The 55,036-nt window shown below is 43.0% G+C and overlaps 2 protein-coding genes and 5 non-coding genes across 7 annotated transcripts; 4 read left to right on the top strand and 3 right to left on the bottom strand.

The window, feature by feature from the left end:
* Positions 1-1,020: 1,020 nt before the first annotated feature.
* TRNAL-UAG lies at positions 1,021-1,102 on the bottom strand. Its single transcript has one exon. It is a non-coding gene; the product is annotated as a tRNA-Leu (tRNA).
* A 9,098-nt stretch (positions 1,103-10,200) lies between these two features.
* On the top strand, positions 10,201-10,273 carry TRNAT-UGU. The gene has a single exon. It is a non-coding gene; the product is annotated as a tRNA-Thr (tRNA).
* A 328-nt stretch (positions 10,274-10,601) lies between these two features.
* On the top strand, positions 10,602-10,673 carry TRNAP-AGG. Its single transcript has one exon. It is a non-coding gene; the product is annotated as a tRNA-Pro (tRNA).
* A 3,408-nt stretch (positions 10,674-14,081) lies between these two features.
* TRNAL-AAG lies at positions 14,082-14,163 on the bottom strand. Its single transcript has one exon. It is a non-coding gene; the product is annotated as a tRNA-Leu (tRNA).
* A 913-nt stretch (positions 14,164-15,076) lies between these two features.
* On the top strand, positions 15,077-15,148 carry TRNAP-AGG. The gene has a single exon. It is a non-coding gene; the product is annotated as a tRNA-Pro (tRNA).
* Positions 15,149-27,271: 12,123 nt separating this feature from the next.
* On the top strand, positions 27,272-27,805 carry RNASE12 (ribonuclease A family member 12 (inactive)). The gene has a single exon (XM_032621723.1). It carries the CDS (start codon positions 27,272-27,274, stop codon positions 27,803-27,805), a length of 534 nt encoding a protein of 177 aa, XP_032477614.1.
* Positions 27,806-49,685: 21,880 nt separating this feature from the next.
* RNASE10 (ribonuclease A family member 10 (inactive)) lies at positions 49,686-52,096 on the bottom strand. The gene is made up of 2 exons (XM_032624477.1): positions 52,048-52,096; positions 49,686-50,414 (listed from the first exon to the last, which is right to left on the bottom strand). The coding sequence occupies exon 2, from the start codon at positions 50,407-50,409 to the stop codon at positions 49,771-49,773; it is 639 nt and encodes a 212-aa protein (XP_032480368.1). The 5' UTR covers positions 50,410-50,414; positions 52,048-52,096; the 3' UTR covers positions 49,686-49,770.
* Between the last annotated feature and the right edge of the window lie 2,940 nt (positions 52,097-55,036).

Below are 55,036 nucleotides of genomic sequence, written 5' to 3'. Positions count from 1 at the left end.
ATTAAAAAATCCCTAGACCTTGGTTCCTGCACAGAGTCCTAGTCTACTGCTCTGTTCCTTTCATTCATTCCTCAAGGCACTGCAGGGAAATTTGTACCTCCTTGAGAGAGCTGTACAGCCAAATCTGTGAGTACTGCAGTGGGGTAACGGGCTGACTCGGCTGAGAAGTGCGGTGAGACAACCATTCTAATAGGGCACCACTAAATAGACCCTGAGTTTACCCGCTCCTCTTTCCCACACTGAGTTAGGTTCTGCACAGGTATTGTAGTTGGGTTGCTCAGAGACCTGGACAGTCTCCAAGATAAGTGAATTCACTTGTGGAAGGGGCAGAGCAGTGGCTAAGCCAACATTCACAGCTCACCCCACTGGGCCAGACGCACGGAGTCAGCCAAGAATCAGCTTTGAAATGTTTTGGAATCACAAACCCACCTGCAAAGTCAAATTCAAAAGAACCGTTTACCTGCCCTACTCCACCCCCATGCCTGAGTGACATCTGGAAGCCTGGTAGGAAGTGGCTTTCTGCCTTCATTCATTCATCATATTCAATTACAAAAGTAATGTGATTAAAAGCAAAATCGGGTCTGTGCAGCTTACTTCGCGATCACAGAGCTGCAGCTCCTAAACCAGTGTGGGCGTCGGGCTGATGGAGGCTGCGGGGCACTTTCTAGGAAGCCTTCCCTACTGGATGGTGCCTAAGCCAGGTCATGAGAATGATTCAATGTGAGCATGGATTTTAGAAGAGGAGGACCGAAAGAATTCCCCATTGCGGGAACACAAAAACTTGGACACAATGAAAAGTCGAGTCGGGTGCATACAGCTAGTTTCGGCAGGGGATGTCAGGAGGAATCCGAGGTAACCCAACTTGATATTCGGTAATAGGTATTTCTCGGGCAGCGGGGGGACGGGGAGGGGGTACGGATGGAAGTTCCGGGGTAATTCTTGCTGGAAGAAAGAGGATCGCTTGGGATTTAATCGGAATTTCTGTATTACTTCGGATTTACAGCTAGACTAAAACACTGTTGGCAGTGATGGGATTCGAACCCACGCCCCCGAAGAGACTGGAGCCTAAATCCAGCGCCTTAGACCGCTCGGCCACACTACCGCATACACTTACAAATTTTCATCCTTGAGCTGTTTACTATCGACCCCAGGCTCAACATTCTGAATTTTCTTCATGGTTAGTCGGGTTTCCTTCACTGTTTTCATTTACCCCTAGGGTTCTGAGCAAACTTGGAGAGAGTAGAAACCATCGCATTCCCACAGGCCTGGGAAGTGAGCTAGAAAGTGGTCAATGATATTAGCGTGAATATCCTTTGAAGACTTCCGCCTTTTCTTTAACCTCTTTCGGCAATTCCAAGCCGAAAGGGAAAAGCAAAAAACAAAAAACAAAAACCCATCTCACTGGCGACTTATTGCAAGTGATTACAGAAGACTGAAAAAGGAACTCCTCGCTGTTGGGTCGTTGGTCTGTGGCTGTGAAACTCACAGTGCGAATGGAGCCGGAGATCCAGTAAGAGGCCCCCTTCCGTTGACAGATCTGGTAAGCCTGTCACCGATAAAAAAGAAAATCCTTGATCGCATCCCCTGCAGGTTCAGTCAGAATGGAGAGATTGGGTCTAATTTTTTTGAAAGTAGCACTCTGGGGTAGACCCATGCGCATGTAGCCTCTGAACCATTTCCCTTATGTAGGGACCAGGGTGACTGCCAGAGGGAGGTTACATCCAAGAAAGTTCCCACACCGGAAAGGAGTTGGTCCCGGGTTTCCCTGGGGTCCTGGATCCACTAGGCTCCATATCGTTTCTTTCGAATGGAGTAGAGGGAAGGCTAAGTAAAGTTGCAGAAGTGATCCCGGGGATCTCCAGCACCCAAGTGGGATCTCGTACCTGTCAATGACCTCTAGTAGGCGCTAAAAGTCCTGGGTTACACGTTACATATATTCTTTGCTGTTTCTGATTGGCCATGTCTGGGTCTCCGGATGCAGAAATTCTCCTAGGAGTCTAATTAAAGTTTCCTAACTTCCTAACTCTTACTCTCCTCCTCGATCACTCATAAAAAACACCCTGCTCTTGCCTCCCCTTGCCCAAGGGCTCTCCGAAGTCCTTCCGTGGTGGCTTGAGGGGTCGGGGTCAGGGGTGCTTAGAGAGAGGCAAAATTGTTCTTCACTGGATCTTCACGGGGCGAAGGTCCTGCTAGTTCCCGTCTTTGCTTCCAGGAAGAGAGTGGGGGCCGATGAACAGAAAAGAAGTACTAGAAAAGCTGCTTGGAAATAGGGCTCAGGGAGCACCGGATGAATTTAGGACCGAGGCCGGGAAGTGGGAGTGGCGAGTGGGAGAAGGCTGGGGCCGGTTTAGGAAGGGGCTCCCAGGGTCCGAGGCCGGAGGCGGGCTCTCCTCGGGCTCCCATCAACCCTCCACCCCCTCCAGTCCCGGCTGCCCTCTGAACCAAGTCCCCTCCACCCCGCCCCCGTCTCACCCCCGCCCACACCGGGTTATGCCCACCCTGGTCGCTCCGCTTCGTCCTCTCGTTCCCTCCCTCTGGTCCCAGTTGATAGGCAATCTGAGCTCCCGGGGCAGAGCTGGATGTCTACCCTTGGGCTCCAACTAAGTTCTCTTTCTCTCCAGAAGCTACCGGAGTCAGGAGCGAGGCGCACGCTCGGAGATGGTTAGCGGCGAAGGCCAGCTAGTCTAGCGGAATGGGCAAAGGTGTGGTTTCTATGTTCCACATCACTGGAGATGGAGGGGTTCAAGTAGCCATCGCCAGCCCCTTTGGCTGAAGGGTACGACTTCTGAGAAACTTCATTTGGGTTTTCACACTTTTTGAGAATCCTCAGATAAAAGCGAATGTGAGCTTATTGCCTCCAGCAGTACACGCAAGTCTTTGCAACACGCCACAGCAATGGAAAGACTGATGCTAATCTCAAATTGGAGAGAACCTAGAAATCCTGTGCAACCACGCACGTTTTGTGCATAAGATGAGGAAGCATCAATTTGAAAGACAGAAAAGGCCTGGGGCTCTTTATTCCTTGAAAGGAGGTAGGGAGTGGATGGGAGGAGAGAGAACAAGTATTGATATTTAAAATATCAATATTTATTGAACTATTTTGTCTAGTACTGAACCAGGCAAGAAACTTGGGGTCTATGGGTTGGTCTTGGGAAGCCTCATACTGATGAGATGATGAAATGAGATTATATAGTCATATTTAAGTCTCTGTTAGTGCTAATTTGATAAACATGCACATTTAAGTAAACCACAGTTTCTGTAAATGTTTTGACTTCTTTTTAAAAATACAGATTCAAAAAACTACGAGATCCTCATAACATGGAAGTGACCTGAGCCCTTGATTTTTGGTTTTTTTTTTTAGTGCTAGGTCAGGCAGTAAAAGGAACCAGCTAACAAGAAAGAACCTGGTCATTATAGCAGAGCTCCTTTTGATCCCAGGGGGCTGTATGTTCAGGCTCCACAAACTGATAGACTTCAAAGCACTTTCTTATCAGGACAAAGTACCACGCTCTCATATCCCAGGCTGAGTTTCCTTTACTAACCAGCGTGCCTGGCTTCCCCTTTTCAATCACCTGATGTTGCTTGAGCACTCACTGCCTGTCTTGAACTTACTGGATCCTTCATTGGGGGAGGATCCTTGATCCATTCCCCACAGAAGTGGACCACCCATTGGGTTACACAGAGACCTGAAAGCCAGAAGTCTCAGCTTTCCTAGAGGAGTGCCAACCTTGCCAAATACTTAATTGTCCATTATCTGAAGACATTTGAAGTGATGCCTGTTAAAGATAAAATGTGCTATGTTTGTCTGACACATGCCTGTTCCTTCACTTTTCAGTGTGGGATACTAGTATTTTAGGCTCTAGCATTCTGCAATATTACTGGAGAATTTAACCTTAGATTTCCTGCTATCTATACCTTGGCAATAGTCCAGATGATGAAAATGTATATAAAAGCAGGAAATTTACCTCAAAGTCTTGATGCTCAAAGTGTAGTCTAAGGACCAGCAGCATCAGCATCTCCTGGTAATTGATTAGAAATGCAGAATCTCAGGCCTATGAATTGGCATCTTAACAAATTCCTCAAAGGTTAGAGAATTTTTACAAGTACTCTATGTTTCAACCTATGTTTCAACTGTTCTATGCTCAAATAGGGCATTCGAAAGTTTCCACCAGACTTGCACTACGTTGCAATACCTCAACAGGCATCTCCTAAAAATAAGAATTAAGAATAGAAACATAGGGTTTCCCTGGTGACACAGTGGTTGAGAGTCTGCCTGCCGATGCAGGAGACACGGGGTTGTGCCCCGGTCCCGGAAGATCCCACATGCCCCGGAGTGGCTGGGCCCGTGAGCCATGGCCGCTGGGCTTGCGCACCCGGAGCCTGTGCTCTGCAACGGGACAGGCTGCAACAGTGAGAGGCCTGCGTACTGCAAAAAAAAAAAAAAAAAAGAATAGATACATAACTTCACTACCATATTACACCTAACAACATTTATAATAACTCTATGTAATCAAATTTCCCCAATTGGCTCCCTCCAATTATTTTTTAATCTAGGTTCAAACAATATTTCTCATTGCATTTAGTTTTAATGTTTCTTTAGTCTCTTTTAATCTAGAAAATTCCCCTCCTCTCAGCCTCTCTTTTTTCATGGCAGTTGTCTTATAGGAGGTCTCTCTGTAAATCTCTTTCCCTAGCTCCAGTAGAGAGCCATCCAGGTATTGGTCTGGCTCCTTTCTGCATGTACTATAAAAATCTTACTAAAAATTAAATACGGTAAATAATATGTTCCTTTTGATGGATGTATCAGATAGTCTTTTCAGCATTTATTGAGCCCCTACTTAAATACTTAGCTTTTTTGTGGTCTCATATGTTTATCACATTGACCATTACACTAATGCAAAGTACTGTGACGTATTTATACTTATGAATTTTCTAAAATAACTGTTCAAAGAAAAAGGAGAGAAGGGAAAGGAAATCCCTTCCCTTATTTTCAACAGGGAAAATTAAGCCTCTTACTTTAAATTTTTATTTGTCCTTACAATGTTTACTGGGGTTTATGGAAGAGGTGGGACAAAAGGGAGCAATCTCACCAGATTGATTGCCTCTGCAGGCTTCAGGTGAAAAGAAATGCAACCCTGAACTAGGGCATGGTCAGCAGAATGGAAAGATGAAGTTTATGAGACATTCTTTATTCTTTGTTTCTGTTCATCCTGCTGGTAGCAATAACATCCTTCCCCTACCCTGACTCAGTCCCTGCAAAATATTATAATAGTCTGGCTGCTCTGGGTTTAAGAAGATCAAGTCTGATGTACACTTGATTTTATTCTTTGATGTCTCTACTACCTTTCCCAGCTTCTGATTCCAATACAGCAGAGTACTAAGTGCTCAAATCTTGGACAGCTTGGGCACACAAGAGTGATTATAATGGATTTAGGCACTTAGGATTAGGCTAGTGGGGAACATCTACCAAGAGGCATTTTGAAACTGAGAAATGGGATCTTCCTTTGACCCTTCAAGGTAGCACACAACCCACAGATAAATCTGCACTCACCATTTTGTCAGGTTTGGGGAGGTGCAGAAAATAAACAAGTTTACATCCCTGCTTGTAGGGAGCTTGCCATTGAATAAAAGAGGATACCTCCTTCTCCTTCTGTAATACATACAATATAAATCTAGATGAATGAATATGCATGCACACACACACACACAGTGGTTAGGTGGCAACACAAGTAGTGACTGAGGATTGCCATAGTGAGCGCAGCCTCAGTTTCCCAAGGGTGAGAGGTCTGCGGAAACCGAAGAAAATAAATTTAAGAAAGCACAAATTGAGGCAAGTACAACTTTTTTTTTTTGGCTAAAGTTTTACAAAGCCATGTTCCTTGATATTTTAGATAAATAATCTATGTACCTTAGAAATCAGTCTGCCTGTCCACAGATGTACTTGGATGTTGCTAAGGTGAATCATTGGCTGGGCTCTGGTAATTGTGCCTACTTTTCTATATTAATCCTTGACTTTTTAAGGTACTTTATGGTCAATGAAGCTGAAAATTACAGGGTCGTCACCCAACGAGATCGAGGACGTCTCTTCACAGATGTAGAGAACAAATGTATGGACACCAAGGGGGGAAAGTGGCAGGGAGGGGGTGGTGGTGTGATGAATTGGGAGATTGGGATTGACATATATATACTAGTATGTATAAAATGGATAACTAATAAGAACCTGCTGTATAAAAAAAAAATAAAATAAAATTCCCCCCCCAAAAAAAGAGGAGGTCTCTTTCATGAACAAAAGCTTCTTGAGTGGTACACAATGCATTTTCATGCAAATAGATAAAATAATCTTATTAGACTTCATTCTTTCTGCTTGGGTAATTAAAAATTTAATTTTTCCTACAGCCTAGACATCTGTCCTGGAAAATTATTGGGTTCCTCAGAGTATTAAAAATCTGTGAGGTAGTGTTTCTGACAAAAATATGTAAGCTGAATCCAGTCATGAAGAAATCATCAAAGTCAAATGTTAAATTGAATCTAATATAAGGAAATAATCAGACAAATCTAGAATGTGAGACCTCCTGTAAGACAACTGCCATGAAAAAAGAAAGGCTGAGAGAAGGGGAATTTTCTAGACTTAAAGAGACTTTAAAACTAAACACAATGAGAAATATGGTTTGAATATAGATTTTTCAAAAAAAATTAGAGGGAACCAATTGGGGAAATTTGAAAATAGGGACTGTTAGATTACATAGAGTTATTATAAATGTTGTTAGGTGTGATATGGTACTGAAGTTATGCTTCTATTCTTAATTCTTATTTTGGGAGATGCCTGTTGAGGTATTTAGGTATGAAGGATCATAGATATTAGATACAAAACAAACAAGGTTATTATCCCTGTTTCTTGGGAGCTTGCACTTGAGTAAAAGAAAATATCTCCTCCTTTTGTAATAATACAATATAAACTTAAAAGAATGAATGTGCATACACACACACACTATGGCAACACAAGTAGTAAATGTGGCAGCTGTTTATAATTAGTGATTCTAAATTAGGGGTATACAGGTATTACTGTACTGTTTTTTTCAACTTTCCTCTAGTGGCAGATTGAATATACAAATGGACAAAGGTCAGACCATATATAACAATGGAACTCTGGCCCACAGCCTGCAGAAATCAGCTCAGGAAACCAATCCATCATCTACCAGCTCAGGAAGCCAGCCTACCATCTTTAAGTCAGACTTGTAGGAACTCTGACCACTATGTCTAGTAAGAGTCCGGGAAGCCAAACAATAACCCCTGTAACAGCTCCAAATGGCCAGGAATTGGTTAGTAACAACCTTCCTGATACTAGTCCCTGCTTCCAACTTAGGATCAACCAGACAAAGTCAAATATGTATCCCAAACCAATCACATAGGATACCTGGATTCTAGTTAACCCACCTGCAGCTTCCCTAGGCCAGCAGCCTCCAATCAGGGCACCTGAGTGTGGGAAGCAGTCAGCCTTGAGAGCAGGCTGCGGACACGCCAGGCATGCCGCCGCTGCTCGAAGGGACTGTCCCTACTTGTTCCCCTCCTTGTTCCATTCCATGGGAGATAAATCACCAGGGCCCAGAGATCAGAGAGAATGTAAAATGAGATAAGCAAAGCTGTCTCCCCCCTGGACATCTAAAGACCAAATGGTCAGATGTGCAGGTTATTTTTGATGGTTCTGGGTTTATGGGTTTTCTTCCAGGGAAGTTAACCTTGAGCCGAGACAGTCTTCAGATAATGTAAACCACCGTCTGGCAACCTTCCCTTTTCTAGTCTATATAATCTGCAACTGTAGCACAATAAAATTTGCCTTGCAACCATCAGTTGTCTTGGTCCTTCTGACCCCATTCGTTGGTGCTGTTTCAGTTCCTCACCCCTTCCCTTCTGGCTCTGGTCGGTTTGGTCTTCTTCGTCCGGCTGGTCTGCGGCACCTGAGCCTTCCCTTTTTCCTCTATAACGCTTTTCCACTCCTGAGTCTACCTTTGAGTGTCTGCCAAAACGCAAGTGATGGTGGCTGACTCCCTCGCAACAGCAAGCTCTGAATAAATAGCCTTTGCTTGTTCTCATTTAGTTGGTCTTCATTTATTTCCACTCTAGGGTTAAAATTTTGCAAAAAAAAAAAGTTGAGGGGACATGGAAGAAATACAAACAAAAAAGTAATGAAAAATATTCCTAAGATCTCTACTAGAGTCAAGTTGTTTCAGAGACGAGCTTCTGATGTCCAGAGCACACTGGGACATGCCCATATTTGATATTGCTCTCTGCGTCTAATAAACTAGTGGGAAGGACTCTTGGAACCTTCTAGAATCAGACAGGCCAACCAAAGTGAGCGGTGGGCAGTGGCTGGGAGAATGAGGGAGATTGACCTAAGGTCGTGGACAACCTTCAGGGATAGGAGATAGGTGGAATAGAAGTGAGCTTGCTGAATTGTGACAGGTGAGGATGAGGAAACAGATTCTGGGAAAAGGTCCAAGGAGCCAAGACTACAACCAGAGAATAACGAGTAAAGAGAGGAGGAGAAACAGCATGGGGGAGGGGATGAGAGAGCTGAGGGGGACAGAGTTTTGACTCTAGCAATTTTGCAGAAGGCCTGTCTCTTCAAAAATAGTAACAATAATAAAGATGATTGATAATAATGAACCCTTGTTTACAAAACTAGGTCACTGTGACTCTGCAAGGCTGAAAAACTGCCCCAGGTGTTCTCTGACCACTACACCACATACCCAGTGTAACACTCACCAACATAACACATCGCCCATGATTCAGTGTTGATTTGACATTCCTGCTGTTTCCTTAAGGATTATGATGTCTGTCTTCAGGTTCAAAGAGATTATCATGCTGAGCACCTTGGAGGTTTCCTCCAGTAAAATGCCTTGTGTAGGCAAATGGGGTACAGCAACCTGATTCTTGATTCTCACGGGCACAGCAGTCAGTTAAAACAAAGCCTCGTAGTTCTATTGGGTGGAGGGTTGGGGGAGTGGAGGATATTGCCTGGTGTAGAAAGACTGAAGGCTGAACACCAAGGGAGTGTTGGGAGGAGCAGTTCTTGTCAAGCCACAGAAGATCTATTACATTCTTGGCCCTGGGCAGTCGTACACCTTCATCTCACCTTAGGACAGCAGTGTGATGCTTCCCCATGACTCATCCCTGAACCTAGACTATCTGCCATAATGGCCTTACTTTATCTGTCTAAATAGGGAATTTCTCTTCCTTATATATTTGTAAGGTCAGTGTCACCATGTTTTACATTTATGCAATGAAAATAAACGGAGACAATGAACCATGAGCTTTCAGATTCCTTACAGACTTCATGATCTTTGACAAATGACATTAAAAAATAGTGAGTACACTAGCAGGCCTGTGGTCAGAGGATCTAAACCTTACTAAACAGAAGTGGTTCACTTCTTGGGCTTGTGTGAATCAGTGCCTTTTCCCCAGTGTTCTAGTCTATGACTATATTTGCAGTAAGAAATAGGTACAAGATTTTTTGTACCTATTTAAATAAATAAAATTTTAATTCCTGTTTACTAGCTTACAAAAACAGGGTCTCTAAAAAGTGAAAACACAATCCTTTAAAAAAATTGTATTATTTTCAAACCAAAGATATATGTAAATCCATATGTCTTTAAGGAAGGATTAAAATCTTCCTCCCCAGCACCTCTTTTCCCTGCTTGCTCCTAACCCTGGACCTTTGTTTGAGAGAGAGGTATTAATTCCAATACACAAACAAGGGTCTGGGGCTCTGTTCAGAAAGGACAAAACCGCGTGGTAAACCTCTTCTCACCTTCTCCGCAGATTTTACCACTATATTAAGGGAAGAGAGTGCACCATAACCTCCCTGCCCATCAGATACCCTCTATATGCGCCTCTTAATTCTCAGGTGGGTCTCCCGTGTGCCCAGGTATCTAGAGTTCTTGTATTATGCATCCTTTCTGGGCACCAGAGGCGCAGACGTCGATGTCTCAGCAGAGTATCAAGATAAGGGACTAGAAGACAGTCTAGTAGTGGCTCTGCTCCAAGTGGAGCCTTTTTGAGAGGTTGACGGGACACGGAAAATTCAGTTTTGTAGAATGTCTTGGATTTTTGCCTGGGTCAAAATTCTATTTCATTTGACAGGTGCCAGGCGTACTGAATACATCTATAACATGGAAGATAGAAAAGAGTACTTCGGGCGAAGGCTCCATAGCTCAGGGGTTAGAGCACTGGTCTTGTAAACCAGGGGTCGCGAGTTCAAATCTCGCTGGGGCCTTCTGGATCATTTTTCCCTCCGAGGCCTCAAAGCGGCAGGGGCCGAAAGACGGTGCCAATGCGGCGGTGCTCGGCAGATACCACCTCTCCTCGGCAGCGCCTGAGAGTATGTTCAGGCAAAATGGACGCATAATAATTCCCCTGCTGCTTTACCGGTCTGGATCCACCATAGCTGCTGATAAATGCCTCTCGGCGGCGTGAGGCTTGTGCAAGCTGGCTTAACAAACACGCATTCCTGACAGTAGAAGGCTCTCGGATTCACATTTCTTCGAAAAACGCCTAGTGACGTGAGTGAGCCTTGGGGCCGAATTGAAAGATAGGACAAGCGTGGCTCGTTGGTCTAGGGGTATGATTCTCGCTTAGGGTGCGAGAGGTCCCGGGTTCAAATCCCGGACGAGCCCCGTTTTCCTGCTTCTAATAAATAACGTATTTCATTTCTAATAAACAACTTATTTAATATACGTCTGTTACAGCATTTTGTTTACTCTGCTTTGAAAAGTTGAGCAAAGGCCCCCGAGGATGTGAAATAGCAAAGTTAGGGACAGCTCTAAGTTATCTATTGAATTCTGTCTGACGAAGCGGTTCCCCACTCTCCCCGGCGGGTAGGCGGACGTGGCAGTTCCGAGAGCGGGTAAGTCTCTTGACCTCTCAGTGCATCGGCTGTGAAATGGAAATGGTAACACGTTCCCTTTCCCTGCCTACCTCCAGGGACCCCGTTCAGTAAAATAAAATAGTGTTTGGGAGACTGCTTGGCAACGTCAAATAGTGCTAAATACGGGGGTCTGTTCCCCATTCCCCCCCGCCCCTCCTCCCCAAGGGAACTGGGATCTCAAACATACTAACATAATCACCATTTTATGAGTGTGATAATTATCGTTTAAAGGAGTTTTTATGTATTATCATATAGTGTCGTGTCTTTTCTTTCTCCTCCCCCCCACCTCCGCCTCTTTTAAAAAAAAAACACTCCTGTGGAGTAGGGAACGAATTCTGTTAACTCTAGCAGAGCAGCAGAGAAAGGAGGGAATGTAAATCCCCAAAGGCAAATTTTAAAGGCTAAATTTTTAAAAAATGTTTTGTGGACCCTTATCAACTTTCTTTATTAAGTGAATAACTATTACAGAAAAGAATAACTCCTTTAGAAGTGAACTATATCCCCTTCCTGCAGCCAGTTCACCGACATCCACACTCATATTCTCTGTCTTCCCTCCTGTTTCAAGGCTCATCTTTCTCATCTCCTATTTAAGGCAACTCCTTCACTTTCTCATCAGATGAATCCCCTTTGCTCTCCCTTACTCAAGGGCTTGATTTCTGCAATCAACATTCCCTGCTACAGCCCCTAACACACAACAACTATTTCTCCCAGTGTGCAAGATCATTCCCATCAGCATACAAACATAGCATCTCCAAGTCCTTCAAGATCATAATCAGACTTTTATCTCCACCACTCCACGGAGATCACTCTTGTCAAGGTCACTAATGACTTTGTTTCCAAATCTAAAGGTTAGTTCTCACTCTTCATCATACTTGACTTCCCAGCAGCATAGGGATACTATACTCCTCATTTCAGGAGGCTACTTTTTAGTCTCTTTTGCTGGCCCCTGCTTTCCTGAACTGTCAATTTACAGATGTCTTCTTGTCTTCCTTTTTGGATCAGTCTACATATACTCATCCAATCATTTGGCTTTAAATACCGTCTCTATACTGATGATCCTTAAATTTGTATCATAAGACTTGACCTAGGTTTGTACATATAGTCACCTGCTTGCCCCACATGAATGAGTTATAGGTATCTGAAATTTACCATGTCTCAAACGCTACTCCTGATCTCCTGCCACTCCTCTTCCAACTGCCCTTCCACAACCATCCATGTCTCAGAAAATAGATCCATCATTCATCCAGTTCCCCTATACATTACATCCAATCTACCAACAAAGCCTATTGGGTGTACCTTCATCCATTTCCCAACACATTCACTGCTAGTACCCTAGTCCTAGTCTCCTTCATCTTTTGACTGTACTCACACAATAGCCTTCTAACTCGTCTTCCTACTTCCTCTCTACTCCCTACTCTAGAGAGCAGCCAGAATTATCCTATTAAAATACAAGCCAAAAAAAAAATCTCTTCAGTTCAAAAACATCCAGTAACTTCTCACACATAGAATATAATCCACAATCTTGCCGTTGCATGTTCTGGCCCTGACTATCCCTCTGAGCCCAGCTCCAATCCCCTCCTCCTCCTTCTCACTCGTTCTTCTGGCTACACTGGTCTTCTTACTATTCCTCAAATACATGGACCTTGTTCCTATTATGGACCTTTCACTTGCTGTTTCCTCTTTCTGGAATATTAGTCCTTCAGATATTCCTTCTGTGCTCAAACGCCACCTCTTTCGAGACATCTTCCTTGACCACTCTTTCCAAAATAGCCCCCAATTGTCACTAGCCCCTGTACAAATCTATTTTTCTTCACAGCATTTATCACTACTTGACACATTTATATTCATTTAATTATTTCTTTTTTTCTCCTCTTTCCTCCCCTCTCAGGATGTAAGCTCAACAAGAGAAAAGATTTTGTTATGCTCGCTGCAGTACCCTCAGCACTTAGCCCTGTGTACACGTATAGTAGGTGATTAATAATGAATGAATGAATGAATATTACCATATTCCTGGGTGCACCTGCTGGCTTCCAGAAGCCACAATTAAACAGCATTTGTTTTTGGCTTTTGTAGACTCAGATTGGAATCTTCCCAAACGACAGGAGCCATGGTTTTGGTTTACAATACAAATGGAGAGCCTAAATCAGTCTTCGTCTCTCCACTTTGGCCCAAGTACCCAATTCAGGCTTCTCCTCAATAAAAAACTACTAAACTGCTTATCTGTGGGTAGCAGAATGACACATATCTATATTGATAATTACAGGACTTTCACATTTCTACATTTTTACTGTAGCTTTCTGTGGACAATTTGATCTTTTATTATCTAATCTTTAGTGGAATTTCAACCCAGATGGGAGAAAAGGAAGAGATAGCCCTGAGGGCTGAATTGTGGCAAAAGGTGTGTTTAAGCAATGAAAACACTTAACATTTTTTGATTGCCAAACTGTTCTAAGCACCTTACATGTGCAAACTAAGTTTTATAACATTTCCATGAGGAATCTCCACGTTACACATGAAGAAACTGAGGCACGCAGAAGATAAGCAATTTGCCTAAGGCCACACAGCTAGTAGTGTGAGGATAGGACTCTGGTGGTCTAACAGCAGCAGCGGAGCCCGGCGTTTCCACACCCACACCACATCACTACACTGCCTTCCTTTACACTGCCTTTGTTTTGTGCGTGATGATGTCTTACAATGTTCCGAGACCGTTTTCAAATAGTATGGCTTACTTTTCCAATGTGCTTTGTGAGCTTCCCTTGCGGGCAGGCATCGTGTTTTATTCATTTTTTCTGTACCCCCCCAACAGTAGAGCAGTGCCAATAACAATAAAAGTGCTCATAATATGCCCTTTGGCTGAGTGAAGAAAGGCAAAGCAAAGCTTACAGGTTTATATTAAAGTCCTAGCACCTTACCAATGGGAAACCATGGATTCAAAGGCATTATCATGACCTTACGATGGTGTTAATATCTATCATTAAAGAACTTTGACTTATGAAAGACTCAGAAACATGAGAAGTCGCAAAACTGCAAACCCAGATTCTCTATCAAGTATAGACAAGCGGTTGGACAAGAGAGGAAAGTAAATAAACTCTGTCTTTAAGTGGCAGGACCAGCGCATATCATGGCTGTGACACCCAAGAGTGTTACAAAAACCACTTGGCAGCGGTGGGATTCGAACCCACGCCCCCGAAGAGACTGGAGCCTTAATCCAGCGCCTTAGACCGCTCGGCCACGCTACCCCACACTAAACACTTGCGAAGCATTTCCTGTACCTTCCACTCTCCTCCTCTTCACGCCACATGGTTCATATATTTATCTTTTTAGGAGGCTCTTCGTATCTCTTTTTTCCCCCTTTCTTCCCGATTTGTTGTGCTTTCTTTCTTCTTTGTAGCCACAGTGCTTGAGATTGATGGAAAGAGTCATATTACACAAGCGCAGGGAGTCTCGAGTGACCCAACAACCTTTATTAGCTCTAACGGGTACGGAGAGCCTACCTAGGCTGGTCACCCGGGAGAGTCGGGGTCCTCTCGGGCCTCGGGCGGGCTCTCCACGGAGGGCGCCACACGGCGAGAGCTTTCGCTACTTGAGATGCTGAGTCTGGGGTCCTGCGGAGAGAAGGCGCCTGGATCTTCCCGGAGGAAACGCGGAAGCTCAACCGGGCGGTGAGTTCCATAGCATGTAAGGCAGGGCCAGAGACGTCCCAGCCTGGCCGAGCCCAGGAACAGGTCAGTAATGTGCCGAAGCCAGAAGTCTCCGGAACTGGGCCCAGCTCTCCGGCCGACAGCGGGCAGAGAGGTCGGTACCGGTCAGGGAGACGCCCTGTTGGGAACGCGGGTCCTCTCCCCTCCCCAGTGCCACGGGATCACCCCTCAGCCTGTGACTGTCCCTGATGAGATTGCCTGCCATCATTCCCGCAGCATCTTTGGCCCACTCGGAAGCGAAAATATGCAGCGCAATTAATGTTGATCCTGAATCTTTTTTCCTAAAAAAGATGTGTGGCACTGCATTCGGAAATTTGGACGAGAGCGTGCAGTGATTTGTTCCTCCACTAGGTGTCATCCATGCCCACAATTAGTAAAAGAAGAGTTTACAACCATGGACGTGGCGAAAAGTTTCCATACTAAAGTTTAGATATGAAAACGCTGCTCGCGTGGCTCGTTGGTCTAGGGGTATGATTCTCGCTTAGGGTGCGAGAGGTCCCGGGTTCAAATCCCGGACGAGCCCTACTTTTCCTAGCCAGCGATCTTGGTCTTGGTCTTGGTCTTGGTCTTTACCTTACCTCCCATAAAGCCTCTGATTTATTGATGTTAAACACCATCACATTAAGCAAGCACCCTATGTAGCTACTATTACAGTATGAACACCAGTTTATAATCCACTATTGCAGATTTATATGTATCTTTAGACCAATGCTCCTTGTATTATTAATTCACGAGGATAAATGACATGTTATTAGGTATATTTCATACAGTATTTCTTCTACGAAATCATTATTTCTAAAATCAACCATCATTTCTCTTTTGTAGTTTTTTTTGTTATTAGCCAGGAATTGTTCCTTCAGGACTTAGGGAGGTGTATTTTATATTAACAGCTTCGCATAACCCTCAATTTTCCTCCACTGTAAGCCTGGGGGCCCACTGGGTGCTGGGACCTCCGCAGGTCAGCAAGTGCGACGACGTGTCTCGTCAAAGAAAGCCTGGACTCCCTCCCTCAGTCAAGCCTAACATTCCAGGGCCCTTGGGTGTGTGCGTCGGGGTACGGGAGTCGCTGGTAACGCAGCACCCAGGGAGTGAACTTCTCAACAGGGACGCTCAAGCCTGCCTGCAGATGAGGCTTAACCTGTAAAACGATTTAACCATTCACTGCGGTGTCCAACACCGAACCAATTACATTGGAGTCTTTGAGGATGGGGTCCCCACATGGTTATGCCCTTCACCCCTACTCGCTCCCTACCTGCTGGGTATGCAGTGTTCACATCCTCTTATTTCAGTCTGATGTGCCCTGACTCACCTGATGAACAAGACCCAGAAACCACAGGTATTTTTCACCTCACTCTTAATTATTCTCCTGAGTATTTAACTTCTAGTACCTCTTCAGACATATGGAAAAACTGTGAAACAAATAATCTTGGAATCATCTTTTAGTGCTTCCTCTTATAACCTTCGGTCAGTCCTGTAACAGATGATGTTGGCTGTACTTTTAGAATATTTCCAGAGTCCAAACACCTCTCACCACCTCCTCCACCACCTTTGTAATCCAAAGCACAATGACCTCTCCCCTGCACTAGTGCAGTAGCCCCTTAGCAAGCCTCCTTGGTTGGCCCTGGTGTCTATTCTCAACATAGCATAGATGTAACCAAGTAGGACCCTATGGGACCTTCCCGGGACAGGCCTTCCCCCATATCCTCTGCTTTACCTCCTCTCTGAAATACCTAGATAACAGTATTTGATGCACATTTCCAGAGTTGTTTTACAGATGTGAAACCGCCCCCCCCCCCAAAATGGAAGATGTTAACTACTTGATGACCATGAGCACACAGCCCCAGGCCTCCTGGAGCCTAAGGACTGATAGTGTTAACCCCTGTGACACCACCCTGTTACCTCACCATCAGCCAATCAGAGAACTGTGCATGAGCTGATCACGTACCCTGCGACCCCCCCCCCCCCCCCCCCCCCCCCCCCCCCGTCCTTCACCTGGCCTTTAAAAATCCTTTGCCGAAACCCTTCAGAGAGCCGGATTTTTTAGAGCAAGAGCCAGCCGGCTCCTTGCGTGGCCCTGCAATAAACCTTTCTCTTGCTCCAAACTCCGACGTTTCAGTATGTCTGGCCTCACTGTGCATTGGGGACATGAACTTGTGCTAACATTGGGCACATGAACTTGTCCTATTAAAGCCTAGGACAGAGCTGACCATTGCTCTGCTTAAAATCCTTTGATGCATCTCCATTTCATTTCATATAATATTAAAACTCCTTGCCATGGCTTTAAAAATCTCTACATGACTTCGCCATTTCTTGGACTCCCCTCACTTTTTTGACCTCATCTCCTACCGTCTCTCCCTTTGTCAGCTAACTACATTAGCCTCTAGTACTCCTCAGAGATTCCCACCTCAGTAATTTTGCACGTGCTCTTCTCTCTGCTTTGAATCTTATCTGCTTCGTATCTGCATGGCTCTGACCACTGCGCATGAAATAGCACCCCTTTGCTCTCTACTCCCCCTTCTCTACTTTAATTTTCTTCTTTGCGCGTACCACCACCTGACTTCTGCTGCTGCTCCCGCTTTGTTGAATTCTCCCTCCCCAACCACGAGAATGGAAGCTCCACAAGAACAGGACATCGTTGTTGTTGTTGTTGTTTTTACTGCCAAAGCCTCCTGTTCAGAGGCTGGAACAGTTCTTAACACCTAATAAATACTCAATAAATATTTGTTTAATGAATTGTGTGAATTGTTTTATTTTACTTATTTATTTATTTATTGCCACAGAGCAGAGTCCTAACCACTGGAAGTCAGGGAATTCTCTGTGTGAACTGTTTTAAATCAAAAAGGAATCCCGGATCCTGGACACAGAGGGGAATAAGGAGCATGGAGGTATTGGGAACTTGAATAGAGGGCTCTTGCAGTATGGGTTATCCACTGTGTGTGCCACCCTCTGGGAAAGGCTGAGGGAGGGCCATGCCTGAAATATATTCTCTAGCAGCTCTCCTTCTCGGCCACAGTATGGACCTGTGAATGCTTTACAGAAGGGTTGAAAAGTTCTCCCAACTGGACATAAAGAAAGGCACAAAGTAGGCTCTCGCAGCTGTAAGTCGCGCATCAGCACCATTGACTTCTGTTGCAAACTTTCTCCAGGCAGAGATGCTGAAGTACAGGGCTGCTTCAGGCTTCCATGGCTTTGGGCAAATTCTGAACCAGACAGTGTTTTGAGGTCACTCTGTAGGGTTGCATTTAGCCATTCTGTAAAAGTATGTAAAACCAGTGACTTAACAAGATGAGGAACAAAAGTCCATAAAAGGGAGACTGCAGAGGAGAGGAAAAAGGTTAGGGAAGGAGGTGTATAACCCAGCAGGACTTCATCAACTTCACTTGACCAGGTTTTGTGATGAGGGGTCACTCTGAGTATGAGTCCTAAGGAGACATTGCTCACATGTGGAGAGAATGCCGGCAGGAGTATATGAAACAGGGGGTGAAAAGCTGTTGATGGTCACAAAGTACATGTGAATAGGCAGTGTCTCTGCTGCTCTCAGGAGCTATGACCGCAAGTTGAAATCTGCCCCCTTGTGGACAAACCAAATATTACCACGGGTCTTCCCTTTAAGGTCTTGCAGATTAAAAATTAATTCCTAGGGACCTCATTACTTTTTGCTGATCCTTCCATGTGTATTACAGGCAGGTGGAACTTATAGGGGAGAGAGCTGTGTTATTGTCCAGGGAGATGGTGTTCATGGGATTAAGCTGAACTACTTATTAAAGTAGATGGCATCCCATGGCTATAGAGGGAAAGCAGAAAACAGAGCTAGCATCCACTAGCAAAACTCTTGAGTTGCTTTCAACAGCTAAAGGTGAGAGTTAAGAGTGACAATCACAGATTTAAAGTCTTCAGGTAGAAGTGAATCAACATTTTTCTTTCCTTTTATTGATCTTTCTGATCTTATGTCCATATGGTGCTACAGGGTCCCACCAAAAGTATCAAAAAAGGATTGTTAAGTTTTGCAAAGGATAGCTTTTTGATACTATTGTTAAAGAACAAAATCTAGTTCTTTTAGGACATTTACTCATGGATTCTTCCATTCAATCAGTATTTAAAGAGTATTTTTTTTTTTTTTTGCTGTACGCGGGCCTCTCACTGTTGTGGCCTCTCCCGTTGCAGAGCACAGGCTCCGGACGCGCGGCAGGTAGACTCTCAACCACTGCGCCACCAGGGAAGCCCTAAAGAGTATTTTTTGAGCAAACATTTGTTGAACATTTGTTGTATTCCAGGCACTATGCTTGGAGCAGAGATTACTTCAGGGAACCAGACAGATGTGGTTTCTGCCCTCATGAAACAATCAAATAGTTTTTCAAAAACCAAGAAATACAGTTAATTTATTATGCTAGTGATCAGGGCCACAAAGGAAAAGTACAGAGTGTGACGCAAGCAAAACAGAGGCTGTTCACTTCCCCTGGGGTTTCTGGGAAGGCTTGTCTAAGGAAAGGAGGCACACACAGGATTTAAGCAGGTAGAATGGGGAGGGGTGAATGGAGTAAGGAACATAATGAGGAAACTAGGTGTTAAAACCTTGAGTTGGGAGGAAGCCTGATGAGTTCAGGGGACTGAAAAGGGGAGTGTAAGGAGATAGACAGAGAGAGGAAGGGTGGTTTGGGTGAGGCTTCCTTGCAAGGCCTGGTAGGCAGCGGTAGGGACTGTGGTCATTATTTTAAGACTTATGGGAAAAAAAAAAAGACTTATGAAAAGCTATTGACACCGTTTAGGTGGGTGTGTGGGTGGAGAGCACAGGCACAGAACTAGATTTGTGTTTTACAAAGATTAGTGTGATATAGTAGGGTTTGCACAAAAAGCCATGGGGACCCCCGTTTCAGCTTTCTAATAAGCAAGCACAGAGCCCTGCATCAGGGAAGGTTACGACCGAATGTGTGTTATCCACTCTAAAATTGTTCTCTGTTTTTATCTTGTGCATTCCACCAACTCTGCCAGCTCCCAGAGCCACTTCAAAGGAAGTCAGTGAGGCCGGTGGAATGCAGGTCAGGGTCACAGAGCTAGTTAGTGGCAAAGTCGGTATGAAGATAGGAACCTCGCTTTCATGACTCCCAGACCACTGCTCATTTTGTTCTAGCTGGAGACTTTTGAAAAGGAAGGGTGTTTTTTTGTTGGTGGTGGGTTTTATTTTTGGTTTTGATTGTTTGCTTTTTTTTTTTTTTTTTTTTTTTGCGGTACGCGGGCCTCTAACTGCTGTGGCCTCTCCCTCTGCGGAGCACAGGCTCCGGACGCGCAGGCTCAGCGGCCATGGCTCACGGGCCCAGCCGCTCCGCGGCATGTGGGATCTTCCCGGACCGGGGCACAAACCCGTGTCCCCTGCATCGGCAGGCGGGCTCTCAACCACTGCGCCACCAGGGAAGCCCTGTTTACTTATTTTTTATTGCATCTGGGTTCTTTGGGTTCTTTAGGGCCTTGGTGATTATTAGCCATCATTCATTCATCTGCTTTCAAGGAATCTTATCTGATTTTCAGGGAAGCTGGAACTGGCCCCCAAGAGGAGAGCAGAGCTGGGAATGGCAGGACAGCTGTGAATGTGCTTGGAGGTGCTGTAGGGGAAAGCTGGGTTAATGCTCCTTCCTCGATGAGGATTCAGAGGAAACTGTTGAGGGCTCAGCCTGGGGACACACATAAGAAGCCAGGTATGCTATGATCAAAGCATTCTCAGAAGTGGGAAACTGAAGGGCCTACCAAGCAGCTGTTTGATATGGTTACGGCAACCTGACCTCCCCTGGCCTATCACCTGGTGGCTGTCATTTGTGGAATACAAGTAAAATCACACACACACACACACACACACACACACACACAGAAAAGGCTTGGTTTGCCCCCAAGGGAATACAGGACCTCCCTCCTCCTGTGTGAATAGCCTGGGGCTGTACCTGCAAGGCTGAGGTTGATGACAGCCTCTGATTCAGACATGTCCTGCCCAAATCAGGAGCAGCTCGTTCTTGGATATATGCAAGCTCCAGTCTGTCTACCTCACGTGGACAGAGACAGGGAGGTAGTGGGAGGGCAGCTGGAAGAGCGCCCAGAGCGCCTTGTGAAGGTATTGCATGACTCTTGCTATTAACAGCTTGTCTAGCAAACAGCTCTGCAGGTGCCAAGGGTAGCCAATCAACTCCCCCAGAACAGGGGTGCTTCATGCCTTTTTTTTTTTTTTTTTTTGCAATAGTTAGTGTTTTTGATTTAGGGAGGGAGGTGGGGGGAAATAGAAGTGGTAACCAGAGAATCGTCATCTTAAGAGGATAGTCACTGAGGTCATTTAAATGTAGTTCAAAGCCTTCGTTTGTGACAGCAGAAAGGTAGATAGTCAAATTCTTCCTTCATTCTTTTCTACCACCTTCATTTTAGAGATAAAGAAACTGGGACTCTGAGAAGTGACATGGCTTTCCCAAGATCACACAGCTAGTTAGTGGCAAAAGAAAAAGATCTAAAATCCTTTACCCTTTTTTGATCTCCCGTGAGTACCAGGCAGTGTGCTAGTGCAAGCAAGTACATCGTTCTGGCTCTCCAGTGACACACTGGCACAGGGGACAGGAAGCCAAATACACCCTTTGCCATTACCACACAGTAATCACTAATGCTAAGTTGTGTACAGGAAGCTTGAAGGAAGGCTTCATATGGAGACTCAAGGAGAAGATGGAGGTTGTTAATTCAAAGAAGGATTCCTGGAGGAACGGATAAAGTCCCATGCCCTTTGCACAGCAGTCAGAGATATTTCTTGATACATGGGCTTACATCGAATGCCTGAGAGTTTGTGGGAACCAGCATGAATTTCCTCATGGGCAAGCTCCACTTCCAAGGTTAGAAAGAAGCTTGAGCTATCTATCTTCTGACTGTTGTCCACACCATTATATAATGGTGTAGATGAAGAATGGTAGTAGATGAAGATAGTTTGGGGGGCTTCTTATTGAAACTGAACAGGGAGGAAGGAGAGCAGATCTCAACCCAGAGGTACTTCCAAACTTCTGTCTTAAGAGTGGTGCTGGGGGTTTCCCTGGTGGTGCAGTGGTTGAGAGCCCGCCTGCCGCTGCAGGGGCCACGGGTTCGGGCCCCGGTCTGGGAAGATCCCACATGTCGTGGAGCGGCTGGGCCCGTGTGCCATGGCTGCTGAGCCTGCGCGTCCGGAGCCTGTGCTCCGCAACGTGAGAGGCCACAACAGTGAGAGGCCCACATACCACCAAAAAATAATAATAATAATAAATTCCAGTAAGATTTGAAATCTGAAGATTCTTTTCATCTATAACAGTTTCTCCCTCTTTGTTTCCGTGCCACTTACCAATTGAAAAACTTGTTGGGTATCTTGCAGAATGTCTCACCATCTGGATTTGTTTTATTGCTTCCTTGAGGTATTATTTAACATGTGCCTCATTTTCCTTTATTTCCTATACACTGGAAGTTAAATCTAGGGCTTAATTAATTTAGATTCAATTGTTTGGCAAGGATACTTCTTGAACAATGCTGTGTACTTCCTATGGCATCATATTAAAAGGCACATAATAACTAGCTTTTCACTTCTCTGAATACCTAGGTGGTGGCATCCAGCTCTTCCATTGCAAAGTTTCCCATAAGCCTCTCTCCTAATGGTTTTACGACCTACCAAATAATTTTTGCCTGACTTAATAATTTCATAAATGATTATATAATGGCGACTTTAAAAATTTTTATCATTCTATTCATATCTATTAGTTATTATTCTTCTGTAAAGAAGAACTTTCCCTTACCACATGAAAGCTCTTTGGTTACCCTGAAATATAGTTCCTATGGGCTAGGCAGAATATCTGTGCAATTCTTATATTTTAATTATCAACTTTCATATTCAGGGATTGATTTAGAGTCAGTTGGGGGATAGGGATCTTTGTCTTTTCACTGATGTGTCCCAAGTGTCTAGAATAGTGTCTGGCATAAGTAGGTGTTCAATAAATATGCGTTGAATGGAATAGCATGTGAATGATAAAAGTTCCTTACAGTAGTGACAAAAATCCCATATAGTCAGTACTGAGGAAACCAAGTCTTAGTACAACCATGAATCAAGATCCTGAATCTGAACCCTGTACTCGAGGAGTTTTTATAAGGGAAACTAACTAGAATGTTTGTCCCCCAGTTAGTGATGTTGCCTCATACAGGTTCCATAGTGGGAAGGAGCAAGGACAGTATCCTTCCAGATCCCCCTGGGTCCCTGGGAGGAAAGGGAAACTGTAATAATGACCAAGTTGACCTTCTCCCCAGATTAGTAGGGCAAAAGACCTAGAAGTAGTTTTAATTTGATATAGAAGCAATAAGGTGATGCCAATTTTCTTGCCCGAGTTTGTAGAATAAGATCTATACCTGCTGGGTAGCAAAATATTTGTTACTTACAATACTTCACTCAGTTTTTAAGTGAATCGATGCTCAGGAAGGGTCTTTCTTTGGTCACAGGGCGATTGATTGGAAGGTAGGGGGCACAGAGGGGCAGGTGGAATCCAGGAGACACAGAGGAGCTGGCACCATGGAGAATGGAGGCTCTCAGGGCAGAGATGGAGAAAGATGGGGGAGTTAAAAAGGAACTTGGGGGGTTTTACCGCAGATGGAGATTTTAAAAACTAGTTTTGTCTTGTTTGCGAGACAACCTGTACTCTATAACCAAGAAAACTTCAGTGGTATCTATTATTTGCTAAAACTCGGTGGAATTGGATTTGCTTGGGGAGATTTGTCACAGTGGTGAGCCCTCTAGTCTGTTTGTCTATGGCTGCTTTACAGATCACCCCCAAATGGTGGCCGAAAACGATAACAACACTCATTTGCTCCTGAATCTGGAGGTTGAGCTCAACTGGGCAGTTCTTGCTCGAGGCCTCGCAATGTGGTTTTATTCACAGGGAGCTGAAACAGGTGGAGCATTCTGGGCATCTCTGTCTCTCTGTGGCCTCTCCCTATGTGGCCTCGACACAGTCAGACTTCTTTCTACGCGACCCCCAGAGGCAACGTCCTAGGAGAACCACAGCCCAGTGGAAGCTGTGTGACCACGGCTCAGAGGTCATGCCGTGCTGTGTAAGTGGGAGCAGACAGAGGCGCACCCAGGTTCTCAGGAAAGGACAGAGACTCCACCTCTTGCTAAGGGAGTGGTAAGGCTCTGGAAGAGACTGTGGGATAGAAAATATTTTGTGGCCATTTTGGGGAAACTACAATCTGCTGTGTGACTTTAAGGTGAGCATGGCATGGGGCAACCGTAGAAGTCTTGCAAGGGTAGCCAACCACCTCTGTAGGACAGAATAACCTCCACAGTTTTCTGAAGGCACTGAAGCAGCCGGAGCTCTTTGAGAATTTCTCTCCCTTCATGTGTTCTCTCCACTGGTGGCCTCAACACGGTTGAACATCACACGTGGCAGCTGAAGGCATCCAGAGTGAGTGTTCGCTTCCTTTGCGGTCCCTTTAAGCCGTTGCCTAGTCTCAGACAATACTGGAGCTGCGTGGGTTTCTAGCAGTCCTGGAGGAGAGCTTATTAATTTGACAAAATGAGTGGTGAGGGGAATTACTCATGTTGTTTTACATCCTGGCACGAATATTTGTCTCCAGCCGCTACCTGCCTCCTGCAGTCTCCTGAGGGTGACTTGAGGCTTAGCAAAGGGAGGGTGGTGGGAACTTTAGGTCAAATGCAGTCATCTGATAATAGGCCCAGTTTCTTCCTCCCCTTCTCCACCTCTTCCTCCTCTTTCCCCTCCATCCCCTTCTTTCCTTCTTTCCCTCTTTTCTTCTTTCCTCCCTTCCCTCTTCAGGTGCGCAGAATTGAGCTGATCATATCCTGGTTATGGCCCATGCTAGGCCTCTCTTTTGTTTTATTCCATTTTATTATTTTCCCTTTTTATTCCTTATCCCTGCTTCTATTTCTCTCATCCTCATGGGCATCTGTCTTAGAGTATTTAATCCACGTTCTTCCATCCTACTTAAATATTGTATGTCCTTGGAAAATTTTTTGTATTATTTTGAAGCATGCGTGTTTTCAATTTAAATCAACTGGAAATGATTTTCATTGTTTCTTTTTTTCACACCACACCAAATAGCCTGTTGCTATTTGTAAAGCTAGTGCATTATTTGAAGCTGTTTTATACTATTTTATTTTATGTATGTAACACATGTTTACCTGTCCATCCCCTTCATGAGGGACATTTCAGTTACCTTTAGCTCTTTTCTGCCACCAGTTATGCCATGATGAACATCCCTGCACGTACTCCATCTGGAAGAACTATGTTGAAGTCTATGCCCGGGACAGGCTTACAAAGTCTCAGATTATACCCATTTATAATTTTGCCAAATACTTCCAGATTAGTTTCCAATATGACTACACCAATTCTCCTGCCCAGTAGCATATTTTCCAGCACTTAATATTAGATTTTCTAATTGTTGATAATCCAATGGTTATAAATCGATATCTTTTGGTTATGTTAATTTCCATTTATCTGATTACTAACGAAGTTAAGCATTGTTCATCTTCCTCTTCTGAAATTGACTTTTTATAACTTTTGACAATCTTTTCTCCTCTGGAGTTTTTGTGTCATTTTATTGTTGATATGGAGGAATTCCTTATCTCCAGATGTTAATCCTTAGTTGGTTTTAGGCATTACAAATGTTTTCTCCAAGGCTGCCAGCACTATTAAACATTTGAAACCAGTCTCAACTCTATTTCAGGAGGGTAAAACTCTGAAATGTAGAGGTAGGTCGAGTTGCCTCAGTTGAGGATAAATTTTGTAACAAGGGTTGATTCCTTGCCTGTAAACTTAGTATAACATCTGTAATTTGGTTGCTTGGAAGTCCTGGAAGGAAATATTGAACATGTTACAATATGTAGAAAGAGTTCTTTTTATACAATGGAAATGTTTTTGCAAGATGGTGTGCAAATCAAAATCTGTTAATTGAAAATTTTGTCAACAGTTAATAACTATGTACTTACACCGTTGTGGCATTTTTGCAACACATATCCATAACAGAGCAGTTTGAATTGTGAAAGGACAACCAGAATGAAAGTTTTTGGAAAGTAAATAATAACCTCGTGCTTGTTCACTTTCATGGTCTTGAATTATGCTTTTGTTTTTGTTGCATACAAAGAGACACATTCTTTGAAGTCTTTTCTAGGATTCTCTGTCTTTCCCAGACAAGTTTTAACCCCCAAATAGCTTTCTAGTTGACAATTAGAAAGACACAGATACATACAAAGGAGGCTATGTAGCTGTCTTTCCAAAAAAGAAATCATTTCAGAGCAAGAAATAGTACAATTAAGTCCATCTTTTCCATGCCTATATCAAAGACTGGGAGATGTTGGCAACAAAAAGGATTCTATTGTTTCAATACCTTGAGCCACTCACTATCTTTTACCAAGCCCTCATCTACTAATTTTCCATGTAGATCTCCCAAGTATATTGTTATTCAGTGGTTCTCAAATCTTGATGCATATTAGAATCACTGGGAAAGCTTTTAATAATCTCAACTCCAGGTCTTACCCAACACTAATTAAAGCAGAATGCCTCAAGGTGGCATTAAAAAATGCCTTGGAGATTCCAATGTTCAGCAGAGTTTGGAAATCATTACCATACTTGCCAGGATTCCGGGGCTTTATCAAGACTAATGTTAATGTCAGGGAATTGTTTCTGCCCTGTCTTGGACACCACGTGGGAATGAAACTTGCTGAAACTGGAGTTCAAGGGTTAAGCATTGAGAAAGTGAGATTTTTATTACTCTTGCCATCTCACATCTCTACCTGAAACTTTCTGCAACTCATTTCTTCATTAATGAAATGGAGATAACAGCTACTTCACAGGTTTGTAGTAAGGACTGATGAAAATTTGGAAAATAAACAGTACTGCATCTGGTACACTTCAGGACTATAATACATGTTTTGAAATGTCAACGCTTGTTTAGTGAGGACACGTTCAGGACCTGCCTTACCCAACTGTCCCTCTGAAAGTAACTTCTCTTCCCGCTGGCAGCCAAGCACACTCCCCTCCTACAGGCTCCTCCCTTTCTGCTTTTTCCCCCTTGGCCTCCCCACACACAGATGGCACCCTACCAGTTATTGTCTGGGAACAGTGAGACACAAAGGACTTTCTTGGATCCATGATCACAAGGATATGTTACCTGTGAGAGTTACAGCAAAAAGGAAAGGTGAGAGGATCTAACACAGAACCAAGTAGGATTGACAGAGGGAGAGATTAGGAAGGAATTGGGAAGAACGGATTAATAGAAATCGCTAAAAGCATATTGACTTTGGTGGGATTAAGGTTAAAACAATTATGGGAAAGAAAGTCATTCAGCAATAGGAATAAAACAATCAGACAAGCGTACTTTTAATACCTTCTGTATGTTCTGCTCTGTGTTAAACATTCTGATGGATTCAGGAGAAATAGGAGATGAGATACTGACTGTCAAGGAGCTGTGGAGGCCAACAAACACAATACAACAGGAAAAATTAGAGAACAATTCAGTACCAAACTCCGAGAGCTGAAATGGTCAGAAACGGCTTTCTTGGGGAGCTGGACCTCCAGCTGGACCTTGCAGGGTTAGCAGGATTTTCACTAACAGAGAGAAGGAAATAAAATATCAAAGGCTAGGGGAGCAAAGTCAGGGGATGGTGCTGGAGGAATATGATTACCCTCTGATATTTTCTGTCTCCTCTTACTCTATAGGAGTTAGAGCAAAAGATGTGAAGGACCTCATACCCCTGGTAATACTAAGGGTGATACTTTTCCTGCTGCTTCTATTCTGGGAAAATGAGCTGGATGAGGAAGTAATGGCGGCAACATTAGACCAGTTGCATGTGGACTACCCTCAGAGTGACGTTCCTGTAAGGTACTGCAACCACACGATCATACAAAGACTCATCAAGGAAGCCAACAACACCTGCAAAAAGGAGCATGTCTTCGTCCATGAGAGGCCTCGAAATATCAACAGTGTTTGCAATTCTCTCAGGAAGGTGGCTTGCCAAAACCATTCCACCCTTCCCTGCTTCCAGAGTGAGACCAAGTTCAAAATGACAGTCTGCAAGCTCATTGAAGGCACCAGATATCCTGCCTGCAGCTACCACATTTCCCCCACAGAGGGGTTTACTGTCGTCACTTGTGATGACATGGGGCCAGTTAATATCCAGAGATACGATGAATAACCTGAGACCAGCATCTGAGCCGGCCGCCCTCTCGTCTCCTCTCGCAGAGGCACTGATGCTGGTTCTCCCTGAGGCACACCTGAATTGTGGACATGGGGTCATGCCTTGAGTGAAATGCATTTATCCTTTCAGTATTGGTGAGCTGGGATCTTTTTATTCTGCTTTAATAAAAAAAAAATCTACCGAATTAAACCATAAACTCTGCATGTGTTTTAATTCCTTGTCCTTTTTCATTTGATGAGAGCCAAGAGTGAATCCTACACAGGACTGGGATTAAGTAAGGTGAGGGACTCACTTCACATGCAAAATTGAAGGAGCACCAAAACCCCCTGAGCAATATAGAGAAATAAATTTTTAAAAATCAAAATTAATGCATAAATCCCTGATGAACAAAATATCTGAATTTTAAATCAAGACCCATTCTGACAGGGTTGGATTTAGGATGAGGTGGGGTACACAAGTTGTACCAATGCAGGGTCAGACCCTGTTATTTAAAAAAAAAAATTATTTTTTGCGGTTAAAATTTTGATAATTGTTCATCAGGGATTATTTTGCATTAAATTTATTTATTTATTTATTATTTGGAAGTATAGTTGATTTACAATGTTGTGTTAATTTCTGCTGTACAGCAAAGTGATTCAATTATACATATACATATACTTTTTTTATATTCTTTTCCGTTGTGGTTTATCACAGGCTATTGAATATAGTTCCCTGTGCTATACAATAGGGCCTTGTTGTTTATCCATTCTATATATAATAGTTTGCATCTGCTAACCCCAAACTTCCAGTCATCCCTCCCTCATTTCCTTCTCCCTTGGCAACCACAAGTCTGTTCTCTATGTCTGTGAGTCTGTTTCTGTTTCGTAGATAGGTTCATTTGTGTCATATACGTTCAATTTATTTTTAAATATTGCAATAAAATATTATTTATCTTGATTATTGGGCCCTTAACATTTTGTACGTGCAGCGAGTACCTCATTCATCTCACACTAATCCCAGACTTTATCCTAGGTGTAGAGGCGGTTGGGGTCACCTCTTAAGGTCCTCTTTAAGGACGATGTGTATAACTTAAGCTGTACCTGCTCCTATTCAGCAGATGCCTCTGTGCCTTGCTGAAAGGGAAAAGGAGATCAGAAGATGCCTGACTGGTCAGAAACCATTTCCCTTAAAGACTAGAAAGAAATGGATAAGGATTTCCGAGGGAGGGATCAAGACCCTCGGGGTTCAATCTATTTCCTCTTTATATCCTCAGAAGGAACAGAGAGGACTTTGACTCACACTAATCATTCCTTTCCCCTATTAGTTCTTACAGCTGGACTGTTTTTTTAGTTCCTCCTCATTCAGCTATGGGCAGAGGATCTTTAGAGTGAGAGGGCAAAGGAAGAGAAGGAAGTGAAAGAGAGGTTCCTAAGTCTGGGGATTTGATTAAGTTCTGTTCCTATCAGTTTCCTCATCTGTAAAGTGAGGAGCTTGAACTAGATAATCTTTGAGATTCTTTCCTTGTCTATTACTCCACAATTCTATTTCTTAGGGAGTCTAGAAACTGGCCTCGTTGGAGTTGCCGGGGGTGGGGAGATTAGTACTGGGGGGTTGTAAAAAAAAAAAAAGGGGGGGGAGTGATTGGCAAGTAAGGGCCAGATTATGAGATCACTAATTCTGAGCTATGACATTTTAATCCTGTAACTGATAGCCAGAAACTCATACAGTGAGCTGGAGCAGACACGGGCAATGCACAAGATTTAGAGGGCCCTTTCTGTTCTTATATTTTCAGTTGAGAGACTTCAACTTTTGCATTATTTATTTGTACTTAATTTAAGGTCAGATCAACCTATGCTAGTTGTTAACTCTGTCATTGGTAAACATCAAGTTCTAACAGATTGATTAGATTTATGGAGGGAAAAGCGTGGCCATCATGTGTTAAGGACACTTTGCAACATTGTAAGTAAAGGCTTACCTCTCTGGGTGGCCCTTTTGCAGCTGAGTTCTATTACTCATTTCTCTGTGGAAATCCCATTGTCATTGTTGTCTTCATGAAAGTGTGAATGTCACCAAGGAAGAGAGCCCCCAGCATCTGAATAGAGGCTGAGCAGAAGACAGCTGGTCCCTATCATATGACGCATTGGGTCCTGGTAGCAGCATCATTTCCTGGGCAAAAGTAGCTGAAATGTGTTCTTTAGGCCCGTGTTTCTATGTTCTGAATTCTGATTCCATTTCCTATCCCTCTCCCTAGGCTTAATGGTCCTTTCTTTCCTTCTCAGTGCTTTTTCTTCCCTTCTTCCCCTAACCTCCCTTTCTAATTAAAAAAAAAAATCTTGCAGATAAATGCATTCCTATTAAAGTGTAAGTAACTGAGGATATCAGATGGAATCTATCCTCAGAGTATTTTCATTCAATAAAGATAAAATCGCAATTCAAATAAATTGTGACATTTTAGGGCTTCCCTGGTGGCGCAGTGGTTGAGAGTCCGCCGGCCGATGCAGGGGACATGGGTTCGTGCCCCAGTCCGGGAAGATCCGACATGCTGCGGAGCGGCTGGGCCCGTGAGCCATGGCCACTGACAGGCCTGCGTGTCCGGAGCCTGTGCTCCGCAATGGGAAAGGCCACAGCAGTGAGAGGCCTGCGTACCGCAAAACAAAACAATGTGATATAATTTTTTTTTAACCTGCCCAATCTGCAGAAATAAGATTTTTTAAAATAACATAGTGCTGGCATAGGGGCAGGAAAGGGGACATTCTCATGCACTCTTCCTGGGAAGACAAATTGGGGTGTTTGCTGTCTTTCTGGAGAACTATTTGAACTCAGCCCCATTCTAGCTTTCGGACCCTCTGCATGTTTGGTTTCTTTACTCCACTGCTGACACTCCTCCCTCCTCTTATACATCCTTTAGGTAAGAGACTCAGCTCAGTCCATTCTGGCTCTGATGACTTTGAGTTCGGGTCCTCGTGGGAGGGCTTGAGGAGGCCCTGGGGCTTGTCTCGTGTAATGTCAGAGAGCAGGGCCAGGTGAGCTGGCAGAGCCCTGGGCATGTGACAGCTGCAGCGTGTGCGCTCCTTGTCTCTCCAGCTCAGGCTGTTCCAAGAATCCCATGTCCTCCGTGAGATCTCTGTCCTGTCACTTTCAATATCCCTTCTGAGAGCTCTCCTGGGCACGAGAGTCAGGGCCTATTAGAGGAGGAATTGGGGAAGCAAAGTTGGGAGGACAGGCTCTTGAAATATGCCTCCATGAACAGTGATGACTCTTACTTCTCCCTTGGTGACACCTTTCACCTTCTATCCCTTCCTCATCCAACTTTCATGCTCTCTTCTCTTGACCAGATTGTGCCGTCAACTTACATCTCTCTTTTGCACCCTACATGTTTCTGCTTCCTATTTTCCTTCCAGGGTTTGCACCACTTAACTTTATGTGTTCTTCCCTGTGTGTCTTGTATTCAAAATCACTGTTCAGATATGGTGACAAGTTGGACAGGTTTCTAGAGCCAGGCCACCCATAAGACTTTCACTCAAAGGCCAATATTCAATCTGGCCTGGTTTCAGCCCCAGTGGAGCAACCTATTCATCCAAGGCTCATGGAACGCATAGCCCTGAGTTGCCCAGGTGGAAAAAGACAAGAGCAGCACGAATTGCTGAACTCGCCCTGGGTACACATCCAGCCCTTTTAGAGGAGTGCCTCTGAGCTGCTCCCTAGTCAGCTCTAGAAATTCCCTCTTGCCTTCCTTTAGAAAATTCTGGAATTGCTCAGCTATCTTTACAAAAATCATACTCACTGTAAACATTTTTACGGGCTGCTTCCTTTTAGGCCTATTTAACAGGCACTATGATCATGGCTATGAACATCACTAAATGCGTGGCAAATTATACTGATGTAAATTTGTTTTCATCACAGTTCAAAAATCTGTTCATCATATTTTTTTATTTTGTAGTTTTATTCCTCATGTCAGACAGTCACCTGTCCATAAATTATAAAAGTGAAGGCATGTTCATGTAGGCCTAGAGTGGTTGAATAGGCATTTGGACCTAGTGGGGAGAAATGTAATGATATTACGGGAGATGACCTACTATGGGGGCAGAATAATAATAGAGTGGTTAATGAGTAGAAGATATTTACAGGCAAGCAATTGAGAAACTTCTGTATGTAAGGCATTGTACCAGCTACTATGGGAAAAAGGCATAAATGAAAGAAATGTGCACCTGTATACAAGGTACTAGATACAGGATAATAATATCATATCTTAAGAGATGAACATATCTCTGTTGTCTGAAGTGATCAAAGCAGGCATGTGTAAAAGAAGAACTAAAATCTTGAACTTGATGGATAATCCATTAAAATAGCTAAAATTTGAATAGAAGAAAAAAAAAGTACTAGGAGTTGGAAGAAACATATGAAAAGAGTGGGTGGAAACATAATTGTAGACAGATGAGTACTAGATCCTTTGAGTATTAGAATAAATAATTTTTATGATTCTTTTTCCCCACAGGATTGTGGTAGGCTGAATACTGGCTCCCGAAGATATCCAGGTCCTAATCTCTAAAACTGGTGAATTTTATTTTATGTGGCAAAAGAGACATTGCAGATGTGATTAAGTTCAGGATCTTGAAATATGGATTTTCTGGGTTGGTCCTAAATGCAAACATAAGTGTCCCTATAAGAGGAGGGATAGGGAGATTTGACTCTAGAGCAGAAAGCAATGTGATGGACTGAGGTGAGATATTACAATGTTGCCTTTGAAGATGGAAGAAGGGGTTATCAAGGAATGCTAGGAATGTACCTCTAGAATCTGGAAAAGAGAAGAAGACTGATTCTTCCTAGAGCCATTGTGGGAGTGTAATCCTTCTAACTCCTTGATTTAGGCCCAGTAAAACTGATTTTGGACTTCAGCCCTTCACAGCTGTAAGCAAATAAATGTGTATTGTTTCAAGTAGCCAAGTTTGTGGTAATTTGTTACAACAGCAATAGGAAACCAATACGAGGATAATGAGAGATAATATGAAGATTTGCAGTAGAGAAAATTACATTTAAAATTACATTAAAGAAGATGTGGTATGTATATACAATGGAATATTACTCAGCCATAAAAAGGAATGAAATAGTGCCATTTGCAGAGACGTGGATGGACCTAGAGATTGTCATATAGAGTGAAGTAAGAAAGAGAAAAACAAATATTGTGTAATATTGCTTATATGTGGAATCTAGAAAAATGGTACAGATGAACTTATTTGCAAAGCAGAAATAGAGTCATAAATTTAGAGAACAAACTTATGGGTACCAAGGGGGGAAGAGGGAGTGGGATGAATTGGGAGATTGGGATTGACATATATACACTGCTATGTAGATAATAGACAACTAAGAAGAACCTACTGTATAGCACAGGGAACTCTATTCAGAGCTCTGTGGTAACCTAAATGGTGAGGAAATCTAAAAAAGAGGGGATATGTGTATATGTATAACTGATTCACTTTGCTGTACAGCAGAAACTAACACAGGGGCTTCCCTGGTGGCGCAGTGGTTAAGAATCTGCCTGCCAATGCAGGGGACAGGGGGTTGAGCCCTGGTCCGGGAAGATCCCACATGCCACGGAGCAATGAAGCATGTGTGCCACAACTACTGAGCCTGCATGCCACAACTACTGAAGTCTGCGTGCCTAGAGCTCATGCTCCACAGCAAAAGAGGCCACCGCAATGAGAAGCCCATGCATCACAGTGAAGAGTAGCCCCCGCTCGCCGAAACTAGAGAAAGCCCGTGCACAGCAATGAAGACCCAACGCAGCCAAAAATAAATTAATTAAATAAATTTAAAAAAAAGAAACTAACAAAATATTGTAAAGCAACTATACTCCAATAAAAATTAATTTTAAAATTAAAAAAATAAAATTACGTTAAAAAAGGTAATATTTGAAGGTTAATTTGACAATAATGGACATGACAGATTGAAGGGGAGAGAGACTGGAGACAAATATGTGGTCTGAGTGACTATAATATGTATAACCTAGGTATAAGGCCATGAAGACAGGAAAGAGAATAACATAAGGAAAAGAAAGGAAGAGATTAATATGAGAACATTTTAAAGGAAGTAATTGTATCACTTCCTGGCTGATCATCTTGCTTAAGCAATATTTGCCCGTTCTTTACACCGTAAAGTTACTTTTCAATTGCTCCACTCTTCTGTACTGTTCCTTTTGGAAGCAAGTCATCTCACTGTGGGTAGGGGAGCTATGCTCCTTCTCCTGGAGCGGGTAGTATCTAAACAAACTATCAGGAATACTCTGTATGGAAGATTTGTTTTTTCTCCCCCATTTATTTATTTATTCAGATGCATTTATATCATTGTGGACTCATGAATATTTGTTTTATACTTTGGATAAGATTCAATACTAAACTATTTTGTTGTTCAAATTGTTCTAGCTCTGGTCATCAGGAGTTCTTTCAATCACCTCTTGTGTCCCTTTGACATTTTGTATTTTGGGGGGTTTTGTGCACTCCATTTTGTTTTTGCATACTCTTACTTTTTGACATTACAAGAGACTCCAGGTACATTTTATATTCCCTGTCTCAATCCTAAAATTAGCCATTCTTCAAGGATCCTGGTTCTTTTTATTGGAGAATGGTATTTAAAAACCAAGATTCGGGTACTGATTGCACTTATTGCTGCTGGAATGTCATTGGTTTTTTGTTTGTTTTGTTTGTTTGTTTTTTGTTTTTGTTTCTTGTGGTACGCGGGCCTTTCACTGTTGTGGCCTACTCCCGTTGCGGAGCCAGGCTCCGGACGCGTAGACTCAGCGGCCATGGCTCACAGGCCCAGCCACTCCGCGGCATGTGGGATCTTCCCGGACGAGGGCACGAACCCGTGTCCCCTGCATTGGCAGGCGGACTCTCAACCACTGTGCCACCAGGGAAGCCCGACACGTCATTGTTTCAAGGCCTTCTCAGAGAACAGAGCTAAGAAAGTTATATATGCCAACTCATGTATCCACTCGTATCTGTAACTATTTCTATATATCAATCAGCATTTATTTTAAGCCAAATCTATACTGACACATACAACTCTAAACCACATGGTTTATTCTAGCCTTTTCCTCTTCTTATCGGCAACCTCTCACTCCAATAGTGAGAAACCTGGGATCCCACCAACCACAATTCATTTACTTATTTGTTTAGTCCCAGTATAGATATACAGCAGTTTCAATTTAACTCATACCCCCGTGGGAAACAACTTATCAACTAGAATACAGTCCTTATGTACAGTTCCTTTTGTCTTTAGTCTTCCAGTTTCCAGTAATTTCTAAAGTTACTGTCTTAGTCTGTTTGGTCTGCTCTAACAAACATACCATACACTGGATGGTTTATAAACAACAGAAATTTATTTCTCACAGTTCTGGAGGCTGGGAAGTTCAAGATCAAGGCCCAAGTATATTTGACGTCTGGTGAGGAGTCACATTTTGGTTCATAGATGACTATCTTCTTGCTAAAATCTCACATGGCAGAAGGGTTGAGGGAGTTCTCTGAGGTCTTGGGCACTAATCCCATTCATGAGGGCTCCATCTTCATGGCCTAATCACTTCCCGAAGGCCCCATCTCCTAATACCACCATATTAGGGATTAAGATTTCAATATATGAATTGGGGGTGTGGGGAGGCACATAAACATTTAGTCTATAGCAATTACTTAAGTCTCTTCAGTATTCCCTTCAGCAAGGTTTTGTCATACAGTCAAATTCCTTTGTCACAGTCTGCCCTCCATCCTGGGATCCCCTCACCCTTCTGGTTAATTTTTTTTAATTTACATACGTTAAGATTCAGTTTTTTGTGCTGGTTTTTGGCAAATGGACAGTGTCATGTATGCACCACTACAGTACCATACAGAATAGTTTCATAGCGCTAAAAAGTCTCTTGCCCTTCATCTAGGCAAACCACACCCCTCCACAACTCCCGATAACCACTGATCTCTTTTCTGTTTCTGTAGTTTTGCCTTTACCACGATGTAATATTAATGGAATCATACAGTATATAGTCTTCTCAGACTGGTTTCTTTCACATAGCAATAACATTTAAGATTCATCAATGGATTAATAGCTTGTTACTTTTAATTGCAAAATGGTATTCCATAGTATGATATACCAAAGTTTGTGCATTCATTTACCTGTTGAAGGAAATCTTAGTTTCTTCTAATTTGGTGGGATTCTTTTTTTTTTTTTTTCTTTTTTCTTTTTGCCATGCCACGCGGCTTGTCGGATCTTAGTTCCACAACCAGGGATCAAACCCGTGCCCCTGCTGTGGAAGCATGGAGTCTTAACCACTGGACAGCCAGGGAAGTCCCTGGTGGGATTATTAATAGAGCCGCTATAAACACTCTAACAAGTTTGTTCATGAGATTAGCTTTGGAATAATACTTTTTTTTTTTTTTTTTTTTTTTTTTTTTTTTGCGGTACACGGGCCTCTCACTGTTGTGGCCTCTCCCGTTGCGGAGCACAGGCTCCGGACGCGCAGGCTCAGCGGCCACGGCTCACGGGCGCAGCTGCTCCGCGGCATGTGGGATCTTCCCGGACCGGGGCACGAACCCGTGTTCCCTGCATCGGCCGGCGGACTCTCAACCACTGCGCCACCAGGGAAGCCCATGGAATAATAATTTATAATAGAAACAGGAAAAAAATTAGTGAGTCACCAATTTATACCTATATGTTAATTTCTTTCCCTCCCAAATATTAAGAGAGGTATATTGTAACATCTAATGTTGAAATTTAACTGTTTTACAGAGATACATCATTTTGACTTTTTAAAATATTTATTTATTTTGCCTGCACCAGGTCTTGGTTGCGGCACGTGGGATCTTCGTTGTGACGTGTTAAGTTGCGGCATGTGGGATCCTTAGCTGCAGGATGGGAACTCTTAGTTGCGGCGTGCAAGTGGGAACTAGTTCCCCGACCAGAGATTGAACCAAGGCCCCCTGAATTTTGATTTTTATCACTCGTATAATGCATATTAATTGGTAAAGACTAAGAAAAGAGTACTATTCAAAAATTAATCATATTCTTCCACAGAAAATTATGATTCATTTATTGGTTTATAGCTCCCCAGATTTGATTCCATAAAATAAGTGCCGGAGCATTCAAATTTATTAAGAAAGATTGAGACACGTGTGAAAGCCAAGCACCCACTTTACAGATCCTGATCATGAGACTAGTGCATTGGCGCCATCTGGTGGCATACCTCACACATGTTGTAGATGCTGGGAGTGTGATTTTTTTTTTTTTTTTTTTTTTTTGCGGTACGCGGGCCTCTCACTGTTGTGGCCTCTTCTGTTGCGGAGCACAGGCTCCGGACGCGCAGGCTCAGCAGCCATGGCTCACGGGCCCAGCCGCTCCGCGGCATGTGGGATCTTCCCCGACCGGGGCACAAACCCGTGTCCCCTGCATCGACAGGCGGACTCTCAACCACTGCTCCCAGGGAAGCCCTGGGAGTGTTATTTTTGAGAAGTGGATACATATAGGAGGAAAAATTAGACCCTACCATTTCACTGTTAATATATATATACATATATCCTTTTAGCAACATTGAATTATCTTTATTTTAAAAAGAAATTTACTTGCCCAAGGCTACACAATTAGTTCTATTTGTCTGCAAAATTCATTCTTTTCACATACTGAATGGCCTTCATATCTCTGAAGATTGCACTTACAAAACATGAAGTAAAAGAAAAATTACAAAGCAGAAACTAGAGGATAAAATCTTAATATTTAATAATTAGAGGCTAAGACCTCGAATTAGTGTATTTTGAGTTATCTGAGAGCTGTCGTTTTTATAAAACAAGACCAGAATGCTTTGAAAAAGTAACAACAGAAAAACAATAAACACTTGGAAAATAAGCATATTAATGTCAGGAGGAAAAAAAGGAGCAGTATTAGGGTCAAAAGATAAAGTCAAAGAAATTTCCAACAGGGCTTCCCTGGTAGCGCAGTGGTTGAGAGTCCACCTGCCGATGCAGGGGACACGGGTTCGTTCTTGGTCCGGGAGGATCCCACATGCCGCGGAGCGGCTGGGCCCGTGAGCCATGGCCACTGAGCCTGCGCGTCCGGAGCCTGTGCTCCGCAACGGGAGAGGCCGCAGCAGTGAGAGGTCCGCGTAAAGAAATTTCCAAGAAATTAATTCCAAAATATGAGAAAAAAGTAGAAGAGATAAGAAAACCCAAAAGATCCAATATTTGACTCATAGAGTTCTGGAAAGAGAGGAGAAAGAAAAAGGAAAATTGAAAATTTAATTAAGTAAATTTCCCAGACCTGAAGATTTGATTTTCTAAATTAAACCCTACCACCACCACCATCCCTCCCCCATTGCAGGATACAATGACTTATACTTAAGCATATCAATGTGAAAATTGAGGACACAGTCATTAAAAGATCCTAAAAGCTCACTAGGGAAATAAAAACGACCATTTACGAAGAGTCAAAATGACATCAGGCTTCTCAACAATAGCATTGGATGATAGAAAACTATGAAGCCAAGTGTTTTCTCAATTCTGAGAAATTCTTGTCAGTCTGTAACTCCATACCCAGGCAAACTATCAATCAGATCTGAGAATAGAATAAATACATTTTCCAGTGTGTAAGAACTCACAAAATGCACCTCCTAGCACATTTTCTTACGAACTTAACTTGGCAATAGGCTCCAACAAAAACTAAAAGAAGAGAGTAGACCAAGAAAGGGGACAACATGGCATCCAGACAAGAATGATCACAGGATCACAGCTGAAGAACAGACCTACTGGGGCAGAGGTTCTAGGAGAGAAATCTCTAAGGAAAGGAAGTACTTGATAGAAAATTCGTTTGATTGAGAGGATGGCATTAATTACACTCACAATGTTGTGCAATCATCACTACCATCTATTTCTAAACTTTTTTTTAAGTGAGCATTTACAGCTTGCAAAAAAAGTGTCTAACAAATAAAAAAGACAACAATAAACTCCAGGAGATACAAAATGTTTTCTTAAATTATGGTGTTTCTAGGGACTTCCCTGGCGGTCCAGTGGTTAAGACTGCGCTTTCACTGCAGGAAGCGCGATCCCTTGCTGGAGAACTAAGATCCCGCATGTCTCACGGCCCCCCAAAAAAGAAATTATGGTGTTTCTGGATCTTCAGAAACATTATTTGCATATTCTAAATAATGTAAATACTTTGTATCAAGTTTCGGTGTTAGAGTCAGTGAACCTAAATCTTCATTTTGATTATAGAATGAAATATTAATATTAACAATCATGTGTGGCACATATACACAATGGAATATTACTCAGCCTTAAAAAGAAATGAAATTGAGTTATTTGTAATGAGATGGATAGACCTAGAGTCTGTCATACAGAGTGAAGTAAGTCAGAAAGAAAAAGACAAATACCGTATGCTAACACATATATATGGAATTTAAGGGGAAAAAAAAATGTCATGAAGAACCTAGGGATAAGACAGGAATAGAGGCGCAGACCTATTGGAGAACGGACTTGAGGATATGGGGAGGGGGAAGGGTGAGTTTTGACAGGGCGAGAGAGAGTCATGGACATATACACACTAAAAAACGTAGTAAGGTAGATAGCTAGGGGGAAGCAGCCGCAAGGCACAGGGATATTAGCTCGGGGCTTTGGGACAGCCTGGAGGGGTGGGATGGGGAGAGTGGGAGGGAGGGAGACGCAAGAGGGAAGACACATGGGAGCATATGTATATGTATAGCTGATTCACTTTGTTATAAAGCAGAAACTAACACACTATTGTAAAGCAATTATACCCCAATAAAGATTTTTTTAAAAATAAATAAATAAATAAAAACACTTTGGAATAGGAAAAAAAAAAATATTAACAATCATGACAATGTAGAACTAAAGGACAGATGACTGAAGGGGTTTTTTTAACATCTTTATTGGAGTATAGTTGCTTTACAACGTTGTGTTAGTTTCTGCTGTAGACCAAAGTGAAGCAGCTATATGCAAACGTATATCACCATATCCCCTCCCTCTTAAGCCTCCCTCACACCCTCCCTATCCCACCCGTCTAGGTGGACACAAAGCACAGAGCTGATCTCCCTGTGCTATGTGGCTGCTTCCCATTAGCTATCTATTTTACATTTGGTAGTGTATATATGTCCATGCTACTCTCTCACTTTGTCCCAGCTTACCCTTCTCCCTCCCCATGTCCTCAAGCCCATCCTTTACATCTTCGTCTTTATTCCTGTCCTGCGCCAAGTTCATCAGAACCTTTTTTTTAGATTTCATATATATGTGTTAGCATACGGTATTTGTTTTTCTCTTTCTGACTTACTTCACTCCTACAATACCTCTCCTTAGGGAAATGATTAGTCCTAGAATTCCAGAAGATGGATTTAAGTGACCACAGCAGCGAAGATGAAAGAACTGTAGAACCAAGGAATTACACAGGTCATTATGAGGATATTTGATTATTTCTGGTTGCGATGCTGCCTGTTCACAGATTTTATTCTCATTCAACAGGACCTGCCAAGGGAGAAAGTTCCCATCTTACAACACACTTTTTTTTTTTTTTTTTTGTAAATCTAGTCTTGGAACCCTAACTAAATCTTTTCCCATTTTAGGCTTAGCATTAAAAGAGTTGCTTCAAAGGTGGTTGGGATGACTAAGCTGGGCAAAACAGACTACAGGATAGGAACCAGCGAGAAGATGCCTGAGTGTGGGAATAATTTGCCCAGGCGGGTATAGATAATCTCAAGAATGGTAAACCCTGATGATGGCATTACCCACAGAAGGGCGTGTGGCAAGACTGAAGGTAGGTGAATGATGGGATATCCGTGGCACTTCCACAACCTGAGCACTGTGAGGTAATTTTCCTCTAGGAGAAATTCCTGAACCGTATTTTCTCTGTGTACCCTCCTAAATGAACCCAGATTCAACACCCTGAATGCATGACTGATGATACTGTGCAGCCATCATGCATAATCCACTCAAACTTAAAGAGTTTTTAATCTGTGTTTTCAGAGTAACAGAGTATATGGGCACAAAGAGGGCTCATAAGGGTTTGTATCAGGAAGTGGAGACAATCTCTGGGAGGAGGAGACACTGAGTTACTAAGAATCGCTTTAGCTATGGCCCTCTTGGGGCTTCCGTGGTGGCGCAGTGGTTAAGAATCCGCCTAACAATAAGCCCGTGGGCCACAACTACTGAGCCTGCGCTCTAGAGCCCACGAGACACAGAGCCCATGCTCCTGACAAGAGAAGCCACCACAATGGCTTGCACACCACAACGAAGAGTAGCCCCCGCTAGACGCAACCAGAGAAAAGCCCGCGTGCAGCCACGAAGACCCAACGCAAAGATAAAATAAAATAAATTTATATAAAAAGAAGATATGGCCCATTCAATAAAAGGTATGCAAAGTTAAATAATAATGAGATCCCTTATTTTACCTGTCAAACTGTCAAAAATTAAAATAAAATATAATACCAAATTATGCAAAGGATACAGTGACGTGGGTCCATTCTATGCACTGGTGGAGAGAGTATAAGTACAACCTTACAGAAAGGCAACAGGTGAAAAGGTACCTAAAGCTTTGAGGTTTATACTCTTTGACCTAATAATTCCACTTGGAAGAATTTGCTTTAAGGAAAAGAATCTGTGCGAACTATTTATTGTTAGACGTCAACTTAACCTCCAAAAGTAAAGGAATAGTTCAATGAATCATATTGCATTAATAAAATAGAATAATATATAGCTAGTAAAACTTTAAAGTACAGAAACTGATAATATATAATTTTAATTTTCAAAAGATATAACACCTCTTCCCTTTCGTTGGCTTATTTCCCCTGGCCTTCCATTTCGTTTCTTTCCTATTCCCTTCCATTCTTTTCCCTTTCTTCCCTTCCTAAACAATTTAGTCCTGAAGCCATTAAATGGGGCAAAATCTGGTGTGCATTGAAAAGGGGGGTCAGCCTGGCATGGGGAATAGGAAGTCAAAGCCCAAGAAAAGAGAAAAGGGCATCCATATCGGGGGTAAGGGGGAGTAGAGGTGAGGCATGAGGGGGGGAAATCCAGCATGGAGCGTCAGCCTGAGCAAGGAGAGGAGGTATCCCACTCAGAGGGGAACCTGGTGTGGGGTATGAAAACCCAAATGGGGAGCATCCACGTAGGGGGACAGCCTGTCACAGAGTGTCAGAGTCAGAGAGGGCAAATGGCATCCATATGGAAGGGGGGACAGTGGCAGAAACAGAAGATTCAGTTACATACATGGAGATTGATCAAATAAGTGAATATATTAAAGAAAATATGTTAGAAGGGAGTTTATAAATATGGAAATGGAGATATAAATATGGAAAGGGAGAAAACTAATATGAGCCTATGGGGTTGGATTGGAATTGGAGATATTGATGTGAATCATGGTTTTCAATGTAAATACATAAATAAAATGCATGTAAATATGTGGGGGGGGGTGGGAGGGTGGGTGTGTAATTGCATTTTTTTGCTATATTCCCAAGCTCTGCCCTCTGAGGGACCAACTCTCTCACCACAAAAATGAACACACACACCTAGCATCCGATCTTGGTTTTAAAATACTGTTTTCCACTAAAACAACTATGTCTCTTTAGAGAAATGACTGGTCCCAGGGCAAGGAAAATACAAGATGAGCTTAGACCATCTTGCTGTTTCTCAAAGCAAGGAAGTGTCTAAAGAATGATGGGAACATGTCAAAAGCACACAGAAGCCAGATTAGAAGGGCTTCTACTGACTAATTCTGGGTCAGATTATGTAACGCTTTTTCCATATTTATAACCCCCTTCTACCATATTTTCTTCAATACATTTCCTTCTCTTCCAGAGAAGTGCACCTGTGAATTCTTGGCAGGTAACACTCACAGAAGCTGGGAGATGGCTGCACCTTCCTGGTAAAAATATCTATCTTTATCCGTTGACCCTTTGGACAGCCTTTTCCTCCCCTTGGAAATAGTCTCCTAATGCAGTTGCTTGCTCTACGTTGGTCCTTAGCCAGACCAGCTTTCCAGGGCAATGCCTAGTGCTAGATTTAATCATATCACCTTCTCTCTTCCTATCCTATCCCCTATAGGCCTCGTCTGTGGATGTGTTACCATGGCAGATACAATGCCTGATTTTAGTTTTTTGTCTTTTTGTTACTGGTTTTAACAACCGGTGACTAGCACACTGCCAAACTCATGCAAAAGCATTCATAGAACAAGTACTGTTTTGCCTTCTGCTTTTCTTGTCACCTTATAAAGGTGCTGAAAATCTCACCCATTCTTTGAAGTTAAAAATTTTACATGCTGTGTATAGGGATACACAATAAGTTTATACAGATATAATTCCAAACATTAGCTTCGTGCTAATACTAGAGAGCTGACATTTTCAAACAGTGGGATATCCCAGTGCCTCCTGAAATCATATATAAGTGGGTAAAGGGCCACGATGCCTTGACGTGTGCACTCACATTTCCCTAAATATTCCTTCTGCTTAGCCATCTTCCTCTTTTCCCAAATTCTTCCTTTAAATCCAACTATTACCTGGCTTCTGAATCATTAATTCTACTAAAGAGCCAGCCCAGCTGCTCCTGGAGGTGGCATCTCTGTCCTTAGAATCACTTTCCAGAAACTGACTGAAGCCCAGTCTATAAATGCAAAGAGGAGAGGGCAGGCCTATGGGTAGGATCCAAGGTTCAGAGGAAGGAACATCATCAACAGATTACATGCTAAGTCCAAGTACTGCCTAAATAACAACAACTCTGTCCCTTGGCGTCCCTTTTCATTCCACCAGGAATGAGTCTCTGCCAGATGATATAACTGTGCCACCTTGGGAAAGAGAAGGGGTGGAGAGGGCCAGCTCAGTCCACTTTGCCTACAAGAGTGAGCTCTAGAGGGATCTGAGGGGGAGAGTTCAAATCAAGAGCCTGACAAGGGCATGATACAGCGACATTACCCTGGATTTGACCACAAGCTGAGCTGCCTCTAAGGAGTGTGTGTCCCTGGCCAATTTTTTTTTTTTTTTCTCCAGGGAGGGATGGGGAAAGCGGCCCTTATCTATATAAACAATTTGATTTTAAAATATATTATAAAAATCATAGGCCCAAGTGAAGTATAGGGACTTATTGCTGAAGATTTAGAATTATGGGCAGAGGACAGATACTCACATATTTGGTTCTTATCCAATCAGTGCACATGTAGACTTTCTGTGTTGTCTGGGCACCATCTCTTCCTGTTAGATCTAGGATCCATTTCTTCATGTTCTTTATTGTCAGATGTATTATTCCTGGATAATTTCATTATCTCCCACCACATGAAAAAGGTAAACCGGTCTGATAGGACCCATATAGATGTTCTTGTTTCTGCAGTTTCCTAGTGCCATTTATTTCGTGCCAGCTGTATCGTGACTCATGGCCCTGAATCATCCATTGTGCTGCCTGTGAATACCAGCTTCCAATGACACTCTCAAAGGTTACTTTGTTACTGTACATTGTTGATAATGACCACAAACACAAGCAGTGTCTTACTTAGCCCAGCCCATATTTTTAGAACAAAATACCACAGACCGGGTAGCTTACAAACAATAAAAATGTGTTTCTCACAGTTCTGGAGGCTGGAAGTCCAGATCAGGGTGCCAGCATGGTCAGGTAGGGTCCTCACAGGGCAGAAGTGGCAAGGGAGCTCTGGGGGATCTCTTCTGCAGAAGCATTAACCCCATTCATAAGGGCTCCATGACCTAATTCCCTCCCAGAGGTCCCACCGTCTCACACCATCACGTTGGGTGTTAGGATTCCAACATGTGATTTTGGAGGGGATACATATTCAGACCATAGCACCCAGAGTACACAGGAAAATGAGAATGATAATTTGTGACCGTGTGAAATTTGCCATTTAGAGTTTTGTAGTATAAACATAAAACAACACATCTTCCAACTATATCTTCTCCTGAACTCTTTTTTTTTTTGAGAACTGACTTGAGAGTTTCTAAAGTTTTCTTTTTTTTCTTTTCTGTTCTTTTTCCTAATTGAAGCATAATTGACTTACAATATTGTATTAGTTTCAGGTGTACAATTCTCTTGAATTCTTTAAGCCATAATCACCGCCTTTCTAGAATGCCACCTCTTTCATAACTGACCACACTACACTCCTGTCTTACACACATTGCCACCATCCAGGAGGATAGGCAGGGGGTACATGAGCAGAGCAAAAGAGCAATCCCATTCACACAAGGAATGACTAGCCTTCATCTTGCACAGATTAAGAGAGCGTGTCATCACCTGTCAATCAGAGGCAAGAGAGGGCATTGATCTGAAGTGCCCCATTGACACTGCCGAGCAATGGTCTAAAAAGTCTTTACAGGAAACAGGAGCAGCCCACTATACCTCCACATGGTGTGGAGCCTGCAAAGGGGTGGGGTAGCTCCCCACCAGCTCCCAGGGTGAGGGACACGTGCTGTTGTCCCTGCCACCCTCAAGTGCTATTGACCAGAAGTAGCAGAGCAATAGGAATATGGGTGGGTGAAAGCCTCCTACATATGCACTCAAGTCCAAGGGTGAGTAGTGACCATTGGTGATCCAGAGTCCTAAATTTAGTCTGTGTCCAGGATATATTTGAGTCACGCAAAATCAGTTTATCAGCACCATTCTGGTGACCCACTGTTGTGTGATCCCACAAAAGACATACCACACCAGCCAGAGGGGACCACCGCTTGCCAGGTCACCCTCGTGGAAACAGGGCCTGGCTTCAGGGTCCTAGGACAACCCCATAGGTGCAAGTCTCAGAACTTTTGGGGGGCAGCTTGTTGGCCCTACGCATGGGGCAGGGGAGCAGTGACCTGAGGGGAGAAATGGGACTCAGGCCCAGAGGAGTCCCAGTTCAAGCTCAGGGTACCCAACCCAGATGGCACTGCTGGCCTCAGTCAGTCCCAGACACCAGAGGGGGACTTTCTAAGACCCAACACAGCCAAAAAAAATGCTATGGTCTCACTGAGGTCATATTATATATTCAAATAAATTAAGGGTTAATTAAATAGTATATATAGGTCTCAATCCCTTACCTGAAACCATTAGGGCCAATGCATTTTGAAACAGAATTTTTAGGATTTTAAAAAGCAACATTGTATAAGTGTATGTGATGTTTATGCATCCCTAGAAGAGTTTATCTGAGTCAGTATTCATAATCAGACATATTGATATTTCTTCAGTGAAATGTATAATAGTCATATAGCATAAATAAAGATAATAAATAGACTTGCATAGTCGATTCAGCCCGATTTTGCATCTCACTGAGGTTGGGAGCCACTTTGAAAGAAAATCTTTCAGTTTTCGGAGTTTTGGGGATTTAGGAACACCGGGTAGAGGACTGAGGACCTGTTGTATGGACTAAGCATATACACTGGAAGTGCAAAGAAGGGGATTTTACTGGAATTAAAAGAGTTGGTGAAAGTTTTATGAATCAGGCATCATTTGAGCTATAATGAGTTAATTTTCTATCCCTTTTGAGTGAAGTTCCCACTTCTTGTCAACCCATTACACCTACCAAGCTGTGTTTTCCTGCTTGAGCCACTAGGAGCCCGTAGAGTGCTTTGTAAATTGCTTTCCTGAGCTAGTTTTCACAGTCAGATAAAAGCCTGACCACTGAGATTTGTCCAAAGTGGAGACCAGATGAGGGCGATAGCAGAACTTGTTGGAGTGTGGGAACCCTAAAGGAGAGAAGCTGGTGGGAACCTATAAGAGGTTCTTATCTGTGAATGAAAGCACATGGGCTTCCATTCCTTGCTAATTCCAGTCTCCTAATAGTTTGCCCCACACAATGGATCCTCTGTCTTTTGGTTAAGAAGTCAAACTTGGAACCTTTCCCATCACATTCCCAATCTTCAATGCCTTTGGATTACATACTGGACAAATTCTTAACACACTGATTTTCTCTGACACCCACTCTTCTTTCCTCTCTCACACCTCACTTCTTTTTTTCTCCCTTGTCTTAGATCGTCTTTTGTCTATTTCTTCCGAAAGGGATTCTCCCATCAAGAAGAGTAGAGGTCTTCCCTGGTGGCACAGTGGTTGAGAGTCCGCCTGCCGATGCAGGGGACACGGGTTCGTGCCCCGGTCCGGGAAGATCCTACATGCTGTGGAGCAGCTGGGCCCGTGAGCCATGGCCGCTGAGCCTGCGTGTCCGGAGCCTGTGCTCCGCAACGGGAGAGGCCACAACAGTGAGAGGCCTGTGTACCACAAAAAAAAAAAAAAAAAAAAAAAGAAGAGTAGGAAGGAATCTGCCTTGTCCAGGGCCTCATCTCCTGCCACTCCTCCACCCACCTCTAAAATGTCAGGGTTGCCCACAGATGCAGACACACTTCCCGCCCAGCAACACTGTTCCTAAGAGGTCATTGCTGGGAGAGGTGAGTCAAAGGTATGGAGGGAAATGTTGAAACAGGGAAGTCTGAGGGGAGACTAGAGGCAAAGCATTTAAGTGGTTGCCTGCCTGCAAGAACAGGAAGGGTAAGGGAGATTTGGAGCTAAATGAAGAAAAAACAGGAAGGTAAAAGCCAGGTCAGAGTAAGCCAAACATTTCCTTCCTCCAGTGTCCCATTTATGGATGTCCCAGACTCTTGAGTGTATTACTGTCAAGGAGATTGAAACAGGCAAAAACCCTAGGAAGAGGAAATCTCAAAATCAAGTCTCATAGTGAATCCTTATTGCCATTTTCTAGGATCCCTTCCTGTGCCCGTGCATGTCTAACAAAACTATTTCTTGATAGATTTGAATTCAGAGAAAATAGGCTGAGCAAAACCACTTAGCATCTTCTATTTATTCAACCCCATAGCTTTTCTCCTCTTTGAGTAGATCCAATCCCTTTTCTGCTGAAAATATTCTTTCACTAACTTTCTTGTTTTTCAGAGCAAAAGAAGAAAAGAGGTGCTGAGTGAGAATAAAATTCCCTCCAATCCCACTCATTCTAAATCTATTGAGCACCTAATGTGACCATTATTCTACTTATTGGACAAAGTTTTTTTTTTTTTTTTTGCGGTACGCGGGCCTCTCACTGTCGTGGCCTCTCCCGTTGCAGAGCACAGGCTCCTGACGCGCAGGCTCAGCGGCCGTGGCTCACGGGCCCAGCCGCTCCGCTCCGTGGGATCTTCCTGGACTGGGGCACGCACCCTCATCCCCTGCATCGGCAGGCAGACTCTCAACCACTGCGCCACCAGGGAAGCCCTGGACATAATTTTTAAAAATGTTTCTCTCTCTCCTCATCACTCTCTTGACCCACCCTCGCTCTAACCCCCTATGACAAACTCTTTATAGGACCAACATCTTCTTACCTGGCATGGCATAAGAGATCAGTGTTGGCTGAATGAATATCTAAAAGGATTCAGAGAAAGAACAGGGAGATCCCAAAGAGAAGAGGAAAAGGAGACCAAGAGAAAGAGGAGGGGTGGGGGAGAAACAAAGGGAGGGAAAAGAAGATCAAAATGGCAGGTAGAATAAAGATGTAAAAAAAAAAATCTAGAAACAATAAATGCTGGAGATTTTGTGGAGAAAAGGGAAAACTCTTGCACTGCTGGTGGGAATGTGAATTGGTACAGCCACTATGGAGAACAGTATGGAGGTTCCTTAAAAAACTACAAATAGAACTACCATATGACCCAGCAATCCCACTACTGGGCATATACCCTGATAAAACCATAATTCAAAAAGAGTCATGTACCAAAATGTGCATTGCAGCTCTATTTACAATAGCCTGGAGATGGAAACAACCTAAGTGTCCATCATTGGATGAATGGACAAAGAAAATGTGGCATATATATACAATGGAATATTACTTAGCCATAAAAAGAAATGAAATTAAGCTATTTGTAATGAGGTGGATGGACCTAGAGTCTGTCATACAGAGTGAAGTAAGTCAGAAAGAGAAAGGCAAATACTGTATGCTAACACATATATATGGAATTTAAGAAAAAAAATGTCATGAAGAACCTAGGGGTAAGACAGGAATAAAGACACAGACCTCCTAGAGAATGGACTTGAGGATATGGGGAGCAGGAAGGGTAAGCTGTGACAAAGTGAGAGAGTGGCATAGACATATATACACTACCAAATATAAAATAGATAGCTAGCGGGAAGCAGCCGCATAGCACAGGGAGATCAGCTCGGTGCTTTGTGACCACCTAGAGGGGTGGGATAGGGAGGGTGGGAGGGAGGGAGATGCAAGAGGGAAGGGATATGGGAACATATGTATATGTGTAAGTGATTCACTTTGTTATAAAGCAGAAACTAACACACCATTGTAAAGCAATTATACTCCAATAAAGATGTAAAAAAAAAAAAAAGGCAGGTAGTAAAAAAATGAGAGGAAAAAGAAAAGGGTTGAGAAGGGTCAAGAAAATGAGTGCTGTCTTTGCCCCAGGACATGTTTTATCTCAGTCTGTACCACCATGGCACCGTACCTGCAGACCCCTACAGCCAGGGGTTCGGGAAAAGAAACCTGATCCACATGGTTCTCCAGACGCAGTCACAGTTAGAATCATTTTAATTTACATCTGTAGCAGAGAAGTGCTACATGGAAAGCCCAGGAGGCTTATGTGATTGCCATAGATGTTCATCGTGGGTAGCAGGGAAGGACGTGGATAAAGGATGCATTAAACTCTTGTAATCCACACCTAAAGGCCTCCAGACCAGGGAACAGACTGATAACCAGGATCATAGGAGAGACTAGAGCAGTTCTTCACTTATCTCTTTCCAGGGCAAGAGATAGACTCTAAGAGACAGAGAACCTACAGAGATTGGACATCATCACCCTATTCTACCACCTCTAATCCCAGGAAAAAAATGAAGATTGGGTGAACCCCTAGGGCAAAGAAGATTTATATTTTCAAATAGGATAAAGAATAGGCCAGCCTCTCTTCCCAGAACCTTTTTTTGCAGAATACCTAAGGACGAAAACAGCATGAAAAAGAGGAGGTGGAAAGGAAGACAAAGATGAGAAGGTGCAGAAGAGAGCTTACTTCATGGTCCAGATGTTACCTGGACTTTCATGTCACTACAGGATAGAAAAATGTACTTTTCAAGAATGAAAGTTATGTAATTACAGTGAGGAGTGACTTGGCCTGGTTTGGATAACTTGCAGAATGTCAAATCAAAAGGACGGGAGCTTTTGTGACACTTGCCTCCCTTGAGGTCACAGGCAACAACAGGACTCTTACAGACAGCTTTGACTGCCTCTAGCTCCTCATGGATGAATGTGTACCGGGGTATGCATGTGTGGTTGTACGACTTCGTCTTCTGCGCCATCAGGGCATTGCATTCCCTGTCCATCAGGTCAGACCTCAGATAGTCTTTGTTGCTCTGAAAGAGAGCCTCAGCTCTGAGCATCTTGTTTCCTCCAACTTCATCTTCACTGATGAAGGTCTCTTCCAGTTGCACCACTTCTTTGTTGCTAAGGGTTTCTATGCTTCGAAGGGTGCCCGCTCCCTCCCTAGTGGCTTCAGCCTTGTCATGTGAGTCACTGGACTGAAACTCATTCAGTAGCTGATCACTTTCCTCCAGGACTGCTGCGGCCATCTGAAGTCCCAACCCCAGGCCTACCCCCAGGCCCAGCAGGAGCAGCAACATTATGAAAAAGATCTGCACCAGAGTCAGCTTCATTTTGCCTGGAGGGGAGGAGGGAAACAGAGGACTGACTTTGAAATGAAACTTGGCTCCAGTAGAGATCATAGATTCCCCTAAACCCCAACAGCATAGTCTTTGGGGTCTCCTCTCCCTTCTCCACATTACCCCATTCCCCACCCAAGACAGAGATCCTTTCTCACTCTTTTCCCATTTCTCCTGTCCCTCCCACCACATTCCCTGTTGCTGTGGCATAATGTGTGGATTCTACAGAACTGGAAGATGACCAGGGAAGCAGTTCTGCAACTGGTTCACATATGGGGTATCAGTGGGGAAAGTTGACATCAATTGATTCTTAAACAGAAATTAGTCCTAAATCACCAAAAAGAATGGGTAAGAGTACAAACAAGTACAGTGTCACACTTCCCTTGAGAGAAATTCTTATAGAAAGTCTTATTCTCAGTAAAGGATTAGAATTACCATAGGAGATCATCTCCCTATTTTTTCCCCAAATTAATTTTTGCTCATTCAAGTATTTATTATTCTCCCTGTTACCCACCCTCCCCAAAAAAGATCAAAAGGAATAAGGAAAGTATTATAGTCCATTCTCACTCTTAAGCTGAGGCTGGCGGGGGGAGGGAGACGTGGGAGGATGCCCAATTTCACCTTGCTAAAACTACATCTTGTCATGCCAGATCCCTTCTACTACTATAGATCTCTTAGCACTCGGGTAATTCCTGCTGATTAGTTTTTGTGCTCTTAGGGAGGACCTGGAACAAGAATGAAACCAAAGAAAACCAAACAACTGACCTGCGAGGGTTCCCCTACTAATAAAGATCCTAAGGAAACTGAGGGAGAGAGCATGCATCTTTGTCCTGCAATGCCAGCCTCATGCCCCTATCGAAGAGAGACCTTCCCTACCAGAAAAGAATATTGCTACAAAGAACATTTTTGAGACAATTGATAATATGAGAATATTGTCGATGGAGTAGGTAGGAATGTTATGTTTGATATAGGGAATTTGAAATTTGTGCTACAATTGTTTAAGAGAATATCTTTGTTCTTAGAAAAAGAACCCTGAAAAAAAAAAAAAAAAGAACCCTGAAATATTAAGGTGCAAAGGGGCATGATTAGACGACTTACTCTCCAAGGTTCAAAATAAAGATCATATGGGGAATTCCCTGGCGGTCCAGTGGTTAGGACTCCACGCTCTCACTGCCAAGGGCCTGGGTTCAATCCCTGGTGGGGAGAACTAAAATCCCACAAGCTGGGCAGCACAGCCAAAAAATATATAGATAGATAGATAGATATAGATCATATGTATGTATGTATATGTGTATTTACAGAGAAAGAAAAAATTTTTTAATAAGGGAAAGAAAATTTTTAAATATTGTGACTGGATAAAGGATATTTAAGAGTTCTTTGTATTAATGTGGTAATGTTTCTTTAAAGTTGAAAATATTTCAGAAAAAAAAATTTTTTTTTGGCCGCTCTGTACAGCTTGGGGGATCTTAGTTCCCCCACCAGGGATTGAACCCGGGCCCTCTTCAGTGAAAGCACGGAGTCCTATCCACTGGACTACCAGAGGATTCCCTCAAATTTTTTTAATTTTTAAAAAAGAGAATTTCCCATGTCATTCCCTGGAGCACCAAACACCACTGTGACTTACCTACATACCTAAATAACTTCAAAGACGCCTGTGTCCTGTTTTCCAGGTTCTTCCCTCCCAGGTTTTCCTTCTCTCTGAGAAGTGCCCTGGATGCTGGTCTGCAGAAAAATGGTTATCCCCTTGTGCTCTATGTGCTCTTAAACCCAGACTTACTTCCTAAGCCCATTCCCACTCCCACTCTCCCTCCCCAGCTCTGAATAAACACACTCAGCCAATTGTCTTTTCTGCTCCCATGAGCACTTTGAAGTAAGGCTACTTGGACATTGAAACAGATCCAGACATCCAAGACAGGAAATGTTTCCAGTCTGGGAAACTGCAGACGGGTTTTTTTCCCAGTCAATTGTTCCACTCCTGAGTTACACCCACTATCCTGTGGTTTATAGCAGCCTGACCTTGCCCATAAATTTCAAGGTCATTTCCTTATATTCTCCACATGTGCTTCCTTTAAACTTTCCCTGTCACTTCTGAAATGTCAAGCTCTTTGGCCTGTATTTGTGTCATCCCTCCAACACGGTTATTTTGCTTTTCGCATTTTAGAACTGTGTCATGGCTTCATCAGAAGATTTGGCGTATTTGAGTCAATGATGAATTTTTACATATCTTTACCTATCTTTACCCAGCCCTCCATTCTCCACTCCCTCTTTCCAACCCTCAGCCAATAACTGCATATCAGGTTTTGGAAACCTGATAATTTAGTCCTAAATAAGAGACTATCAGGGACTTCCCTGGTGGTGCAGTGGTTAAGAATCCGCTTGCCAATGAAGGGGACACGGGTTCAATCCCTGGTCTGGGAGGATCCCACGTGCTGCGGAGCAACTAAGCCAGTGCACCACACTACTGAGCCTGTGCCCTAGAGCCCGCGAGCCACAACTACTGAAGCCCGAGCGCCTAGAGCCCATGCTCTGCAACAAGAGAAGCCACCGCAATGATAAGCCAGAGCACGGCAACAAAGAGTAGCCCCCGCTCACCACAAATAAAGAAAGCCCGTGCACAGCATTGAAGACCCAACACAGCCAAAAATCAATAAATAAAATAAATAATTTTTTTTTAAAAAGAGAGAGAATATCCCAAACAGTGCTCAGTCCCTATAGCCCAGGTGAGTAAAATCAGGAGGTTATAATGCTGCTTCTACTCACTTCTTTAGCTGAAAGTGACACCATGAGATAATATTTTTAAAGCACCCTGGAGATTATTAAAGCAGTATGAAAACCCTCTCTAGACCTAAACAGGGACCTTTAGGAGGATGATTTGCTTTGTCATTCAGGCAGAAGTTTTCAAATGGTGGTCTGCGAACAGCTTCCGTGATCTGCAAAGTCAATTAGGCTGACTTCTACAGTGTTGATGTGGATGATTTACAATAATAATAATAACAACAACTAACCGTTATTGAGCACTTATTTCATGCTGGGCATTTACTGCATTTCACCCTCACAATTTGCTCCTGCTATCCCTCTTTGGTGTCCATTCTGCGCATTCATTCTGACAAGGTCTGTACGCAAAAAGAAGGCAGAGTAAAGGGGCCTCTGCTGAACCCAGTATCTGTCTGGAGTCAGCAGGGATAATATATCCAACTATACACACCAACTGCTTCTTTATAACTGGTTACTAGTAGGAATTGTTTGAAATTAACCCTTGATTAAAAATGAAGAAAGGACCTAGGTCTGTGGTCTAAGTATAACCTTTAAACTGGACAGGTTTTTATTCTTGTTTTTTTCATTTTCTAGGCTACAGTTTTCTCATCTTCTGGATTTGAATAATACTACCTCTTACTTCATAGGGATGTTGTGAGTATTATATAACGCACTGCATGCGAAAGGATAAATGTATTAGCTCTTGTTGTTATTGCTATTAATATTATGTAACAATTACCAACACATGCTTATTACCTGATCAATGCCATTTTCCTGTTTAGAAATAGCATACTAAATGATATCACTTATATGTGGAATCTCAAAATACAACAAACCAGTGAATATAACAAAAAGAAACAGACTCACAGATGTAGAGAACAAACTAGTGGTTACCAGAGGGGAGAGGGAATGGGGGAGGGGCAGGATTAAGAGACACAAACTATTATGTATAAAATAAGCTTCAAGGGTATATTGTAAATACAACACAGGGAATATAGCCAATGTTTTATGATAACTATAAATGGGTGTAACCTTTCAAAATTGTGAATTACTATATTGTACACCTGTAACTTATATAAGATTGTACACCAGTTATACTTCAATTTAAAAAAAAAGGGATAGGGCTTCCCAGGTGGCACAGTGGTTGAGAGTCCGCCTGCTGATGCAGGGAACACGGGTTCGTGCCCCGGTCCGGAAAGATCCCACATGCCGCAGAGCGGCTGGGCCCGTGAGCCATGGCCGCTGAGCCTGTGCGTCCGGAGCCTGTGCTCCGCAACGGGAGAGGCCACGACAGTGAGAGGTCCGCGTACCACAAAATAAATAAATAAATAAACAAATTTTAAAAAGAGATAGCATACTAAGGACTACAGCTACCAACTTTACTCACTATTTCTCCTAGAAGAAGTCAAACAATATCCTAGAATCTCAAGGAATTAAGTCTCATATATGCTTCATTTTACAAATAAAGAAAGTGACTTGAAATAGTTAATGTCTCAGACGCTACAAATAAGTAATGGCAGTTCTAATGTTAGAACTCTTGACATCTAGTTAAGCAAAATTTATACTAGATAGATAGATAGTGAGTAGATACATATAGAGGGATAGAGATAGAACAGATACTCTGATTAGAAAATTGACCATGAATCCATCTGAGACCTAGATTCTAAGTATAAGAGCTATTTCTCATTGTAAATTAATCTAAATTATGGACATCCACTGTGGAATAGCAATGATTGGATTTTGCCTGAAACTCTTAGAAAAAATGAGCCAATGATATGAAACAATAGATTTTCAAGACATTGGACAGCAAGCAATGAAGGGCAGTGATCACTGAGAGACGGGAAACAAACGGGATGAGCTTTCTCCC

This window comes from Phocoena sinus, chromosome 2 (genome assembly GCF_008692025.1).
Source record: "Phocoena sinus isolate mPhoSin1 chromosome 2, mPhoSin1.pri, whole genome shotgun sequence".
NCBI classification, from domain to species: domain Eukaryota; kingdom Metazoa; phylum Chordata; class Mammalia; order Artiodactyla; family Phocoenidae; genus Phocoena; species Phocoena sinus.
This window is presented reverse-complemented; position numbering and strand designations above follow the sequence as displayed.

What these genes read in the sequence shown, in the direction of transcription:
- RNASE10 (XM_032624477.1), bottom strand. Translation starts at nt 50,409, where the DNA reads ATGAAGCTGACTCTGGTGCAGATCTTTTTCATAATGTTGCTGCTCCTG.
- RNASE12 (XM_032621723.1), top strand. Translation starts at nt 27,272, where the DNA reads ATGGTGCTGGAGGAATATGATTACCCTCTGATATTTTCTGTCTCCTCT.